General features: G+C 46.6%; 3 protein-coding genes across 3 annotated transcripts; 2 read left to right on the top strand and 1 right to left on the bottom strand.

Annotated features, from left to right (window-relative positions):
- Window positions 1-16,658: 16,658 nt before the first annotated feature.
- On the top strand, window positions 16,659-16,970 carry LOC309543706 (histone H4; the record flags this gene model as incomplete). The annotated part of the gene is made up of 1 exon (XM_082276154.1): window positions 16,659-16,970. One exon carries the CDS (start codon window positions 16,659-16,661, stop codon window positions 16,968-16,970), a length of 312 nt encoding a protein of 103 aa, XP_082132280.1.
- Window positions 16,971-21,264: 4,294 nt separating this feature from the next.
- LOC309543704 (histone H3.2) lies at window positions 21,265-21,675 on the top strand (the record flags this gene model as incomplete). Its single annotated transcript, XM_082276152.1, has 1 exon — window positions 21,265-21,675. One exon carries the CDS (start codon window positions 21,265-21,267, stop codon window positions 21,673-21,675), a length of 411 nt encoding a protein of 136 aa, XP_082132278.1.
- A 1,956-nt stretch (window positions 21,676-23,631) lies between these two features.
- Window positions 23,632-24,288, bottom strand: LOC309543701 (histone H1-like; the record flags this gene model as incomplete). The annotated part of the gene is made up of 1 exon (XM_082276149.1): window positions 23,632-24,288. The coding sequence occupies one exon, from the start codon at window positions 24,286-24,288 to the stop codon at window positions 23,632-23,634; it is 657 nt and encodes a 218-aa protein (XP_082132275.1).
- Window positions 24,289-72,089: the final 47,801 nt, after the last annotated feature.

The following is a 72,089-nucleotide window of genomic DNA, read 5'->3' as shown; positions in this document are numbered from 1 at the left end:
TCGCAGACGATGTCATTCTTATGATATCGAACCCAACCACCTCCTTACCGCGCATAAAGCAAATCCTCACGGACTTTGGGGACATATCCCTGTACAAAGTCAATGAGAACAAATCTAACATCCTAGACCTGGGTGTAGATGGCATTACTAGAAACCTTATAACCCGATCCTTCCCGTACAAATGGTCTGATCAGGGCATTACCTACCTGGGAATCACACTCACTAGGACCACAGACAGCTTATTTAGAGCCAACTATGTCCCTTTTAAATCGCAACTCTCCACTGAACTCCAATCTCTCTCCAAGTTTGAACTTACTTGGTCCGGGAGACTGGCAGCCTTCAAAATGTGCACATTGCCTAAGCTGCTGTACTTATACAGGTCCTTACCGATACCTGTACCCAAAACATACATTAGTTCCCTCCAGGTTATGCTGTCCAGATACCTCTGGCAAGGCAAACGCGCTAGATGCGCTAGATTCATACTGATGAAATCCAGGAGTGTGGGAGGTGCATCTGTGCCAAATCTGTTGGATTACTATTGGGCTACCATACTGTCACAAATGCGAACTTGGTTCCTACCGACTCCAGATACTACCTGGGGCCTGATGGAACGGGCAACGACCCCTGAAGCCAATTTACGCACCTGGCTCTGCAGCAGGAAGCAAGGCGATCGCCTTCCCAAATATGTATCGCCAACTATTAGAGCAACAGTAGTGGCGTGGCTGCACCTCACACACACTAAATGGAAGAACACCCCACTTATCGAAATCCCCTTTCCGGTAATGGGATTATCTCAACTAATACCTAACTTAGACCTCCATGCTTGGCGGGAATACCCCCCTATATACCTGAGTGACTTACACCACAATAGCAAGGAAAAATCATTTGAAACACTGACAGCTGAATTGCACCTAGGTAAAGGAGAATGGCTCTGTTATAACCAAATACTCTCTTGCATTCGCAAAAACCCGCAGCTCCGAGCCAGAGTCCCTGTTAATGTCTGGCACTTCCTAACCACACCCCTAAGGTCCGCTAAGGGCATCTCGCTTTTTTACTCCACCTTGAGTGAAAAGGAGGTATTCACCAAAACTAACCCCCTTATAAAATGGGAACAAGATCTGGAGTGCACCTTCTCTTCATCACAGTGGAAAAAAGCCATAGTGTCGAGTCAAAAAGCCACGTTAAGCGCCTCCCTGAGAGAACTCTACCTAAAAGTGTCCCTGAGATGGTACATCACGCCGAACGTGATAGCAAAATTTGCTCCGTCAGCCCAACCCACCTGCTGGCGGGGTTGCGGCTCTCAGGGCAATCTGTTACATATACTGTGGACATGCCCCCCCATACTGGCACTTTGGAGGGAAGTGTTCGCCCTGATATCACGACTACTGGAGCTCCAAGTGCAGCCCTCCCCTAGTCTGGCTCTGCTCCATATCCCGATAGATAACATCCCGCTGAGGTCCCGCAAAATGGTGATTAATATACTGCTGGCAACTAAACTAAATATTACAAGGAGGTGGAAAGATCCCCAACCACCGTCTATCTCAGAGGTAATAGCCACAACCCAAACTCATAAAATGTTTGAGCTACTCATGGCACCTACTCACGATGCATATACAAGAGAAATGTCATGGTGGCAGACATGGACAGATTGGTATTCCTCCCATCTTACCTTATGATCACAGGAATGTTAGGAAATATTGTATTGTGCCACTAGATGGCACCCTAGGCCATACTAGGTAGTATGAGAATGCAAAATAGTTTATACTGTGGTTGCTGGTTATAATGGATATTCTTATCTTATCTTCTTTTGAGTACGCTAATTTGTGTTAAGCCTGCTCCCCCTTTGTTCCCCAAATTTTTGTTCACATGTTTCTTACTCTGTATGTTTGAAAAATCAATAAAAACTATTTGAAAGGATTAGGCAGTGGCTGAGTGACAGACAACCGAGGGTTGTAATCAATGGAGAACATTCAGAACAAGGTTATGTTACCAGTGGGATACCTCAGGGATCTGTACTGGGACAAATTTTGTTTAATATCTTCATAAGTGATATTGCAAAAGGCCTCGATGGTAAGGTTTGTCTTTTTGCTGATGACACAAAGATATGTAACAGGGTTGATGTTCCTGGAGGGAGACGCCAAATGGAAAAAAGATTTAGGAAAACTAGAAGAATGGTCAGAACTCTGGCAACTGAAATTTAATGTGGATAAGTGCAGAATATAGAATATTTGACACAGTCCTGACCTCAGTATCTGAGGAAAGGGATTTAGGAGTAATTATTTCAGAAGACTTAAAGGTGGGAAGACAATGTAATAGAGCAGCACGAAATGCCAGCAGAATGCTTGGATGTATAGGGAGAGGTATAAGCAGTAGAAAGAGAGAAGTGCTTATGCCGCTGTACAGAACACTGGTGAGACCTCACTTGGAGTATTGTGCGCAGTACTGGAGGCCATATCTCCAGAAGGATATAGATACTCTAGAGAGAGTTCAGAGAAGAGCTACTAAACTAGTACATGGATTGCAGGAAAAAAAACTTACCAGGAAAGGTTAAAGGACCTTAACATGTATAGCTTGGAAGAAAGAAGAGACAAAGGGGATATGATAGAAACTTTTAAATACATAAAGGGAATCAACTCGGTAAAGGAGGAGAGCATATTTAAAAGAAGAAAAACTACCACAAGAGGACACCGTTTTAAATTAGAGGGGCAAAGGTTTAAAAGTAATATGAGGAAGTATTACTTTACTGAGAGAGTAGTGGATGCATGGGATAGCCTTCCTGCAGAAGTGGTAGCTGCAAATACAGTGAAGGAGTTTAAGCATGCATGGAATAAGCATAAGGCTATCCTTCATGTAAGATAGGGCCAGGGACTATTCATAGGATTCAGATATATTGGGCAGACTAGATGGGCCAAATGGTTCTTATCTGCCGACACATTCTATGTTTCTATGTTTCTATGACACTTCTGTATCCTGTGAATGCCTACTGTACCTCTAGCCATGAAATACTACGTTCTTTGCTGTCAGTTCAACCCATGTGAGCTTATTTTTGGAGCCTTCTCCCTGCCGCGGAAGTGGTGAGATGCCAAGCCAACTTTCCTTTCCTTTGGGCGTCCTCCTCTATCCCCTATCTGGGCATCCACATACCACGCACCCTCTCTTCCCTCTTTGATGCCAACTACAAAACCCTCCTGTCATCTATTTGCTCGGATCTTCGCTCCTGGAGGAACCTCCGAATCTCATGGTTTGGAAGAGCAACCTTGCTCAAGATGTCCATCCTTCCGAGGCTTTTGTATCTCTTCCAAGTGGTGCCGATCCACCTTCCTCAGTCGTTTTTCTCGACTCTTCGGTCCAGCAGCTCACAATTTATTTGGAATAGTAAACCCCCCAGAATCATATTCTCTCGCCTAATGGCACCTAAACACAGAGGAGGCCTGGGAATCCCCGACATTTCGAGTTACTATAAAGCCTGTCTCCTTACTCGGCTTCTGGACTGGAGCCTCCATTCCTCTTGTAAAGCGGTCGTGGAACTTGAAAATGCTTTCTCGCTGACCCCATTACACCTGCTTGCCTGGATGCCCCTATCAGCCGTACCCCAGGCCCTCAAGCGCCACCCGCTGATTGGCCCCCCTCTTATGGTGCATGACAAGTGGCATAAAAAACTACAGATAGACCCGCGTGCGGGTCCCCTGACCTCCCTCAGAAGGAACCCTGCCTTAACACCCGGCATGTCGGCCAACTTTCTTAGACATTGTTGGCCTCACCGCGATGTGTTTGCCATGCACTTTTTCAGCGATGGCACTCTCATGTCCTGGGAGACGATTAACCGCTCCCTGAATTCTAACACTCTTCCTCTATGGTCGTACTTTCAGATACGCCACTTTCTTTCGACCACGTCTTCCTCCAGGGACTGGGCGAGACCCCTGATGCCCCCTGAGGCCCTTTGCACCCGAGCCAGACCACAACGGCACCTGATCTCTGAACTCTATGGCCACCTGCTTGACGCGCCCCTGGCATCCTCAGCCTCATTTGCCCAGGCCTGGTCTCCGGATCTACAACTCTCTCTCCCTGAGAGGGATTTGGAGTCCATATGCCGCTCCGTCCACCAGACTTCTATCAATGTAACTACGCAAGAAAATGGATACAAGATTCTGGGGGGCGTGGTGACCGCCGAGCAAGATGGCCGCTTGACCGAGGAGCTCCAGCCAGTGCTCAGCCTTAATCATATCTACGGCCCGACATAGCCACTCCACGACCTCGGAAGCAGCCAATCCTTGTGGGGGAACAGCCAGTGCGCACCACCGAGATGACCCGAAGGAACAAGGGAGTCCTGCCGGTCCGCAAACTGTCCGAATTCTTCGGACCGCTGCCGCCTGGTCTCCGCCAACATGGCGGCGGAGACATCCCATAATCCGGCCAGCCACGTCCTCTACCGCCCGAGTCGCGAGCGGGTGACGTCACAACTGCGCCAATTGCGGCGCGGACACAGGACACACTCCCGATGCGGCTGGCGCGGTCAGCGGACTCTTCTCCCTCCACCCCGTCGGCCCAGAGCCCGGCGAAATCTCGTCCACGGAGAGACTCCTTGACGATGCAGGCGACCACATCATCCATGGAGGTGAGCAACACGTCTAACGCCCCATGCACACCTTGGGCCTACTCTCCACCACCAGAACCGTTTGCAAACATAGCAACCACGGGACAACCAGTATCAGACACTACCCTTAAGGACATGCTGTCAATGCTACACTCGTCCATGCAGGCTAATATCCAAGCCTCCATCTCCTATTGCCAGAGGGAACTGCATGGCCTAGGAGACAGGGTGCAGAATGTAGAGGAAAGGATGGAGGAATTCACTGTATCCTACAATACCCTAGTAGACACTCACACATCCCACCAGGAAGACATACACCGCATGCAGGCAAAGATTGCAGACCTTGAGGACAGATTGAGGCGTAACAACCTCAAAATAAGAGGGATCCCTGAAACGGTCCAACCCAACCAATTGCCCTCCTTTGTTCGTGATCTGTTTCATAAAGTGGTGCCTGAACTTTCTAATGAGGACCTCACTATAGACCGCATTCACCGAATCCCCAAGCCATCCTTCCTGCCGCAAGACATACCTAGAGATGTCCTCCTGAGGATACACTTCTTTCAAGCTAAGGAGAAGATATTGGACTCATTCAGGAGGAAAGATCGCCTCCCGGATATTGCATCGACCCTTCAGGTCCTACCTGATTACTCTCAATATACACTCCAATTGAGAAGGAATCCGAATTCCATAACTATGGCCCTGAGGAACAATAAAATCATATATAAGTGGAAATATCCCGCCAAGTTGTGCGTGACCCACATGGGGTCCACCTCCCAAATCACTTCTATGGAGCAAGGCCTCCGTCTCCTCAAGCAGTGGCACATCCTCCCAGACGCCACCGACCAACGACCTAGACCTTCAGACCCTCCACTACCACGATTGCAACCTGAATGGCACACAGTGTCTAGGCCTTCCAGATCCAGGTCCTCTCATCGCTCAAAGTGATGGTGACATTTACACTTGAGGCTGGGCACACTGGCCCTCCCGCTCTTTGAAGCACCTGCTAACGTGCTAGCAACCCCACCGACCGTGCAGCAACAGCTGCTCTTATGGTCCATCAGGACCGTGTTCTTTTTACCTTTCTTGTTTTGTCTTGTTTTACACAATTTTTTTCAGAACAGGACTCCGCTACGAATGTAGCAACACCCATGAAAAGTTGTTCCAGTTCTCCACAATGTGTTCCGGACTTCCATCTCATCTTCATCTACACATACCGCCAACCTTCATGCGACCGATCCCTGGATGGTCTCCACTCTTCATCTCACAGCTGCTTCTGTGACCTCCTACCAGGTACCTCTAAGTCTTCTCCCACACCATGTTCTTATGGTTTACTCACGCCCTTACACCAAGGTCCCACTACGGACTTTCTGAACTTCCACAAACCCAGCCATGTCCTTGCAACTTTTGTCGTTGAATGTTAAGGGGCTAAACTACCCCGTGAAACGTTTCTCAATGTGGAAGGAGGCAAAGTCACACAAGGCGGATGTCCTAGCCATTCAGGAAACCCATTTTAAGCAAGGCTCCGCACCTCGCTGCTCACACCCGGACTACCCCCGTGTCTTTATGGCAAACTCCCCTGAAAAGAAACGAGGAACCCTGCTGGCTATTAGCAACTCTGTGACCTTCACCTATTCTAGGGTGGTGGAGGACACAGACGGGAGATTCATTATTTTGAACTGTAATATTGATGAATGTGATTATACTATTGTAAATGTGTATGCCCCCAACCGACACCAGATCAAATTCCTGAGAAAACTATTTGCAAAAATTTGTAAACTCACAGTAGGCAAACTGATCATATGTGGAGATTTTAACACTGTAGCAGACCCTGCCATGGACTCGACCTCCGGAGGTAAAACCTTGTCCTCATCCATGGCAGCTCTCCTACACGCGGAAAATCTACATGACATTTGGAGATACCAACATGCAGAGGAGAGGGACTATACCTTCTTCTCGGCTAGCCACTTAACCTACTCCAGGAATGACATGTTTCTGACAGATTCGACGACCCTGCCCTTGGTGCTACACACGTCCATCTCCCCCATCACGTGGTCAGACCATGCAGCCATACATATGTCCATTTCTACCTCGGCTTCCCAGCCGTCGTCCTACATATGGAGATGTAACAACTCAATCCTGTCAGACCCCGACTCCCTCAAACATCTCCAAACCCAACTCAGGGACTTCTTCACACACAACGCCATCCCAGACACAGATCCATTCACGCTTTGGAATGCCCATAAGGACTATGTAAGAGGAATCCTCATACAATTAGCGTCCAGGTTAAAAAATAAGTATCAGAAATCGCTTAGAGACACCCTCGAGGACATCAAATCCCTGGAAGAGGCCAGCAAACAACACCCCTCCCAAACACTAGCCTCCAAATTGTCTACCCTTAGGACAGAACTTCGCAGGCTCCTGCTTGTCAACCATGACAAAATGCTGGCGAAGCTCCGTCTCCAATATTATTCGGCACACAACAAGGCTGGCAAGTTTCTAGCCTCCAGGCTTAAAGCCAGGAGGGTCAAATCTAAGATAGCGTTCGTCACCCACCCCCCACACGGGTAAAAAACACACTCACCCCCAACAAATTGCGGACGCTTTCGTCGACTACTACGGATCCCTATATAACCTTCGCGATGACACGGCCACACACAACCCGTCGACGTCTGAAATCCACACCTTCCTAAATCGCATGAACTTGCCCACCCTTACGCCTGAAGACCTAGCATCCCTCAATGCCCCCTTCACGTCTAAGGAACTTTCTCAGACTATTAAGTGTACACCTTTAAATAAATCTCCAGGCCCAGACGGATTGACAAATGAGTACTACAGGTCACTCTAGGACATTCTCTCACCCCACATGCTGTCAGCTTTCTCCTCAGCTGCTGCCTCGGGCATCTTCCCTGCGGAGATGCTCCAGGCAAACATTATAACCCTCCCCAAACTAGGTAAACCCCCTACTACCCCGGCAAACTTAGACCCATATCCCTGCTAAATAACCAAGTCAAACTATATGCTAAACTCCTCGCTAACCGCCTCGCACGGTTTTTGCCGACATTACTTGGGGGAGACCAAATGGGCTTTGTCCGGGGAAGGCAAGCCCCTGACGCGACCAGAAGGGTGATCAACCTAATGCACCATGCCGAGAGTTCCAAAACGCCTTCTCTGCTTCTTTCCATAGACGCAGAGAAGGCGTTCGACCGGATCCACTGGGGCTACATGGACTTGGTTCTACGTAAGTTTGGGTTCTCAGGTCAGATCCTGTCTGCCATTGTGGCTTTATATTCCTCCCCATCCGCCAAGGTGCTCTCCGCTGGCATGCTCTCTAAATCCTTTAATATCACCAATGGTACGCGGCAGGGGTGCCCCTTGTCGCCCCTCATCTTCAACTTGCTAATAGAACCACTGGCGGAACTGCTCCGCACCTCCTCCATGGTATCAGGCTTCAAATTTGGCTCCTCCAGGCATGTCATCACCCTATTTGCGGACGACGTTATCTTGAGCCTAACAAACCCTATAGTGTCCCTCCCAGCGGCTCATAAAATTCTTCAGGACTTTAGCAATGTGTCCTTCTATAAAGTAAATTTTGGAAAATCCGAAATCTTAGGCATGAATATACTTGAAAATACCCGCAAACACCTCCAAACACAACTATCATACACATGGACATCTGGAACGCTAAAATATCTAGGGATCCAGCTAGCATTCCCTACATCCAATTTGTTACATTCCAACATGAAATCCCTACTCTCCACTCTAACAGCAGATACTAACGGTATCAAGTCATCCGAATTCTCCTGGACGGGACGAATAGCGGCATTCAAAATGCTTTGCCTACCAAAAATTTTATATATATTTCGCACCCTCCCGGTACAAATTACTGGTACATACTTCACTTCCATATCCAAAATCCTTTGCACATTCATATGGCAAAGGAAAAGGGCCAGGTGTTCTTACTCACATATGATACGTCACAAAAAGGCAGGAGGGCTAGGGCTACCGGATATAACGGACTACTACCACGCGACGAGACTAACCCCCCTCCAATACTGGTTCTCCTCCACAGACCGCCTCCCCTGGTTACCAATAGAAGCGGCGCTAACGCGATCGCCGGATCTTAGTTTATTGCTTCTTGCAGATGCATGGAAACCTCTAGATCTGAGGACATTGCCAATTACATCTCAAGCGTCACTGCGCTCCTGGCGGGTCCTTATCGCACGGAAGCCCACACATCCGACAGACTTGTTGATCCCTGTACCTTTAAAAGTGTTTAATGTTCTTCTTCCGTATACGACGACCAACGTGTTCACGGCCGCGGGCGTACAGACAGTATCCCAACTGTATCAGCAAGACTCACTCAAATCCTTCCATGACCTCCAAATTGAATTTAATCTCCCCCACAAAGCTATGTTCTCATATAACGCCATAGTCAGTTTCTTACGCAAGAATCCCCTGCCCCAACTACGGATAACTTCCCCCTTGTGGCGATTCCTTACTAATACAGAGACCCCTGTAAAAGGCATCTCCCTCTTTTACAACTTTATGGGCTGCAAGAACACTTTCCACAAAACGTCACACATGGTCAAGTGGGAGGGAGAACTTCAGACACCCTATTCCGATTCCCAGTGGAAAACGGTGATTCAAACGTCCTACGCTGCCTCCCGATGCATAAACCACTGGGAACAAATGCAAAAACCTCTGACCAGGTGGTACCTTACACCGTACCGCCTGTCTAACTTCTTTAATTCCCAGAGCCCGCTTTGCTGGCGCAACTGTGATCAAGTTGGCACTATTTCCCATATCTTCTGGCATTGTAAAAGTTTAACCAGCTTTTGGAGGAGGGTGTTTGAGGTTCTTTCGGTCACCACGGGTATACTCACTAAACTTTCTTGATGACTGAGTTCTGAAAATGTACCTCTTTATGTTTTGTTCGGAAACGTTATATATATGAATCTGATTACCTTCATAATTTGTTGTACTGTTTTATAAAATTAATAAAAATCTATTGAAAGTAAAAAGTAACTAATTACCAGGGAAAGTAACTATTGCGTTACTTTAAAAAAAATATTTAAATATGTCAAATAATTTATATGCCCCTTGTATGCGTGGTATTTGGTTAGTGGTACCTGCGTGGTATTTGCTGAGAGTGGCATTGTGCTACCTGCGTGGTAAACTGCTGGTGTATAGGGTGGGTGGGTAGGTGTATTTGGGGGTCAGTGGGTGTATAGAGTGGGTAGATAGGTGTATATAGGGGTCAGTGGGTGTATAGAGGGGTCAGTGGGTGTATAGGGAGGGTGGGTAGGTGTATATAGGGGTCAGTGGGTGTATAGAGTGGGTGGGTAGGTGTATATAGGGGTCAGTGGGTGTATAGGGTGGGTGGGTAGGTGTATATAGGGGTCAGTGGGTGTATAGGGAGGGTGGGTAGGTGTATATAGGGGTCAGTGGGTGTATAGGGTGGGTGGGTAGGTGTATATAGGCGTCAATGGGTGTATAGGGTGGGTAGGTGGTAGTGGTGGTGGCTGATGGTGGTGTGGTGCACTGTGGGGGTCCTCCTGTCTTGACTGTCTGTTACTGAGTTTTTTTTTTGTTTTGGTACCTGTTGTGCTGCTGGTGGAGATGCTGGCTGCCTGGCTGCTGGTGGAGATGCTGGCTGCCTGGCTGCTGGTGGAGATGCGGGCTGCCTGGCTGCTGGTGGAGATGCTGGCTGCTGGTGGAGATGCAGGCTGCCTGGCTGCTGGTGGAGGTGCTGCCTGGCTGCTGGTGGCCAGCCAAGCACACTGGGCTGGCTGCATCCTCCTCCTCCAGGCCTGTGCTGTTGCTTCTCTCTCTCTCATTGACTGAGGCCAGTGCTGCGGACAGCGCTGGCCTCGGTCATAGAGGAGAGGAGGAATTACACTACTGCCATCTAGTGGCGGTAGATGTAATTGCGGTAAGGAAGCCAAAGTAATTTCAACTGCATTACCTTGACGGGACGAGTAGTCAGTTAGATTACTCGTTACCCTCTAAAGTAACTGCGTTAAGTAACGCCGTTTACTTTAATGCAGTTACTTCCATCACTGGTGGAGACACACAGTTTTAAAAGCCTTATGTCGGTGGCTGTCCCACAGTATGTCGTGCCCAGCCGCCACTACTTTTCCAGGCAAGCCATCCCTTCCCTGCACAACCAAGTGGGGGAAAAAAATCAGGTGTGCACTGCGCAACGCCATCTGTGGCAAGGTCCACCTAACTACCGATATGTGGACCAGTAAGCACGGTCAGGGGCGTTATATCTCCCTAACAGCACACTAGGTAAATGCAGTGGCGGCTGGGCCTGAGACGGATAGCAGTTTGGTGCATGTCCTTCCACCACCAAGGATTGCAGGGTGCTTCAGTTTGCCTCCTGTTCCTAACTCCTCCTACTCCGCTTCCTCATCCTCTACCGCCTCCTCATCCGGTCAGCGTAACACCTTCACAACCAACTTCAGCACAGCCAGGGGTAAACAACAGCAGGCAGTTTTAAAACTTGCCTTTTTGGGGGAAAAACCCACCCACACCGCACAGGAGTTGTGGAGGGGCATTCAACAGCAGACCGATGAGTGGTTGTTGCCAGTGAGCCTCAAGCCCGGCCTGGTGGTGTGCGATAACGGGCGAAATCTCGCAGCAGCTCTGGGCCTAGCCGGTTTGACACACATCCCTTGCCTGGCGCATGTGCTGAATTTGGTGGTGCAGAGGTTCCTTAGAAATTACCCCGATATGTCAGAGCTGCTGCAGAAAGTGTGGGCCGTATGTGCGCACTTTTGGCGTTCTCACCCTGCTGCTGCTCGCCTGTCAGCACTGCAGCGTAACTTCGGCCTTCCCGCTCACCGCCTCATATGTGACATGCCCACAAGGTGGAACACCACCTTGCACATGCTGGCCAGACTGTGTGAGCAGCAGCAGGCCATAGTGGAGTTTCAGCTGCAGCACGCACGCGTGAGTCGCTCTGCGGAACAGCACCACTTCACCACCAATAACGAGACCTGTGTGTCTTGTTGCACTGTTTCGAGTACTCCACCAACATGGCCAGTGCCGATGACGCCGTTCTCAGCTTAACTATCCCACTTCTATGCCTTCTTGAAAAAACGCTTCGGGCGATGATGGAAGAGGATGTGGCACAGGATGAGTAGGAGGAGGAGGAGGATGAAGAGGTAACATTTCCAAGGCTTTCAGGGCAGTCATTCACAACTGGCACCGAGGGTGGGTTCCTACACCCACAAACACCAGGTACACAATTGTCCAGCAGGGGCACAGTTATGGAGAATGACGAGGATGAGGAGGAGGAGATGGAGGAGGAGATGGAACCATGTTCACAGCAGGGTGGCACCCAGGCCAGCTCATTGCCATCACTGGCTGGGGGGATAAAGAAGACAAAGACAATACACCTCCCACAGAGGACAGCTTTTTGTTGCCTCTGGGCAGCCTGGCACACATGAGCGATTACATGCTGCAGTGTCTCCGCAATGATCCTCGAGTTTCCCACATTGTAACTTGTGCCGATTACTGGGTGGCCATGCTGCTGGATCCCCGTTACAAGGACAATGCACCGTCCTTAATTCCCTCACTGGAGCGTGATTGGAAGCTGCACGAGTACAAGCGCACGCTGGTAAACACACTGCTGGTGGCATTTCCACCTGACAGCGGGGGCAGAGTGGAAGCACAAGGCCAAGGCAGAGAACAAGGAAGAGGTCGCCAACGCAGCCAAGGTACCGCCAGCACCTCAGAAGTAAGGGTTAGCATTGCCGGAATGTGGAAAAGCTTTGTCAGCACGCCACAACAAGCAGCAGCACCACCAGCTGATATGGAACGTCTTAGCAGGAGGCAGAATTTCACTAACATGGTGGAGCAGTATGTGTGCACACGCCTAGACGTACTAAATGTGGGGTCTGCCCCCTTCAACTTCTGGGTCTCCAAGTTGGGCACATGGCCTGAGCTTGCCCTTTATGCCTTGGAAGTGCTGGCCTGCCCTGCAGCCAGTGTATTATCTGAATGTGTATTTAGCACGTCTGGGGGCGTTATCACAGACAAGCGCAGCCGCCTGTCCAGAGCCAATGTGGACAAGCTCACGTTCATTAAAATGAACCAGGCATGGATCCCACAGGATTTGTCTGTACCTTGAGCAGAATAGACATGTCTAACAGCCTTACCCAGCCATTGTTGTATTTGATCTTTCTTACTCTTTTGGGGTGTACCCTAATTTAAAAAAAAAAATAATAATTAAAAACCAAAACCAGTGTTGGCTACCTTGTCCTCCTCCACCGCTGCCGCTGCTTCCACCTACACTGCCATATCCACCGTCACCTCAACCTCCTACTCCATATGGGCCTCGTCCTCCTCCTACATCATTCAAGATTATTATTTTTTATTTGTATGTATTTTATGTTATTTTAAGTTATTTCCCTATCCACATTTTTTTGCAGAGCACTTGCCATGCTCTTAAGAAGATGTTGCTGCCATTTGCAGCCCTCTAGCCCTTTCCATGTGTTCTTCAGGGCCATGTATTTACCGGCTGCTGTCAGTTCTGGTGCTGTAAAAAAAAAAAAATTAGGACAACTTTTCCAATTGCAATACTTCTGTTACTTCTGTTATGACATTGTCCATGTGGTGGGACTATTTGTACACAGCTAATAAGTCTTTTTGTGGCTGCAAATATGTCCTAAAGCTTTTTTGAAGTTTGCCCCCCATTTAAATCAATGGGGCCCGCCGCAAACTTGCGGTTCGGGACATTTGAGAAGGTTTGCCGCTAACGTTCGCGAACCGCCCCTGCTAATGTTCGTCCATCACTACAGGAGGATGACAGCAAAATGAGGAGTGTTTAATACAGTAGACCCGGCAGGGGTGTCAAACTGGTGGCCCTGCAGCTGTTGCGGAAACTACAAGTCCTATCATGCCTCTGCCTGTGGGAGTCATGCTTGTAACTGTCAGCCTCACAATGCATCATGGGACTTGTAGTTCCTTAACAGCTGGAGGGCCACCTGTTTGAAACCTGTGCAAGGAACCACAGAACCCAGCACTGCCCTGCTTCCCTATACTGTATGCTGTAACTAGGATAGATTTACAAATCTTACACAGCAGAAGATATGTATGTCTGCAGAAAGATGGTCTGTGGGTGTTACTACTTTGTTCCTCATTGGTTCTAAAATCATCCTAATAGAGACTATTGCATTAATAAACTCAGGATTCTGACTTTCAAACTCAGAATTATGTAAAACAAAAACAAAAAAAATCAAGTTCAGATTTTTTTTTTTTTTTTTTTAATGATGGCCCCAGGGCTCTTCCATAGTCTCCACTAATCTTCCAAATAAACAGATATTAAAAAAAGAAAAAAAGAAAAAAAGTGTAGATATTGGTAAAGATGCTAAACATGTACAATGACAAAGGAAAAATCTTCTAGTTTTTACTTCTATAAAGGACTGTGTGCTTTCCGAGGTGATATTGCGATCAGATTTGTATGTAGCTGATACTTTGTACATATTTTGTGTCATTTAGCTATCAGGCAGCTATGGCTTTATTTATTGACATCGATCTGCTGTTGATGATGGAAATAGATACAAATAGACAAAGATTTGGCTGGGCTGATTGAATAGATACAATGTTTCGTTTTTCTTGCTTCTCTCCCCCATTGTGTTGTGGGATAAAAGCTCCGCGATCTTCCCAACGTGTGATTTGAGATAAAGTAACAATGTAAGGCGGGAGATTGTGGAGGATGTTTTATTGTAAGAATGTGTGAGTATTTTTTATTCAGCTCTGCCACCTTGTGGTGATTCATGGTAGAACAGTTGGGTGTGTGTGCAGTACAAGGCGATGAATAGGGAATGTATAGAGGCAGAAAGTGGAGATGATCTCCGCAATAAATCTAGAATCAGGATGGGAATAGGAGGAAAGTTCGATCCATTCTCCTCCCAGTCTGATCGATTTACAGTACTTCTCTACTAAATATCATTGTTATTGCCCCCCCCCAAAAGCCGGACATACCTGGCTTTAATTATTTATTTTCTTTATTAAGTAATATATTTTTATTGTGATAAAATGTATTAATAAAGTGCACTCTACAGGCAAACACTTTGTCTCCTTATCACACTCAGACTTGTTATACAGGTGAGCAGTAATGAGAGGAAATGTGATCATAGAACGTCATTCTCTCATCTCTTTTCATTCCAATCTTTCTATGCTGATCGTCTACTCACCGCTAAACTCCTCCAACCAAAACCATACCCTCCTTCATAGACCCGCAATGTCACATCACATTATAATTCATTGTTCAGGAAATTATTTCTTCTCTTGGCTATTAAAAGACTACGCCTATGATGGATCAGAGTTTCTACTTTTAAATCTCCCGCCATAATTCTACTGGCCAATAGGAAGATCTAGCCGCAACCCGACATTGTAGAAGTTCTATTCATAGATCTGCTCATCTTCCTCCAAATCACATCAACACCAAATCCTCGACGATTACTGCCACAAATCCGCAAATTAATCCGAATCAATTATTTTATATTCTCAAACCCAACGGATCTTCTCAGAGCCACCCACTTCTATCTTAGGATCCGGACATACATGTTTAGGAGATTTGATTTTATATTTACACACCGAAGATTGTGATCCGGGTGGGGGGACAATGTGCTACAATGACACCTGTCCGTCCTAACAGCGAATTCGAGTTTATATATATATATATATATATATATATATATATATATATATATATATATATATATATATATATATATATATATATATATATATATATATTTTTTTTTTTTTTTAGGTTATAAATAATTGTTTATTTCGTATTTAATGTGCAGGAACGATGTGATCTACTTGCAGGGATTGGATTTTATTTTCCTCCATCCTTTCATTCTGCTGAATATCTTCTGGAGATCAGAGATCATTCAATATTAAATACCGAACAAACATCCCCCATCTGAAAAGGAACACAGATCTCACACCCTGCTTCACACTCCTTGGAAGAAAAATACATTGTATTATTGGAAGAAAACGCCCAGAACTGTGATTGGTGCAATTTTCACATTCTATAATTCAAATTTCCCGCCATTCTATGGAACGTTCCAATTATCTCAGATAGAATAATCCGACACTAAAATCTGATATCTTTTCCTCCGGGAACATCGATCATCCGTCCTCTGAATTGTCGGGCAGTTTATCTAACCATGAATAATAAATACGTTAGAAATATAAATGTCACATTTCTTCCAGTCTTTTCTTTTACTTCACTATACAGAATCCGCCCTGCTAGAGAATGTTTCCTATAGAGATCAATGAAAAGTCTACTGAACAAGTATTGTACAATATTGTTTCATGTCTGATCGGCCCCCTCATTAGAAATAACACTGTTTCTTAGTAAATTAAGAATATATATATATATATATATATATATATATATATATATATATATATATATATATATATATATATATATATATATATATATATATATATAAAATCATGGCATGTCAGAAAAAATGTGCAATGAATCAATAAATAAACTATTGCGCTTCTAATGAATTACATCAGTTTCAATTCAGAAAAAAAAAAATATGTAAAAGCTTCTAAATAAATGAACTTCTCTGCAGTGTAATAAATGACTGAACCCCGCCCCCTTCTCAGCATGTCTCCCATCAGGTCCGCTCAGCCTGTGAACTGTCTGAAGATGTGTGTATTTGTTCTCTTTTCACAATAATGCTTTATAAATATGAAATTACTATGAACAATGGAAACTGGTTACTTTGTTTCTGGTATAATGTGATAAGTTTCCTGTTCTCCATGTAATCTCCAGGAATAAATCGAAAATACATGAGAAGAAGGAATAAAATAATCTTCTTGGAAATGTATTGCTGTTGCATTAATGTGTCTGAATATAACAGAATATTTAGGAGCCTTATAAATTAATGAAATGATCTTTATTTTGCAATGAATGTTGTGACCCCGCCTCTTTCCCAGGAAGGTTTCCATCTGGTCCGCTCAGGTTGTATATAATGAGGGCGGGCAGACAGCTGAGCTCAGTCTGTCTTTGTAGCAGAGAATCATCATGTCTGGTCGCGGTAAAGGAGGGAAGGGTCTGGGGAAAGGAGGCGCCAAGCGGCACAGGAAGGTGCTCCGGGACAACATCCAGGGCATCACCAAACCCGCCATCCGACGTTTGGCCCGCAGAGGGGGTGTCAAGCGCATCTCCGGTCTCATCTATGAGGAGACCCGCGGAGTGCTCAAGGTTTTCCTGGAGAATGTCATTCGCGATGCCGTCACCTACACCGAGCACGCCAAGAGGAAGACCGTCACCGCCATGGATGTCGTCTATGCTCTCAAACGCCAGGGGCGCACTCTCTACGGATTCGGAGGATAATCCCACCGCTTACCCGCTTCATCACAACAAATGCCCTTCTCAGGGCCACCCACCTTCTCACACAAAAGGGCTGATCATTCACAACTCCCAACACTCATTTCTACACATTTATTGTGTAACAATAGGAACTTCCGCTCTTTGTTTCACTAAGCAATGGAGTGCTGCGATGTCTAGCTGCCCATACACTCTGCGATCTGATTGTTCGATCTGCTTTACATTTACCAAAGATAAGGAACAGAAAAATATTAAATTTATTTGGTTGGGCAGTTAATGTATAGGAGATTGTAGAGTCAGCACTCAGTGATGGAGCCGATTTTCCGAGGTGGCTGCTGAGTGAGAATATATCGTTTATGTTGGAACTGAACCGAAGTCATTATTTCATGATTAAAATAATGGAGATCACTAATACTGAGATGATTATATAACAGATATAATATCTGTGAACATTCCGATTTTGATACAGGAAGAACAAATCTGTGCATCTGCTATATGTACAAATTCTAGATCCGAAAGAGGGGAGAGAAATTTGATCTTTAGTTGCATATTTCTATACAGATGTGATTATGAAACGTGTTATACTTCCTATCCCATCCTATAGAAAGGTAGAGATCTATGAGAGAAGTCATCTCACTATCATGTTCTGTATGTAGCAGTGGGGGAGGGGGATTCTACACTCTGAGGACTTGGAATAAAAGAGAACATATGGAAATGTTTTACATTATTCAATCATCTTCACATTCCATTTTCTATTCATCTTCTTAATAAAGCATTGATATTTCCCGGATAAATGTCTCATCTGATGATCTCCGTGTCGGATTTGGCGGTATAATAGGGATGATTATTTGTAACGTTCTCAACATTTCAGGCGGCCAAATTTGAAATCTGAGCCAATCAGAGCTGTGGGCGTTTCCTTAATCAGCCAGTAATGTCTGCTGAGGCGTCCCAAAGGAAATGTGTTCTGAGATAATTCTCCGTTTCCCCCCCAGAAAATACTTCTACTTTCCATTGATCTCTATAGGAAACGTTCCCTAGCAGGGCGGATTCTGTAGTCTGATGTATAAAATCAAACACTAAAACAATAATATTTTAACAAATGTATTCCTAAACTACCGCTAAAGGGACCGGTGATTGTTTCCTGGAAGAACATTCTATCTGAAAAATTTGAATGTTTAGTCCATCACATTTGATATTTTTCTTTTTTAATAAAAATTCTGATGGATGTTTTTACTAATATGTGTTCCTTTTTCAGGTGTGGATGTTTGGTATATAATGAATAATTTCTGATCTGTAGAAGAAATGTAGTAAAAGTAAAGTATGGAGGACAAGGAGGAGGAGTCTCTGTAAGAAGACATTGTTATATAAATCTTTATAATAGGATAGAACTGGCAATGGCTGGAAGCACTGACATGTCTCATGATTGCCCACCCACATATATAGTTTCACATATTTTTACTTAGGAAATAAAGATAGTTATACTGAGTAGAGCTCTGCTGTGATGTCTGTGGGTGGCTCTTAGAAGAGCCTTTGTGTGTTGTTGGGGTGATGGGTGGGGGAGGGGTATTACTTGGCGCTGGTGTACTTGGTGACGGCCTTGGTGCCCTCGGAGACGGCGTGCTTGGCCAGCTCTCCGGGCAGGAGGAGGCGGACAGCCGTCTGTATCTCCCGGGAGGTGATGGTGGAGCGCTTGTTGTAATGAGCCAGGCGGGAAGCTTCGCCGGCGATGCGCTCGAAGATGTCATTGACGAAGGAGTTCATGATGCTCATGGCCTTGGAGGAGATGCCGGTGTCGGGGTGGACCTGCTTGAGCACCTTGTAGACGTAGATGGCATAACTCTCCTTCCGGCTCTTCCTCCGCTTCTTGCCGTCCTTCTTCTGACTCTTGGTCACGGCTTTCTTGGAGCCCTTCTTGGGCGCCGGGGCGGACTTGGCTGGTTCAGGCATGATAAGGGTTAATGTGTTCTCTCCGCTGTGTGCAGGGAATGAGTGCTGGATCCGCCCTCATGTGCTGCTTTTATAGGCGTCCTATGCAAATCACTGCTCCTCCTCCTCACTCTTCTATTGGAGGATTAAGTCATGTGATGGGGAGGGGGTGGAATGATTACCTTCCTCGTTTACCGATTGGTCTAGAAACAATTCAGATAACTATTGGGTGGCTTCAAATGTAACCAATCACAGAATGTGACGTCAGAGCAGTGACTGTATAAATAGAAGGAAGGGGCAGGAATTTGGTATCTTCGTCTGACGACTCTCATCTCACAATGTCTGGCCGCGGTAAACAAGGAGGAAAGGTTCGGGCAAAGGCTAAGACCCGATCATCCCGGGCTGGGCTGCAGTTCCCAGTCGGTCGTGTTCACCGTCTGCTCAGGAAGGGCAACTATGCCGAGCGGGTTGGGGCCGGAGCTCCCGTCTATCTGGCCGCAGTCCTCGAGTATCTCACCGCTGAAATTCTCGAGCTGGCCGGTAACGCCGCCCGCGACAACAAGAAGACCCGCATCATCCCCCGACACCTCCAGCTGGCTGTCCGCAACGACGAGGAGCTCAACAAGCTGCTCGGGGGCGTCACCATCGCCCAGGGAGGAGTCCTGCCCAACATCCAGGCCGTGCTGCTGCCCAAGAAGACCGAGAGCCACAAGGCTGCCAAAGCCAAGTAATCGCCAACAACTCCCCCTATCACCCCCTCACCAAACAAAGGCTCTTCTAAGAGCCACCCACATACATCACAGCAGAGCTCTACTCTCATTTTAATAGTGTGCTAAATTGTTATTTTTTTTTAGCTAGGTGAAGTTGTTTTAAATACTATAAACTCATAAGTTTTGGTGCGATTTTCTGGTCTAAATAAATTCTTATGTATTCGGAGTAGCACAGATCATATATCTAGATGTCCGCCTTTACCTTCTCTCTCATCCTTATACTGCAGCACAATGGGCGATCATGAGACGTGTCAGTGCTTCCAGCCATTGCCAGTTCTATCCTATTATAAAGATTTGTAGAACAATGTCTTCTTACAGACTCCTCCTCATTGTCCTCCATACTTTACTTTTACTACATTTCTTTTACAGATCAGAAATTATTCGTTATATACCAAACATCCCCACCTGAAACATCAACACAGATCAGTCAGAGCCTCCATCAGATTTTTTTTTTGTTTAAAAAAAAAACAATATATATATATATCTATATCAGATGTGATTGGTTAATCTTTCAAATTCCTCCCATAGAATCCTCTTCTTCCGGGAAACAATCACCGATCCTTTTAGCGGTAGTTTAGGAATAAAAAAAAAATCCTTCAATTTTATTGTTGTTTTAGGATTTCATTTTATACATCACAATACAGAATCCGCCCTGCTAGATAATGTTTCCTATAGAGATCAATGGAAAGTCTGCTGAACAAGTATTTTCTGGGGGGGAAACGGAGAATTATCTCAGAACACTTTTCCTTTTGGACGCCTCAGCAGACATTTCTGGCTGATTAAGGAAACGCCCACAGCTCTGATTGGCTCAGATTTCAAATTACTACTTTTAAATTTTCCCGCCTGAAATGTTGAGAACGTTACAAATAATCAGCCCTATTATACTGCCAAATCCGACGAGACATTTATCTGGGAAATATCATCAATGCTTTATTAAGAAGATGAATAGAAATGGAATGTGAAGATGATTGAATAATGTAAAACATTTCCATATCTTCTCTTTTATTCCAAGTCCTCGGAATGCAGAATCCCCTCCCCCATTGCTACATACAGAACATAATAGTGAGATGACTTTTCTCATAGATCTCTACCTTTCTATATGATGGGATAGGAAGTATTACACGTTTCATAGAAACCTTCATTAGAGATTGTTCCTGAAAATCAAATCTAAACTCTGACACCTTACTGATCACTAAGAAAAAACGTATTTATAAAGCCAGAAATTATTTCCGATTCAATAAAACATTTCCCGATGATCCTTCTTGGGCAGTTTATAGTAAAATTGTCCTTTAGTGGATCTCACAAAGCATTTCATCTTCACAATATTTCTAATGTCTCCTATTTCAACAATGGCGCGCACAGCTTTCCGGGCAGGTTCGGGTTAATCTGTCCCATGTGACCTCTGGCTGGGAAAGCCCCGCCCTACTGAATCTCACAACTCAGTCATTGGCTGATTAGAGCTCTAAGAAATGGTCCTATTAAACCTAAGAAGGCGTGGTCAGCACTAACCAATAAACGCGGAGCGTGGTCTGTATAAATAGACGCCGCACAGCCCGTGTTCTCACACTTCTGTTCCGTCTGGAGATTAGAAGCTTTTCGCCGCCATGGCAAGAACCAAGCAGACCGCTCGTAAGTCCACCGGAGGGAAAGCTCCCCGCAAGCAGCTGGCCACCAAAGCCGCCCGCAAGAGCGCCCCGGCCACCGGCGGAGTTAAGAAGCCTCACCGCTACAGGCCCGGCACCGTGGCTCTCCGGGAGATCCGCCGCTACCAGAAATCCACCGAGCTGCTCATCCGCAAGCTGCCCTTCCAGCGCCTCGTCCGAGAGATCGCCCAGGACTTCAAGACCGACCTGCGCTTCCAGAGCTCCGCCGTCATGGCTCTGCAGGAAGCCTCCGAGGCTTATCTCGTAGGACTCTTCGAGGACACCAATCTCTGCGCCATCCACGCCAAGAGGGTCACCATCATGCCCAAAGACATACAGCTGGCACGCCGCATCCGCGGAGAGAGGGCCTAAATACGTTCTTATCTCCCTCCATACTATCTCTACACAGCACAAAGGCTCTTTTCAGAGCCACCACATCCGCCTCACAAAGAGCTCCATACTACCTCATCACTCCTACTACATGCTGCCAATCCCCGCTACTACATTTCTACACCCCCCCCCCTCATCACCCCCACTACATGCTGCCAATCCCCGCTACTACATCTCTACACTTTCCCTGCCATCAGATTCACCGCATTTCTCTTTTCTCTCCCTTCTCTGCGCTCCGATCCTCAGTGTGGAAGGAAATCTCATCGGTAACATTTCTAACCATTCACACTTCTCTATATCTTCCCTAATAGATACAATGGAGGAATATTTCATGGTGAGCGAAGCTCCTCTGTAACATTTCTAAACCGATCCCAGAGAAATCATTCACATTTCTCATTTATAAAGAAGATCCTTTCTTTTACCGATTTATTGTCCCCTAAATACAATGGAACTGATCTGTAACATTACTAACAATTACAGAGTAACAATTCACACTTCTATATAGATACAATGGAGCAATATTTGGCAGTAAAACAAACGTTCCTATAAACAGGATCTTTACTTCTTCTCTCATCACTACCAGGAGATCAGAGAGAGGAAATCTGTTCTCCCCTCCCCCTCCTGAACACTCCCCGGGATCACCGATTTCTCAGCTCGGGTGTATAAATCCTACAACTCACTGCTAATAAATCTCACACTCACTCCTCATTCTTCTGCTTCCTCTCCCCGATCTATCACAGGAATCTCTCCTCTGATGTTCTCCAACTTTCTACAATCTTCCCTTTCACACACAGGGGGAGGGGACACAGCTGCACATTCCTAAACTTCTCACCAGCAGAGCTTACACTCTTTATTATGCTCTTCTCATTCATTATCTACACAACACAATTATTGGCACCCTGGAGAGAATTGGACATTTCTCATTCCAATCGATCGTTCTCAGCCGATCAGCACACAGCGATATGTACAGTGAGTGTGCACAGCACCATTCCCTATCTGTCTTTGCAAACTTCGCGGCGATGAGATTTCGGCGGGCAAATTCAAATTTCCCCGATCGGCCTGTGTCAGCCAATAAGAACGTTTATAGCATCACACGGTGAACTTTGTAAAAGTGGAGCCGAGAGATGGAATTTCTATCCGAACGGAACATCGGCGCTGCTAAACCGATTTCTATTTTTTAGGGGAAATGTATCCCCTCCCCCTCTCGGAGATCTCACACATAGTGTGCGGGAATTGTCGCCGATCCGCACAACAGATGTGTCTGGTGGGGTTCCTAAAGATCCTTTATATCAGGAGGGATCTCCGATCTCTTCCAGTGATTTCTCCTATAAAATGTAGATTATGAGATGATCTGCAAGGGATAAATGTACAATGTGTGATGGGGAACATCTGAGCTCCTCTATACTATGCAAAGTCTATCCTGCCCCTGTTAGGAGGAGATGGAGGTAGGTAGGTGTGGCTCTGATAGGAGATGGGTGTAGGTGGGTAGGTGTGTGTAGCTCTGTCAGGATTAGATGGGTGTAGGTAGGTGTGGCTCTGATAGGATGAGATGGGTGTGTGTAGGTAGGTGTAGCTCTGTTGGGAGGAGGAGGTGGGTGTAGGTAGGTAGGTGTGGCTATTTTAGGAGGAGGTGTGTGTAGCTCTGTCAGGATTAGATGGGTGTAGGTAGGTGTAGCTCTGTTAGGATGAGATGCGTGTAGGTAGATAGGTGTACTTCTGTTAGGAGGGGGTGGGTGTAGGTAGGTGTAGCTGTTAGGAGGAGGTGGGTGTAGGTAGGTATGTGTGGCTCAGTTAGGAGGAGGTGGGTGTAGGTATGTGTAGCTCTGTTAGGAGGAGGTGGGTGTAGGTAGGTATGTGTAGCTCTGTTAGGAGGAGGTGGGTGGCTCTGAGAAGAGCCTTTGGGGGGTGTAGATGAAGGAGGCCTCCGGCTGCTGGGATTTATTTCTTCTTCGGAGCGGCCTTCTTGGGCTTGGCTGCTGCCTTGGGTTTGGCCGCCTTCTTAGCCGGACTCTTGGCGGCTTTTTTCGGTTTGGCTGCAGCTTTGGGCTTCTTGGGGCTCTTTGTCACCTTCTTGGCAGCTGCGGCCTTTGCCGGTTTCTTGGGGCTCTTGGTCGCTTTGCTGGCCGCCTTCTTCTTAGGGGACTTAGCCGGCTTCTTGGGTGATTTGGCCGCCGTTTTCTTGGGGGACTTGGCCGGCTTCTTAGCAGCAGCCAATGGCTTCTTGGCGGTTTTCTTGGCTTTGTCGCCCTCTTGCTGCTTCTTGTTGATCTTGAAGGATCCGGAGGCTCCATGTCCTTTCACCTGGACGAGGTTCCCCTTGGTCACCAGCGCCCTGACGGCGCTCTTCAGACGGCTGTTGTTCTTCTCCACATCGTATCCTGAGGCGGCCAGGAGCTTCTTGAGGGCGGCCAGGGAGACCCCGCTGCGCTCCTTGGAAGCGGCCACGGCTGTGACGATGAGATCGGACACGCTGGGACCGGACGGCTTCTTGCTGCCTTTCTTGGCTCCTCCGGCTGCCGCCTTCTTAGCCGGCTTCTTCTTGGCGGCGGGCTCCGCTGGAAGAGCGGCGGCTGGGGCGCTCTCAGTCTCGGTCATTATTCTCAGCGAGTTTCTAAATTAGATAATAGAAATATAATGCTCGAATGGCGCTCTGTCTTATATACAGACGTTCTGCGCCGCTATTGGCTGATATAGAACTTGCCTTCTGCACTGCTATTGGTTACACTTTAGACACGCCCACTGACTGTCATTCCACTGTTGGAGAATCTTCTCTCTCTTCTTGTGTTTCCCTGCAGAGAGAAAAACGATTTTAATATGAAATGGAAGGATGGCCGATCTTTATCGGGGACCCGATCTGCTCACTGGACTGTCACTTATCGATCTCTCACTTACCGCTCTCATCATCTGCTCAGGAGGCTTAACACAGAGGCTGCAAACACCTCCAACCTCCTGAGTGTGTGTCCCATTCCTCCTCCTACCTGCTTTTCTACACACATTCCCATCAGAAAACAATCTTCTCACATCTCCAACTACAATCATCTTCACATAACATGAGTGAAGAGTGAAGATCAGGAAACATTTCCCTCCAATACACAAATCTGCTCGTCTATAGCTGAGTAGAAGGAGCCTGGAACAAAAACATCAGCCGGGGACATCAGATCCTTGTGTGATGTGATGGGAGAGATTGTTAGAGATACAAAGGTGTCAGATGATGGGAACATGTCATATTTAATATACTTTGTATCACATTCTGCTCATCATCACACATATATTGTCATCTGAATATTCTGAGTAATTTTATTGCCACATATTACTACACAGCTATATAGACTACTCAGGTAGAATGTTTCCTTGTATCTAGAATCAGAGGTAAAATCTACACATTCCTTCACACGGGGCAAAAAGAGGATGTCAGTAAGGCAGAGGTTGGTGTCAATCATCTTTTTATTATTATTATATTTTTTCCATTTTTTTTTTTTAAATATATAAGATAAGGGAGGGTTATAATAAACCCCATGTAAAATGTATTTTTACCATCTTTGGTCCGATAACCAATCAGAGAGTGAGAAGAAATCCCTCCAAAGTGAGGGGATCCCTGATTCACACCAGAACTAGTGTCCACAGTGAAAGAATTCCACTCTACTGGGTGGGGACTACATTTGGTATTTTCTTTTACTTTCAAAGCTCAATGAAAATTGTAACAGGACAGATAGAGAATCTCCCCAATGGGGACACAAACAGCAATAAAAACCTGTCAGGAGGTTCTATCCCTCTCCACTATGTGTCTTTATCTTTAGTGATCTATTTTTTTTTTTTTTTTATATTATTATTATTTCTTGAATTCTGTATTTGATTTTCTTAAAGATCTAAAGAAAACAACAAAGGAAATGAGAAGATGCATTCTCAAAGTATTGCATGTATACAAAGTGGATTGCTCAGATAGCAAACACATATACAATACAAAAAGTAGAGGTATGTAAGCCACTGGTCTGTATATATGATGGCTATTAGGCAAAACAAATTGAAGGGTAACAATGCAGAACCTATATTAATTTTTATTTTGAGTTCAAATAATAATTGGAACCCGCAGGCAATCACACATGTAGATCTATTATGCAGTATTGGTAGGTGCATAGTGCTGATTTCTCAACCTTTTCAACACAGAGGAACCATTGAAATAAATTTCTGGTGTCGGGGAACCCCTGCTAAAAATTAAAAATCTACAACTTATGTGACACATTAGTGTGACAGTCAGTGGGAAGAATTCTCCTTATTCTTGTCATCGTTGGGAAGAATTACCCCCTTACAGATAGCTAAAAGGAATAATGGTGTCATTGGGAACATATCGGAGAGGCAGAAATTGCCCATTGCTTAAGGAACCCCTAGAAACCTCAGAAGGAACCCTAATTGGTCAGTCTAGATTTGTATTTCTGGGGTCTTTGAGACACAGATCCCAGTCTTTGTCGAATTTTTCTGTGGTAAGTTTGGCTTTGGAGAAAAAAATATTACATTTTAAGATGGTTGATTATTATTATGGTCACGTCTTGGAGGGACGGAGGCTGCAGACATTTTCATTATCTAGCTATTGCCATTTGTGCATCAATGAGAATGACTGGGCATTCCCCCCATATGTGGAAACGAGTTCCTGGGAGATCACACTTTCTCTAGCACAAATTAAAGGTGTTGGGCTAATTATAACAAGTCTGGTAGGGGTATAGTACCACTGCTGAAAGAGTGTTTGTAGGGGTTCCCAATGTGTGGTACAATGGGAGAGCAGTTCAGGTAACAATAATGCCTTGTACCATTGGCACGGTGGTGGGGCAGAGGGTACATGCGTAGACCGTTACAATTTTCGGTTCTGGATAGATTCCCCTAATGGTTGTGAGAAGAGATCATAGATGTATGAGATGCCTTAGAGTAGTTTATCGTCCAATTTATAGGAAATTTAACAGAAGGTAAAGGATCTTTTCCTGTGTAACCCAATGTGTTTTAGTAAGCAACGATCTGATCCTGAATTAAACATTGAATGTTCTGGAAGAAAGGCCGTATTTGGCTTGGAAGTTTGCAAAAGTCATTACGTTTGATGAAGGTAAGAGATTTCATATAGTGTGGATACCGGCTTCTATCGTGAGCTGTAGCTGTAGATCTGGAAGTATAAGTGCATTGATTTTGATTGGCAAGTAGGGCAGGATAGTATGAGGTAATCCCTTCAACATCTGAGGGATCGCTGTCCAAACTCTCTGGGAGGCTGTTATTGTATCTAACGGGAAATGTTTAGGTGTTGGGGCTACAAGTAAAGCATCAAGGTATGATTTTAGATATTTGTTCAGTTTAGATTTTAGATATTTGGTCAGTCATAACATCTTTCACGTTTTACAAAAGAAATGATCTAACTTTACTGTTTTCTTATTTTTGAAAACAAATGTATTAAAAAAAAAAAAAAAAAAAAAAAAAACACATGTTTGTAAGATTTTTGCGCTAATACGGTGTGCCATAAAGTTTTGCAACAATCTTCATTTTATATTCTAGGGTCTCTGCTTAAAAAAAAAAAAAAAAAAAAAGTTGCTTGGGGGTTCTAAGTAATTTTATAGCAAAAATACTGATTTTAACTTGTAAGCAAAAAATGTCAGAAATAGTAGTTAATACTATTTAGCTTTTTAAATCCCTAAATATTAAAATTAAATTATAAAATCTTTCAGAAACTGGGGAATAATTGGAAAACAATGGTCATGTGTAAATTCACCTATAAATGTGTAGATATTAGTAATTGTGTTAAACATGTCCAATGACGTAGGAACAATTTCCTACTTCTAACTTCTATAAAGGACTGTGTGCTGTCCGAGGTGATATTGTGATCAGATTTGTATGTAGCTGATACTTTGTACATATTTTGTGTCTTTTACCTATCAGGCAGCTTATGGCTTTATCTATGGACATCGATCTGCTGTTGATGATGGAAATAGATACAAATAGACAAAGATTTGGCTGGGCTGATTGAATACATACAATGTTTCATTTCTCTTGCTTCTCCCCCCCATTGTGTTGTGGAATAAAAGCTACTCGGTCTTCTCAACGTGTGATTTGAGATAAAGTAACAATGTAAGGCGGGAGATTGTGGAGGATGTTTTATTGTAAGAATGTGTGAGTGCGGCATATACATGTTTAGGAGATCTGATTGTAGATTTCCTTATCTAAGATTGTGATCCGGGTGAGGGGACAATGTGCTATATATTTATTTATTTTATATTTATGTATATCGTATTCAATGTGAAGGAAGGATGTGATCTCCTTACGGGGACTGGCTGTCATTTCCATCCACCCTTTCATCTCCAGAAGATATTCAGCAGAATTAGAGATCATTGAATATTAAATACCAAACAAACATCCCCCATCTAAAAAGGAACACAGATCTCAGATCCCCCTTCACACTCATTGGAAGGAAAATACATTTTATTAACGGAAGAAAACACCCAGAACTGTGATTGGTGCCATTTTCACATTCTATAATTCAAATTTCCCGCCGGAATTCTATGGAACGTTTCAATTATCTCAGATAGAATAAGCAGACACTAAAATCTGAATTATAATGCGGATCCGGATCACAATCTTAGGTGTACAGATATACAATCAGATCTCCTAAACATGTATGTCCGGCTCCTTAGATAGAAGTGGGTGGCTCTGAGAAGATCCGTTGGGTTTGGGAATAGAAAATAATTGATTTGGATTATTTGGTGTATTTGTGGCAGGAATCTTCGAGGATTTTACCGGTTTTGAGGAAATATTTGGAACCTGAAAAGCGACACAAGTGATGTGATTTGGAGGAAGATGAGCAGATCTATGAATAGAACTTCTACAATGTAGGGTTTAGCGGGATAATGCGGCTGAATCTTCCTATTGGCCAGTAGAATAACGGCGGGAGATTTAAAAGAAGCAACTCTGATCCATCATAGGCGTCCTCTATTAATAGCCAAGAGAGTAAATAATGTCCTGAACTATGAATTATAATGTGATGTGACATTGGAGGTCTATGTAGGAGGGATGGATTCAGGGGCAGACTGGCAACTTTCAGCCCAGGGGGCAGGTACAAACCAGAGGCCCATGGTGCAACGATTCTGTCCCCCTCACATTCTCCCTCTTCCCATCCTCCTCCTGACCCCCATTCCAAGCTGAAGCCCTGCTCCAGGTACTCTCTACTCAACAACCGAATCCGGGTTCCCAAAATGACCAGCAGGTGGCAGTTGAGGGGAGGTGGGACAGCTCGGTCAGGGCTGGCCAGGGGAGGAGAGGCTCCAGTGGGGCATGGAACCGGCCTCTGCTCAGACACAGTGTACACCATCCATGCTGGGGAGGGGGGGGGGGGCTGCGCTTTGTCCTTGTCTTCATCCCGCACTCAGTAGGTCAGCGGTGGGGGCTTTTTACTTCTCTGCACCAGGAATCCTTTAGGCATGTCTGTGGCAGAAGCGGTGCAGCCTTTTTACAGGACATCAGAGCGGCCCAGGGGGCAATTGCCCCCCTGCCCCCTGGCCCAGTCCTCCCCTGGATGGATTTGGTTGTAGGAGTCTAGCGGTGAGTAGACGATCAGCATAGATAGATTGGAAGTAAAAGAGATGAGAGCATGAAGTTCTGTGATCACATTTCCCCTCATTACTACTCATCTGTTTCACAAGTCTGAGTGTGATAAGAAGACAAAGTGTTTGCCTGTAAAGTGCATTTTATTAATACAATTTATCACAATAAAATATTACTTAATAAAGAAAATAAATTAAACCCAGTTATGTCCGGCTCTTGAGTGGGAAACTAATAATAATGATATTTAGTAGAGAAGTACTGTAGATCGATCAGACTGGGAGGGGAATGGATCGAACCTTCCTTTTATTCCCATCCTGATTGTAGATTTATTGCGGAGATCATCTCCACTTTCTGCCTCTATACATTCCCTATTCATCGCCTTGTACTGCACACACCTAACTGTTCTACCACGAATCACCACAAGGTGGCAGAGCTGAATAAACACTTATGCCGCACTCACACATTCTTACAATAAAACAAGCAAGAAAAACGAAACATTGTATCTATTCCATCAGCCCAGCCAAATCTTTGTCTATTTGTATCTATTTCCATCATCAACAGCAGATTGATGTCCACAGATAAAGCCATAAGCTGCCTGATAGGTAAATGACACAAAATATGTACAAAGTATCAGCTACATAAGAATCTGATCACAATATCACCTCGGACAGCACACAGTCCTTTATAGAAGTTGGAAGTAGAAAATGTTTCCTTTGTCATTGGACATGTGTAGCACCTTTACTAATATCTACACATTTTTTAACATTTTTATATCTGTTTTTTTTTTTTTTTTGGGAGATTAGTTAAAAACAATCTAAGAGCCCTGGGGCCATCATTAAAAAAAAAAATCAAATATTTCTGAGCTTGATATATATATATATATATATATATATATATATATATATATATATATATATATTATATATATATATATATATATATATATATATATAAATAATTTTTTTTTTACAGAATTCTGAGTTTGAAAGTCGGAATTCTGAGTTATTAATACAATAGTCTCTATTAGGATGATTTGAGAACCAATGAAGAACGATGTAGTACCACCCACAGACCATCTTTCTGCAGACATACATATCTTCTGCTCTGTAAGATTTGTAAATCTATCCTAGTTACAGTATAGGGAAGCAGGGCAGTGCTGGGTTCTGTAGTTCCTTGTACAGGTGTCAAACAGGCGGCCCTCCAGCTGTTACAGAACTACAAGTCCCATGATGAGGATTTGCAAGGCTGACAGTTACAAGCATGACTCCCACAGGCAGAAGCATGATAGAACTTGTAGTTCCGCAACAGCTGCAGGGCCACCAGTTTGACACCCACAGCACTGTATTAAAAACTCCTAATTTTGCTGTCATCCTCCTGCTCTGCCATCTGCTCCATCATAAAGAGCCATGCTGAAAACATGTGTGTCTATGGTCATAACAGATCAATCATAACAGTTACTTTTGTCTGGACTAATACAGCTTTGTTACAGGCACTTAGCTCCATATATGGTCTGGACACTTTTGGTGTGATTTGAGGACTGCTGGCCTGGTGTGAATATGGCACGCTGATGTGATGTGGGCACCTCCAATCAGATATGGTCACTTCTGTTGTCATACAGGTACCTCTGCTGTGACATGGCCCATGTCACAGCAGAGGTACCTGTACGACAACAGAAGTGACCATATCTGATTGGAGGTGCCCACTAGAGATGGCCTTGCGGTTCGCCCGGCGGTCGGTTTGCGGCAAATTTTGCTTGTTCGCTACCCGCCAATTTTGCGAACACATGGCGTTGGTCGTAGCGGTCATATTAGTTTACATTGGGGACAATTTTGACCCATGACACAGCCGTCAGGTTGAACGGGACAGCCAATTGAAACATTTCAGCACATGTACATGCCTCCTATCCTATAAATAGACCAGAGCAGGTGGCCATTTTACATTCTGCTTTTTGTCAGTGTAGGGAGAGGTCTGCTGTATGCATCAGGGAGAAATTGCAAGGGAAAAATAGCTCTGTTAAGATCCACAAAAGTCATTTTCAGGGCTGGTATTTTGGTATAGGTCTACTACAGTCTCTTTTGAGTTTAGTGACAGGTATCCAGTCTGTGCTTTAGGGGCAGTTAGAGATTGGCAGCAGTCACACAAATCGCTCTGTTAATGTCCACAAAAGTCATTTAAAGGGCTGCAATTTTAAGCATTTTATAGTGGATTAGTAGTATTATTGTGCACTGTGCAGCATTGTGACAGGTGTGGTGACTGAGCGTTGCTGCATCAATACTACAAACAGTGACAAAAGCACTTTTAATGTATTATAACTGGTGTGATAGACCAATCCCCCCCCCCCATACCACATATTGAAGTGGGGTGTTATCTGAGTATACTTTTACAAGTGTATTTGTGTCCTGCAACAATATTGCCTCTTTTGCTGCATTCAATCTGATATACACAGTGCCAAACTCCCTGGCCAATTTTTTGAACAACTGGTGTGATAGACCAGTGGCCCTCAATACCACATATTGAAGTGGGGTGTTATTTAACAGTATACTTTTCTAAGAGTGTATTTTAGTCCTGCAAATATTTGGCCTCTGTTGCTGTGTAAACTGTGCTACACACAGTGACAACAGTTACTGGCCAATTATTTGTAGAACTGGTGTGATAAAACTGTGGCCCCCAATACCACAGATTCAAGTGAGGTGTTATATACCTTTTTCCAGATATACTGCAATTCTCTAGAGACTTTTGTCACAGGGTAATTAAAAAACATGACAGGCAGAGAAAGAGGCAGACACTTATGCAGGGGTGGTAGGGGTAGGGCAGGAGCAGTAGGCCGGAGCCAAAGTGTGAAGTTTCAGAAGGCACATTATATTACGTCAAAGGATGCACCAGACTTGGTTGAGTGGCTCACTCAGCCTTCCTCTTCTGCACCCAACTCATCCTCTCTATCTGCACCCTCTTCACTCTCTGCTGTGTGCACCTCCAAAGACACCACCACAAACACCACCACCACCACCACATAGCCTCCGCTTGAGTCTCTGGAATTATTTTCCGATCCATCACAAGACATTTGTGATGTGCCGCCATTGTTGGCATTGGATCAGTAAGAGAAGGTAGCTACAGCCGTCACTCAGCAGTCTGACAACAGTACCCAGATCAACCCAAGGAGGTTGGTCCCCGCTGTTGCTGCCTACTCCGAGATCTTGATTGTTAGTGGTGGGGAAGGTGACGTGGATGATGATGTGTCTATGGACATCACGTTGGGTGGCCACAAGAGAGGAAGAGGCAGTGAGTTCAGAGGGAGAGACGGACCGGTATATAGGGAGGAGAGGCAGGCAGAACTTGCATTGCACAAGAGGTACAAAGCAGACTGCACATGTATCAGGAGGGAGCCATCAACCATGTACAGTCTCATCTGGCGCTCCCAGGACGCCGGCACATGGCTCCGCAGTGTGGGCTTTTTTTAATGTGTCCTTTGCTGATAACAGTGTTGCCATCTGCAGCCTTTGCAGTCAACGCATAAGTCGCGGTAAGCCCAACACTCACCTAAGGACGACCGCCTTAAGAAGGCACCTGAACTCCCATCACCGAGCCCAGTGGGAGCAATACCGTCAGAACCCACAAAGCCACACTCCAGGCTCTCACCATTCAGCCTCTTCTCCTTCGTCCTCCACTCCACCTTCCATGATGCCGTCGTCACTTTGTTCTGGAAAAAGGCAGGCTTCTGTGGCCCAAATGTTGGAGCATAAAAAAATGATGGATAATCCTCTTGCCCAACGTTTGACTGCTGGCTTGTCAGGACTGATAGCCCGCCAACTACTGCCATATCAACTGGTGGACTCTGAGACCTTTCACAAATTTGTGGCCATTGGAACACCGCAATGGAAGGTCCCAGGCAGGAAATATTTCTTGCAGAAGGGCATTCCAGAGCTGTATGGCCATGTTCAGCGGCAAGTGAATATATCTCTGGCACAAAGTGTTGGTGCCAAGATACATCTGACCACAGACACATGGTCTAGCAAACACGGGCAGGGAAGGTATGTCACTTTTACTGCCCACTGGGTGAACCTTCTGACGGCCGTCAAGCATGTAACCTGTGTAGATTTGGTTGTACAGCTACGGTTTGCATGCAGGCCTGCCTCTTCTTCTCCTCCTCCTCCATCCTCCCTCTCCTCCTTTTCCGCTGCTACCGTCTCTTCCGCTGTGCCACCCAAGATCCCCAGAACCTATTCCACATGCCAGGTGAGACGTTGCCATGCTGTGCTGCGTCTGTTGTGCCTGGAAGCCAAGAGCCACACTGGTCCTGCACTCCTTTCAGCTGTGCGTTCACAGGCAGATCAGTGGCTGACACCACCGAACTTGACAGTTGGTAAAGTTGTGTGCGACAACGGTGCCAATCTGCTGAGCGCGCCGAAACAGGGCAAAATAACACATGTGCCATGCATGGCACATGTCCTGAACTTGGTGGTGCAGCGATTTGTTGCCAAATACCCTGGGGTCCAGGACGTCTTGCAGCAGGCCAGGAAAATATAGGGCCATTTCAGAAGATCTTACACAGCCATGGCTGGCCTTGCTGACATTCAGCGGCGACACAACCTACCCCTCAGGCGTCTTATTTGTGACTGCCCGACGCGATGGAACTCAACGTTGCATATGCTTGATAGGCTGCTCCAGCAGAAACGTGCAGTTAACCACTTACCGCATACTAACATTACCCGTACGTCGGGTAACTTTGCAGGGTTGTACCGGAATGGTGCCTCTTGCTAGAGGCATCATCCTGGTACCGTGGTTTGAAGCTGAGCTGACGGTCGGCTTTCCGTCGGTAATGACCGATGCGGCTCGGGAGCCGCTCGATCGTTACCCGGGTGAGCGGGAGGGGACGCCCCCCTCCCTCCCGCCGCCTCCCGTGGCTTTGATCGGGGCTCCCGTCCCACCAGGAGCCCCGAGCACCCAGCCGGTACATCCGCAGGCTGGATGGAGTCCTGATGAATGCCGGAAACGGCATTGATCGGGTCTCCGATGACGTAACCCGGAGGCGGCGTCCGTGACGTCACTTCCGGGTTACTGTGCTGCAAAAGGCGGCAAATTTGAAAAACGGCTGTATGCAAAAACGCAGTTTTCGGCGTTTTGCATACATGGAAGTGTAGTGGAGGGGTCTAGGGTCTTTTAGACCCTTGATGCCTCCATGTAACGCTCTTGCGTTTTTTGTTAGTGAATGGATTTGCAGCTGCAGAATTATTACACTCAGTAGTCATGTAGAGATGTGTTGAACAAACATATCCAACTCTCAGTACTCATCACTGTGCACAGCCTGTTTTATGCAAATATACACACACTCAATATGATGTTCCTGGAGTGATAGGATGTATATGACAGTATAGAGGTGAGAGACAGGCGTTAGAAATGGTGAGCACTCAGTAGTAATATTCAGGAGAGTGGTAGGTGATGATAGGTAGTATGCAGATAGGTTTAGCAATCATGTATAGTAACAGGTGGTAGGGGACAGCAGATGAAGTATACAAGAGAGAGTAACCTAGTGCAATGATGTAGATGATGGTAGGCTCAAGAGCTAGCAATCTATGAAGTTATGCAGATGATAGGAATAGTGCTTTCATAGTAACAGTCCTTAGTATGCAGAGGTAGATAGTGTAAGTTAGTTAGGAAGAAATCCCCTGTGGGGTACTTATCACAAGTTGGGTTAGTAGTAGCAAGGTCCAGTAACAAGAGAGTGATACGGTAGCGAGATACGGGATCGGTAGCGAGGTTCCGGTTTTGTTCAGGCAAAGGAATAGCTAGAAGATCCGGCAGCATAGGACAAGACTGGTCAAGCATGCGGTTTGAACGAGCAATGAGTGAGAGAAGACCGGCGATTGAAATAGCCGCTCACTTCCGGTTCCGGCGCCGCATGGAGTAGGTGAGCGCTCTCCAGCTCCCGCGGCGTGCCCTCCAAAAACCGGCCTAAAAAACCTGCCCACAGCCCAGGATCAGCCTCGAATCCCCCTCCGGAGGTCCATCGACACCCAGGGACCCGGCGGTGCTGTTCAAAGTCCGGCCGAATGGAGCGGTTCCTCGAGAAGGCCGCGTCCCGACCTCCGCCGGCCCCTCCGCAAATTGAGGCCCCGGTCTCGGCCTGCTCCGGCGCGGCCGCGGAGCTCCCAGCCATGGACATCACTCCGCCACAGCCGGGCACGACACAGCAGCCCCCTACGCTGGCTCTCTCCTCTGCAGGGCTAGGCACCTCCACGGAGCAAATAGCTCAGGCTGTAGCAGCTCTGCTAAACCCCACCATTGCGGCCTCTGTGGAGAAAGCGGTGGCTGCTGGCATGGCCAGCATAAAGAAGGAGCTGGAGGCACATTATAAGAGGCTTAATGAGGCTGAATCCCGCTTATCTAATATCGAGGATGAGGTGTACCAAATGCAGGGAACTGAACAGGCTCAGGATAAGCTTAATCGCATCATCATGGATAAGTTGGAGGATCTGGAAAACCGATCGCGTCGGAGCGATCTGCGATTTATTGGGATTCCAGAGAACATTGCCCCCTCTGCCATTCCTGAACTTTGCGCAAAAAAAATCCCTGCTGCCTTGGGGCTGCATGGTACGTGTGTGGTCGAACGGGCCCACAGGATGGGGCTTTACTCCGAAGACCGTAAAACCCCGCGCCCGATCATTGCAAAATACCTGAATTATGCGGACAAGTCTGCTATCCTACAAAAATTCCGGCAGACTTCCAATTTCCAAATTGAGGGCATGAAAATTCTAATATTTGCGGACTATTCTGTGGCTGTCGCAAAAAGACGCAAAGCCTTTCAGACCGTATGCTCAAAACTGCACCAGGAACACTTGAAGTTCACCTTGGCCTATCCGGCGACGTTGCGCCTTCGTGCACCTAACGGCGACCAAATGGCGTTTCAGGACCCAGAGGAAGCGGAAGCTTTTGTTCGCTCACTTCGCCTGGGGGATCAGGGCCCCTCTTTTTCTTCATCTGCTAAAGCCCTTCCTTTCTCCAGACCGCTAGATCAAAGGAGCCCCAGTAAGGAACCTGCCAAACGGCAAAGATATGCCGATGTGGTCAGCTCTGGTCGCCCGAATGTTCACCGTTGATCTGATCCTCCCGACTGTCTCTGATTTGCACTACTGGGCCCATGTATGGGCCTGTTCCCACTAGGACGTGGGCTTAGAGGACTCGGGGTACTCCCGCCTTTCCCTCAGGTTTGATATCTATTTTGCTCTGTTTTATTGGCATGTCTCTTTTGTTTGTTCCGATGCCTAGGTATATCGTTTACTGTTTCATGTATTTTTACACTGTGTGCTCCTGCTCTTCTTCCGCTTTGTACACCCCGGCTGCCCAGAATGCCAGAAGAGCTGGGTACCTGAGCCATACTGACCACTCGGACCATTAAGTGGGTTTACTACCATGGTTGGACTCGGGGGCACGCTTGGTGGGCTGGGCTCCGTGTTGTACACATGCGGAAAAAAGAGAAGTTCTTAATGCTTACATTGTTATTCTGCCGTATTGCATTGTATGTTTATGCTCGGTTTCTCCCTGTTTTCCTACATTCCCTACCTTCTCCCCTCCCCCCAACGAAGGTGAGCTTCTATCCTCAGTATGCGAGCTCTTGGTTCCGAGAGCTGTCTAAGGTCAGACATGTAATTCCGGTGTTTTATATAACATTGCCCCAGAGTGGGGCTAGGCCGACCCTGCATGCTTCCAGTATAATTCCCCTTTTTCCTGTCCCATGCCTATAGTGACGTGGAATGTTAAGGGCCTCCGATCCCCGGCTAAGAGGATGAAAGTCTTACGACACCTCAAACGGTTAAAGGCGGACATTGCTCTTATCCAGGAATCGCATCTGCCTGCGGAGGATATGAGGCGCATGGAGAAACTCTGGGTAGGCAAAATAGTAGGGTCACCTTCCTCCGGCCGCAAAGCCGGGGTGATGATACTGTTCCATAAGCGCCTCCCGGTGGAAATTCTTTCCACAGACACAGATAGTGAGGGGCGATATGCATCCGCACACATACGGCTTCATGACACTGAGTTAGTTATATCCAACATATATGCCCCGAATGTCCTGGACCACTCCTTCCACGCCACGATTGCAGCCCGGCTCCTCTCCCTCCCTGATGTCCCCCGTATTGTGGGCGGTGACTTCAACGCGGTAATGGACCCGGTTATGGATAAATCCACGCCCCGGCAGGGACTGCGCGACACCCTGCGCGCTGACCCCACTCCGCTAGCGTCGTTAATAGAATCACTCTCCTTGTCGGATGTTTGGCGTCACTCGCACCCCGCGGATCGGGAATACTCCTTCTACTCCCACCCCCATAAACGTTTTACTAGAATCGATTACCTGTTCTGCACGGACTCCCTCCTTCCCCTCCTGCGCGACGCCACCATACATGACTTTGCGATCTCAGACCACTCCCCAGTTTCAGTATCCCTACCATTTGCGGAATCCCCCCCGGCTCCCCTAATTTGGAGGTTCCCTTCCTACCTTAAAGACAATTTGGATTTTGCCCTGTACCTTCGTCGTGAGTGGGATGATTACTATGTGACGAATAAACAACACAGCAGCTCCCCTCTCCTCTTCTGGGAGGCGGGGAAGGCCTTTTTGAGAGGTCGTATTATTTCCTATGCGGCGGCTTTCAAACGGCACACGAATAGCAGCTACAAAATGGCTAGTGAACGGTTGGCGGCGGCCCAGCGGGCACTGATACAGGCCGACACCCCCACAGTGCGCACGGCATGGCTTGAGGCTAAACGGGACTTTGACACTTGGGCTGATAGGGTTGAAATGATGCACAAAGCGCATCTTGCGGGGACATTACACCGCTTCGGTAACAAGGCCGGGAAACTGCTTGCCAGGTTATGCAGGGGCCCGATGTCCACCACGCACATAGGCTCGTTACGGAACAAATCGGGAGCAGTGGACTCCACTCCGCAAGGGGTGCAGGGGATCATGCGCGACTTTTACGCCTCGCTATACGCCTCCGAGGCCATGGACAGCTCAGTAGCTGATTTTTTCCTATCGGGGACTGAAATCCCCAAAATATCCGAAGAGCATTTAAATACACTTAACGCCCCGATCACGGCGGACGAGATTGCGTCGACTATAAAACATCTTGCAGCCAATAAGTCTCCAGGCCCCGATGGTCTTTCCGGGGAATTTTACAAATTAGTCTCCCCTGGTGTGATCCCGACTCTAGTGGACGTGTACTCTTCAATTTGGCACGGCGGACCCTATCTCCAGACGGGTAACCAAGCCATTATCAAGCTTCTCTCGAAAAAAGGGAAAGATCCGCTGGAGCCGGGCTCATACCGGCCCATATCCCTATTAAATCTTGATGTCAAGATCCTATCTAAAATTGTGGCCACGCGTCTGGCCAATATCATGCCGCATCTGATCCACCCCGCGCAGTCTGGGTTCACCAAGGGTCGTTCAGCCACTGTTAACATAAGGAAGGTCCTGGTTGCTCTGGACCAGGCTCGCATACACCCTGGCCGAGACATGGCTATTGTGACTCTCGACGCCGAAAAGGCATTTGACAATGTCAACTTCCAATGGCTGAGTCGGGTATTGCACGGCATGGGCTTTAGTGGACCCTTTGTGAATCTCATCACTTCTATGTATCTTACACCATCAGCCAGATTGTGTGTAGGGGGGGCGCTTACGGACGAGTTTAGATTACACAAAGGCACTAGACAAGGCTGCCCCCTATCGCCGCTGTTGTTTAACCTCGCTCTAGAACCCCTCTCCCGGTATCTACTGACCAGAGCCCCTCTCCATGGTATTCGCATAGGCTCTCAGGAGCTGCGCATATCCCTTTTTGCAGATGATGTTCTACTGTTTACTTCAAACCCCACAGCAGACATCCCCGTAATAGTTTCCGCGTTCAACAGATTCAGACTGTGCTCGGGTCTCAAGATAAACTATTCTAAAAGCGAGATCCTCCCTTTGGGAACTGGCCCCCCTCGTCCATGGGAAAGGGAATCCCCATTCATGATTGCATCTAATCACATTACCTATCTGGGTATCAAGATAGGACGCACTCCGGCATCAATTTACACTCTGAACTACCCCCCCCTGTTGTCCAAAATAACGAAGGAACTGGAAAACTGGAAGGAACTGCCGTTGTCGCTTTTGGGGAGATGCCACCTTATTAAGATGGTTAGCTTTGCCCGCCTTCTCTATCTCCTGCAAACTCTTCCCCTATTAATCAGACATAAAGATGCGCAAACCCTGCAGAAAACTTTCTCCCGATTTCTATGGCGGGGAAGGAGACCGAGAATCTCGTATAACAAATTGCAACTCTCCAGAAGCGACGCGGGTATTAACTTGCCTAATCTGAGAATGTATAATCTGTCTTGTTTGCTCAGGGCTGCTCTGGACTGGGTATCACAGACCTCACATTACTCTAATTATGAACTTGAGTCTCAGATGGCCAGTCCATTCTCCCTAACTGCTCTTTTGCATGCCAAATGGGTGACGCTGTGCCCTGATCTACGTCAAAATATACTTTTGAGGGACACTGCCATAGCGTGGAGGGAGGTACGAAAACTACTGAAACTGCCAATACACTTTTCCAAATTCCTTCCAATACGGGGTAACCCGACTTTCACTCCAGGATTGACCCATTCCGTGTTCCACCAATGGGAGGAGAAGGGTTTGATTACCTTCGGACAACTGTGCGACACCAGCTCGGGTACTCCCCTTCCCTTCCGGGTCGTTAAAGATAAATTCGGTGTCCAGGACAAGGACCTTTTCTATTGGACACAATGCATTCACTATCTCTCCTCAACCACTGGGAAACCGGGGACCCGCTTTCATCTGTCTTTAATTGACTCCCTGCTGGATGCTGACACCTATACTATTTCCACGATCTACAAGCCCCTCTTGCGGCAATGCCCGCCGGCCTTGTCCACCTCTACTGCCTCCAATTGGCTCAAGGACTTTCCAGGCAATGACACGTTACCCAATATGGTCAAGGGTCTCCAAACCACCCTTGCTCTAACTCCTAACTCAATTTGGAAAGAGACCCAACTAAAAATCTTCCATCGGGCGCATATTCCTTTTCTATCGGACAAAACCATGCCGGACGCCCACAAATGCCCTTTGTGTCTGGTGGTAAGACCTTCACTCCACCACAAATTTTGGTCCTGCCCCGGTATAAGTCACTTTTGGGACCAAGTCCTTTTGTACATTACGGACGTCACCAAGTTCAGCCTACCCAAGGACCCTATGATACTCCTGTTCGGCTACTGGGACAAGAGACTCCAAAAATGGTCTAGCCCCCCCTCTGGGACACCCCGTGTGTGGATCCTGACTTGTCTACTAATCGCCAGGAGGACTATCCTAAGCAACTGGATCTCCACATCTCCTCCATCTCTCTCTCGGGTCAGATCAGAGCTCTCCACACTTCTCACAATAGATATCGCCAATACGGACTTCTCAGCTTTATCTTCAAGGGAACTCTTCCACCTGAAATGGGACAGATATATAACTTACACCTTTCCCCAGACTGATCCCACTATGGCTCAATACAGGTTTAACTTCAGAGACTCGCCCAGGACCTTACCCCCACAATCAGATTCACCTTCCAACCTCAAGGACCATTGAGGCCCCCCCCCCCCCTTTCCCTCTCCACCCACCTCCCCCCTACTTTGCCAGCAGACGTTCTCTGCTCGGACTTCCTTTATGCTTAAAGTATGAAAATGTTTTTGTTACAGCTGTTGTTGTGTTCTGTGTAATGTCTGAAAAATTTTCAATAAAAAAAAAAAAAAAAAAAAATTGTTAGGTCCATTAGTCCAATAATACAATCCCTTACCTAGGTATTCAACTCTCAAACAAATATAACCTGCTTTTTCAATATAGTTACCCTTCTTTAATTACTAAAATTCGCCAAACTCTCAATACTTGGTCTTCATATCATCTATCATTCTTAGGTAAGATCGCTGCAATCAAAATTAATATACTCCCTAAACTTTTATATCTTTTAGATCACTTTCAAAACGTATATAGCAAAAATACAATCCGTAGTTATTAAATTTATATGGAATAATAAAACCCTTAAATATTCCAAAAATATCCTTTATCAGTCACACAGGTCAGGAGGTCTAGGTTTACCTCAATTTTGGTTGTATATATCACCAGTAGAATTACTCAAACAGCACAATGGAACATCCCTAACTCTATAATTCCATGGTTAGTATTTGAAAGAAATTCCATTCAAGCTCACTTCCTTCCAGGTATGTTATGGTCCAGTGATGTATCTCTTTGCTTTATTTCCTCACGCAACTCTATTGTCTCTCGCTCCATTAAACTCTGGAATAAATGCAAGAGGGACTGGCCACTGGTCTCGAGTCCCCCCCCCCCCCCCCAGGTTCTTCCTTTTTTTAGGGGATCCGAGATTCAGATTGGCCTATCTTTCTCCAAGTTGTTTTCAGTGGTGGATTGACAATGGCATCGTAAAACTGTCAGACTTTTAAAATGGTGGAAAATGTACCTCTTTTTATTCTTTACAAAACCCCAAACATATCCCTACCACGGAAAAACAAAAATATGACCATATAAAATCATTTTTTTAAACACATTATCTTATACCCTCTGGATCCCCCCCCCCCCCCGACTATATTTGAACATATTTGTATCACAAGCCCTAGAGCAGGGGATCCTCGGACTGCGGCCCCCCGGCTGTTGCGGAGCTACACATCCCATGAGGCATTGTAAAACTCTGAGATTCACAGAAATGACTAGGCATGATGGGAGTTGTGGTTCCTGGACGGCTGGAGGGCCGTGGTTTGAGGACCCCTGCCCTAGAGGCAAGGGTCTTATCTCAATAATATATAATGATCTAAATAATGTGACAGATAAACTTTCATATATGCATAAATGGGAAGCAGAACTTAATATCCAACCGTCAACTTCTAATTGGTCCTCCATGTGGACAAATCAAAGAAGAAGCACCAAATCTCTAACAAAAAGGGAGACAGCTGTAAAACTCTTTACTAGGTGGTACTACACACCAGCTTATTTAAATATAATCCTTAGTAATGTTTATCCATATGGTTTTAGAGGATGCGCTCTCACAGGTACCTTCTTACACACCTTCTTGTATTGTGACAAGCTATCTCCTATATGGAAGGAAGTCTTTGACCTTGTCAATAAATTGGTGGGTAAAGATATTACACTTTCTGACTTTAATTGTCTACTTTTCCAAAATGTTCCAGATATAAATCCAATTCTCACACAACTGGTTCACACGCTATATGTGTTGCCACACACTGGACGATAGCGCTCCACTCTAAGGAAACATATGTACTTTTTCCACAGATTCTAGCAAGAATCAAAAGTATTAAAATAATAGAATATATTCATCATTCAAAAAATAACATTTTTGAACTTAAATGGGAACCATGGTTTAGTTATAAAAATACACCAATTGCATAGAGTGCTTATTTAAGTCTAATACTGAAGTACCCCACTTTTGTTTTTCTCTATAGTTTTATTTTACATTTAAGTTTCTTTTTTTGTTTTCTTCTTTTATATACAGTAGAATTAAAAATAATACGTAGCATACATTATCATGCAATTAAAGTATTTAATAAATGACAACAATATATTGTATTTAAAAAGTCACTTATTTTAATTTATTTATATTTTTCAAAGTCATGTAGATCTATATTCGTTACAAATGTTACATCATATGTTTAATGTAAAACAGTAAAAAATGTTTTCAATAAAAGTTTGTAAACAAAAAAAACAAAAAAAAACAAAAAAAAAAACAAAAAAAAAAAAAAAAAAGAAATAGCCGCTCATAGCGGCGCTCGGCGATGATGTCATCGTTCTTAAAGGTGTATGCGTTCCACCTAGTTAGCAAGGTGGGACGCAATATTAAGGTAGAAATGGGAAATAAGGGTACCAAAGGTACCAGAATCTTACAGTACCCCCCCCCCCCCTTAAGGCCGGCTCCGGAAGGCCTATAGCACTGTTTTTTCCGGGTATTTCGAGTGAAATGTTCGTATAAGCCTAGGTGCATGAACATCAGCAGTATCCAACCAGGTGTCGTCTTGGGGTCCATAGTTCTTCCATCTTATGAGATATTGGAGTCTTCCTCTGTGGATACGAGAATCCAGAATCTCCTTGATCTCATATTCTTCTCCGCCTTCAACTTGTACTGGAGGTGGAGGCAAGATGGTAGGCCTTATTCCTTGGTTAGGAACATGTGGTTTTAGTAGCGACACATGAAAGATGGGATGTATTTTGAGATCTGCCGGTAAGGTGAGTTGCACTGCAGCTTTTCCAATGAGTTTCTTAATTGGGAAGGGTCCCAGAAATAAAGGTCCAAGTTTTTTACTAGGGATCTTTAATCTCAAATTTTTTGTAGATAGCCAAACAAGATCCCCAATAGCATATTGAGGAGAGGGTTTTCTACGTAGGTCGTAGTACCTTTTTTGTTGACTATGGGCATGTGATATGGTGGTGTTGAGTAAACCCAGAGAGTCCTTTATTTGGGTGAGATAATCAGAGGCCACTGGGTTACTTGATGGAAGGATGCATGGTGGAAGAAGAGTGGGATGAAACCCATAGTTCAAGTAGAATGGACTTTGCTTAGTAGTACTGTGGGTTGCGTTGTTATAAGCGAATTCCGCCAGCGGGAGGAGGTCCACCCAATCGTCCTGTAGGTATGAGGTGTAGCAACGTAGATATTGCTCAATGCACTGGTTGACTCTTTCTGTTTGTCCGTTGGTCTGAGGGTGGTAAGGAGAAGTAAGTTTTCGCTCTATTCGTAGTATCTGACATAGAGCTTGCCAAAACTTGGAGATGAACTGTGAACCACGGTCAGACAGAAGGGTCTTTGGAATACCATGTAACTTAAAGACATGTTTCACTAGCAATTCCGCTGTTTGCTTGGATGAGGGTAATCTTCGAATAGAAATAAAATGTGCCATCTTGGTCAGATGGTCCACTGACACTAGGATGGTGTTAAATCCTTTGGAAGGTGGTAGTTCTACTATGAAGTCTAAGGACACAACTTCCCATGGAACCTGGGGTATTGGTAGACTACAAAGTAGACCAGATGGTTTTGTAGTGTCAATTTTGGACCTTGCACAGATGTCACAAGAAGAAACAAATTTTTGTACGGTCGTCTTTATGTCAGGCCACCAAAACTGCCTAGTAAGTAAATTAAATGTTTTAGTCATACCCATATGTCCTGCCATAGGCACATCATGCAACAATTCCAAAATCTTGGTACGCATAGTAGGGGGTATGTAAAGTTTGTCGTTGTAATAGAGGAAGCCTTCTGCATCAGCACTTAGTTGTGGTGGAGGTGAATCCAATCCTATGCTGTGCAAAATCTCTTCCTTCAGGGAACGAACAACACCGACAATACGTTCATAGGGTATTATAGGAATTGAAGGTATTTCGGCGTAGTTATCCTCTGTTAATCGTGACAGCGCATCCGCCTTTTTATTTTTGTCTGCAGGAGTGTAGGTCACCAAAAAGTTGAATCTTAAAAAGAATAAGGACCATCGTACCTGCCGGTGGGAAAGAGTCTTGTTAGTCTGAAGGTATTGAAGATTTTTATGATCTGTGTATATGAGAACTGGTAATCGAGTACCCTCAAGTAGGTGTCGCCAATTCTCCAATGCCAATTTTATTGCAAGCAACTCTTTTTCACCCACTGGGTAATTCACCTCGGGGCTGCTTAGTGATTTTGAGAAAAAAGCAACTGGGTGAAGTGGTGAAGTATTTGTTGGTCGTTGGGAGAGAACTGCTCCTACTGCCATATTTGACGCATCTACCTCCAGGATGTATTGAAGGGATGGGTCTGGATGGCGTAGTATGGGAGCAGAAGTAAAGCTTGATTTTAACTATCGGAAAGCTCCATTTGCTTCTTCTGACCATTTGAATGTTTTTTTTAATACTTGTGAGTTGTGTGAGAGGTCTCACAATAGCAGAGAAGTTCTTGATGAACTTCCTATAGAAGTTAGAAAATCCGAGGAATCTTTGTAATGCTTTACGAGTTGTTGGCACAGGCCAATCTAGAATACAGGATATCTTGCTCATATCCATTTTGATTCCATTTTTAGATATGATGTATCCTAGGAATAGTACTTCTTCTTTATGGAATAAACATTTTTTTAATTTTACGTATAAGTTGTGTGCAAGTAGTCTGGACAACACGAGTCTTACATGTTTTTTTTTTTTTAAACAGTAATTTTTATTGATTTTTCATAGGAAAAAAAGGTAATACAAACATTCAAAGAGCATAAGCATAGTTAACAGGACATGTAGAGCATAACTCTATAAGGCAACGATGTGGGGGGGGGGGGAGGGGAGGGAAGAAGGAGGGAAGGGAGGAGAGAGGGGAAAGGGGGGGGGGAGGGGGGGTAGCATTACTCCAGACTGGACCTAACAAAATATCAATAAAGTCCAATAACAGTCATGAAACAAATAGGCAAAGAAGAAGGTCAGATGCCACAACCAGTTAATGGCCAACAGGTGAACAGCGGAAATTCAAACAGATATGGACACTGTCTTGTATGACCCAAAAAAGAGAAAAGAACAAGCCATAAAAATAATGCTCGTCATTCAGCCCTAGATCATATCCCAAAACAAACCAGAATGTACTCCAAGACCCAACTGACTTGTGAAGGGCCTAAAACAGAGATAAAAGGAAGAGGGACCATGAGGCCGGGGGCCGGCCCGGAGGGATTTGACCGCCCTTCCCCCGACATCCCAATGAGAACATACTTGCCAGGGAAGAGGCTGAACCCCACCACGCCACCAAGCATCAAGGTCATTATTGGTGATATTTCCAATAACGCCAGGATTCGGCAAATTTATGCAAAGAGACATCATTGGTTGCCAGGGCTTTTTCCAAGCGATAATTATCGTTCACTAGTGAGACCAGGTCAGAGAAACCTGGAATCTCCAGCGATTTCCACCTACGTAGAATGAGCGTTCTTGCCGCTAACAGGATATGCACCACCATTTGTCGGAAAAGCAGTGGGTAGCCGTCGATGCCCAGATTCAACAGCGCAAGCTCCTTTCTAGGGGGACTAAGGATTCCCGTGCAATCCGCTATACAACAAAATATTTTCTTCCAATAACTCGTGAGTGAAAGACACTCCCAGAGGATATGTACCAGTGTACCCGTTCCCCCACACTCACGCCAACAGTGAGCTGAAGTGGAGGGGAACAGCTTCGAGAGCCGAAATGGGGTATAATACCACCGGTTCGTGATCTTGAGCATTAATTCCCAGTGGGAAGTACAATGCGAGTACCGATATGTGGACAACAAAGCTCTGGACCATTGAGTTGTAGTAAAAGTGGTCGCTAAATCTTTCTCCCACCTTAGCATTGACATAGACTTAGGGTTATCTGCAGATTGGAGTAGGTTCTCATAAAAAAGGGAGATACCTTTGGGCGGACTAGGTTCCACTTGGTAGTACTCCCAGGATTTGGCGGGGACATGGGCCGTCGTTGGAGGGTGTTTGACTAGGAAGCTGTGTATACGATGAATCGTGAAGATTAGCGTGGGAGGGATACTGAAATCCCTTACCAAGGAGGCCAGAGAGCGTAGTGTACCGTGTAAATAAAAGTGAGAGAGAGAGGTCATTCCTAGATTAATTAGTTGGGTCAACTGCAGGGAGGGAAGGTGGGCAGCCAGGATGGAAACAGGGAGCGACAAGGAAGCATGAGAATGTCTATCCGCCTGCCTCTCGCCGGAGAGAGCAAGTTTACGCCACGCCATAAGCGAAGACTGCGTCGTGGGTGACAACTGAGCTAAGGACCAGGGGATCCATAAGTCGCCGAGGAGAAACAGGCGGAGATCCCTAGTGGGAGTGAGATGGCGTTCAAGGTGAACCCATGGAAGGGCGTGGGAGGTAGAGAACCAAGTTTGGATCTGAACCAATCTAGTGGACCATAGATAAAGGGCTAAGTCAGGGAGTTTAGCACCGCCCAAGGTTTTGGAAGGGCTAAGGTAGAGGTAGCCACACGGGCTCTCTTACCACCCCATATGAAGTCACGCATATTCCTAGAGAGAGCATCCAGATGTTTTTTGGGAAAGGTGAGGGGGAGCGCTCTAAAGAGATATAATATTTGAGGCAATATTGACATTTTGTAGGCGGCCATCCGGCCACCCCAGGAGAGTTCTGTTTTGGACATTACCGACATTTCTTTAGAAGTTTTTTTCAATAAGGCGTCAATATTAGCAGGGAGTAGGCGTTTGGTGGAGGGGGTGATATGTATACCTAAATAGGGGATGGAGACCTCGGTCCAGGGGTAGGGAAAGTCCCTCTGAAGGCGGTCAGCATCTCGCTTGCTAACACCCATGTTCAGTACTAAAGACTTGGACGTGTTCACCTTATGGTAGGATATTGAGCTAAAGTCTGAAAGAATTCTATGGACGGCCGGGAGGGACTGGCTCGGATTGGTGAGGGCGAGCACAACGTCGTCCGCGAACAAATTAACCGTATGGGAGACGGAACCCAGCTGAAATCCCATCACATCATTATCCGATCTAATGGCCTCCGCCAGGGGTTCGATCATCAAATTGAAGATCGTAGGTGAGAGGGGACAGCCCTGGCGGGTGCCATTAGTTATTTTAAACGGAATCGAGGTTGTGCCAGCAGTGAGGACCTGAGCTGAGGGACATGAGTAAAGGGCAAGAATCGCAGAGAGTATACTACCCGAGAAACCAAACTTTTCCAGCGTGAGTCGCATGAACAACCAGTTCACCCTATCAAACGCCTTCTCTGCGTCCAAGGTGAGGAGCAGAGTAGGCGTTTTAGACATCTCCGCAAGGTGGACTAAATTTATGATTCGCCCGGTGGCATCAGACGTTTGCCTGCCCGGCATAAAGCCCATCTGGTCGTTCCTCACAAGCTGGGGGAGGAGGGGCTGAAGTCTGGACGCCAAGATTTTGGCATAAATCTTGAGGTCGCTGTTCAATAAAGAAATGGGATGATAGTTTGCTGGGAGACTGGCATGCTTGCCGGGTTTGGGGATAGTGGTAATGTCAACATCTCTCTAGGGAATTCAGCCCTGCGGATCGCCAGGTTGAATACCTCAACTAGATGGGGGCCCAAGGTGTCGACGTGAATTTTGTAATATTCATTACAAAGACCATCTGGACCCGGTGATTTCCCAGTGGGGAGCAGTCTTATGGCTTTAGATACTTCAGTCAGGGTGAATGGGGATGATAAGGATTGCAGCTGATCCCCAGTCAGGGACGGCAATTGTAGTTTGTCTAGGAACTGACGAATGAGAGCTGTTGTCGGTTGGGTAGTGTTTGGGTCTAGGGCCAGATTGTATAGGGACCCGTAGAAGTCCGCAAATTCATTCGCTATATCCCGGGGATGGGTTAGTCTGGAGCCAGTAGAGCGCTGGGAAAGGTGGGAGATACGTGTGGAGACCCTGCGTTGCTTGATCCTTGCCCGCCCTATTCGCCTGCGCGTAATATTTGAGCTTAAGCACCCTCAATTGGCGGTCGTAGCGTTCCATGAGGTGGGACTTCAGAGAGTCCCTCACTCTGGAAAGCTGCGAGGCTATGGCTTGTGTGGGAGTGGATTTGTGTGTAGTCTCAAGATCGCGTATCTCGGTTAGGAGAGCCGTGAGTTTGCGGCTGTAAGCCCTACGCATCCTAGCAGACTGTTGAATGCACACACCGCGAATGACCGCCTTGTGCGCTCCCCAGAGCACCCAGGGGTCCGACACGGAGGGAGCATTGAGATTAAAATATTCAGAAAGCTGCTCTCTAATTACCTTACCAGCAGCTGGATCCTGGAGTACCTTGACATCACAACGCCATACCGACGTCCGTTCCCTGGGTCCAGACTCCTCCAGGACCATCTCAACAGCCGCGTGGTCGGACCACGTGATGTTTTTGATAGCCGAGGAGGAGACTTTACCCAGTAAAGGGAGGTCAGCCCAGAACATATCAATACGTGAGTACGAATTATGTCTTGAGGAATAAAACGAATAGTCCCTTTCTGAACCATGTTGGCAGCGCCATACATCAAATAGTTGTTCCGAGGCTAAAAGAGAGCCCAAGGAGAGTTGTCGGCCCCGGGCGGGCACCGAGGTGTCAAGCCCTGGGTCGACCACCGAGTTCATATCGCCACAGATCACCAGATTACCGTAGATGTCACCGGAAACTTTTTTCATCAACCTAGAAAGGAAGCGTTTTTGATGAGTATTGGGAGCATAGACAGCCACCAGGGTTAATGGCATTGCGTTGAAGTCACCCTGCAGGATGAGGTATCTGCCGTCAGGATCTTGAGTCAGCTTGCGCATCGAGAAGGCAATCGAGTCTCTCAGAGCTATCAGTACTCCACGTTTCTTCTCCGAGGCGTTGGCGAAAAACAAAGTAGGAAAGTTCCTGTGTGAGAACTTGGGCTGGTGGTGAAGCTTAAAGTGGGTCTCTTGGATGCATACCACATCGGCACTACTGTTGCATAACTCGGTCCACAGGGAGAACCGCTTAACTGGATGGTTCAAACCGTTCACATTTAACGACAAGAATTTGATGGTCATGGAATCATCGGAGAGACGGAGCGGATGGTCTGGACGGGGGCCAAGGGTAGTGCAGTGCGTTCAGTAACAATAAGTCCAATAGTCCGACTGGAGCAAAACGAGGAGAAGGGGAGGAAAGGCAGGGAGGCTGGGAAAGTCTGACAAACAATAAAAAAGTGTCTGGGGGCAGGTAAAACCTGCAACAAAAAGAGAAGGGCCAGTAGGTCAACATTACCTAGGCCAGGGACTAGCGTTGAACAGGCGTTGTGATGCGTTCACCTCCGGGTGAGAAGTGTTTGGAACTGGACCGTTTGCGGGATACCACTTGCCAATCATCTGGGAGGGTCCGCGGCGAGGGAGATCTGGAAGACCGCGACTGAGCGGCTGGCAGATCCGGAATGATGCCCCAGCGATGCAAAAGGGCCATACCTTCTTCTAGAGAAGCGATCGTCACAGTATTGCCTTGATGGGTAATAGACAATTGAGCCGGGTGCTTCCATTTATGCACGATTTGGTGGTTCCTCAGGGCTTTTGTTATGGTGGCGAGATTCCTACGCTTCTGGAGCATGTGCCTGGATAAGTCTGGCAGTATCTTGGCCTGCGGAAAGTCCCCAGGGAGAGCCTGAAGTTGTCTAGAGGCCAGAAGGATTCTGTCCTTTGTCTGGAAAAAATGCACACGGAGGAGCACATCCCGAGGCAGGTCTTGTGCAATGAAGTGAGGCTTAGGAATCCTGTGGATTCTGTCTATCTCCAATTCTGCTGCAGTTAGAGTAGGAACCAGTGCAGAGAAGAGATCAGTAGCCATTTTACGCAGATGTTGGGGCTGCACAGATTCGGGGATTCCCCTTAACTTTAAATTGTTCCTCCGAGACCTGTCCTCCAGGTCTGCAAGCTTGTCCTTTATCCAATCTATGTCATCCGTGTGATCATTATGAGCTGAGATGAGGGTATTGAGAGACAAAGAGCATTTAGACATGGAGGCCTTAGCAGCATCCATTCTCACCTCCAGCTGCTGCACATCATGTCTTGTCCGGGTAAGGCCCTGCATCAAATCCGTATGCAGTGATGACCAGAGGGAATGGAGCATTCCTTTAAGTAGAGTGCCAGAAATCGGATGATCACCCACTGGGAAAGCGGCAAAAGGATCCGCAGGCATTGTGCTCAATCCCCCGGGCTCCCCAGAGGAGGGTGCAGATTGATCCATCCCGCATGGCTGAGCGGGATCGGGGGGGGGAGAGCCCCAGAGGGGACGCTGCTTGGCCGGGCTCCTTGAGGAGGGAGAAGGGGGAGTGGAGGCACCGGAGGAGTTGCCACTATCCGGGTTGGCTACTTGCCTGTATGGCTTTACTCCGCCGCCCTGACTCCCTCCTCGGCTGGGTGCGTGCTGCGGGGGCCGGCCGGCGCCATCTTGCCGGAGTCCAGCCGAGCTGGAGATAAGAAATCTGTCCAGCTTGCGAGACTGGGATGGTCCCTTCTCGTTCCTCATCGTTCCCGGAGTCGATAGGGAGAGCTTGCGGCATTTAGCGCCCGCTGTGGAGGCTGTAGTCGGAAGATGTCCCGGGTGGCCGAGCGGAGCTGAAGGACTAAGCGGCCATCTTCAGTGCTGGAAGCCACGCCCTGAGTCTTACATGTTTTATGTGTTCAGATAAAGATTGAGAATAAATAAGTATATCGTCCAGATATACTACAACACAAACATCAAGTAAGTCTCTGAAGATGTCATTTATGAATCGTTGAAAGGCTGCGGGAGCATTACACAACCCGAATGGCATCACAAGGTACTCGAACAATCCGTATCTGGTTCTGAATGCTGTCTTCCATTCATCCCCATCACGGATTCGGATTAGGTTGTATGCCCCTTTCAGGTCCAATTTCGAAAATTCATGCTATTCATGCTCACACTTACTTCTGTATACTATGAAAGCCTACTGTACCTACAGCCAGCAAATACTACGTTATTTGCTGTCAGTTCAACCCATGTGAGCTATTTTTTTGGGGCCTATAAAGGCCGACACAGGGTCCTGATGAGATACACTCAAAATTATTAAAAGAGCTTAGTGGTGAGCTGGCAAAACCATTAACAGATTTATTTAACCAATCATTAGTAACAGGAGTCGTCCCGGAAGATTGGAAATTGGCAAATGTCGTGCCCATTCACAAGAAGGGTAGTAGGGAGGAATCGAGCAACTATAGACCAGTGAGTCTGACATCAATAGTAGGCAAATTAATGGAAACCCTATTAAAGGATAGGATTGTGGAACATCTTCAATCCCATGGATTGCAAGATGAAAAACAACATGGGTTTACTTCAGGGAGATCATGTCAAACAAATCTTATAGATTTTTTTGACTGGGTGACTAAAATAATAGACGGTGGAGGTGCAGTAGACATTGCATATCTAGATTTTAGTAAGGCTTTTGACACTGTCCCACATAGAAGTTTTATCAATAAACTGCAGTCATTGAGCATGGACTCCCATATTGTTGAGTGGATTAGGCAGTGGCTGGGGGGGCGTGGCCGGCGCGGGACCTTGATGGCAGCTTGATCCCTCGCTCCGGCTCCAGGGCTCCGCATCCAGCGACATCCGCACACCTACAAGCGGCATCCAGCCTTCTTTTTTACCGGGCAGCATCGCCCTATCACTCCTGCACCTGCAGCCATGACCGGGAGCGCAAAAACGAGAAGGGACCGAAGAAACTGACGGCCTTCTTCCCGCCGCCATCCCGGAGCGGCCGACAAGATGGCGCCGGCGGCTCGGGCCTTGCCGTTCCGGAGAGACAGCGGGAGCACTATTCGGATCTGCCGGACGATCGACCTCCCTGCGATCCTCCGCAGACAGGTACTGTGTCCCCCTGCACCCCTGAGCCTTCCAGCCCTACGTGCAGCAGTCCAGCCAAATCCAAGCTCCGGCTGGATGCACAGGCACAGGCCTCATACTCAGGCCGCACCACCTCCTCTCTGCTACCAGTATCCCTGGGGGTATCTCCTATTGCCGCTTTCCCTACTGTGGGACAACCCATACTGGACACTGCCCTAAAAGATATGATGTTTGCACTCCATACCTCCTTGCAATCTGACATAGTGGCCCTGGCTAATAGATTCACTACTGAGGTCCACTCCCTTGGGGATAGAGTCCATAATGTGGAGTCCTCCATGTCTGACATGGTATCTACTGTAAATGATCTAGTTGAAGCACATGACGAACACGTATCGGAACACCTGTGACTTAAAGCGAAAATAGCAGACCTAGAGGATCGCTCTAGGCGAAACAATTTAAAGATCCGGGGCATACCTGAATCGGTCCCGCCCGCAGAGCTACACAAATTTGCCCTGGAAGTTTTCTCCACGATTCTTCCTGGAGCTACTCCTCTGGACTTAACCATTGACCGCATACACCGGGTTCCTAAACCTCTATTTCTGCCTCAGCACACTCCCAGAGACATCCTGTTACGGGTGCACTTTTACCACATCAAGGAATCCATACTGCAAAAATCTAGATCACTGGGCCAATTTCCCGACCCATACGCCACTATACAAATATTTGCCGACCTCTCCAAGCACACTCTGGACATGAGGCGGCAGTTGTCCACTATAACGAAAGCACTCAGAAACCACAACCTTCCCTATAAATGGAAGCATCCTTCCAAAATAGTGGTAGAGAGGAACGGATCATCCCATTCCATTACCAACCTTGAGAGAGGTCTGTCACTGCTACAAACATGGGGTATCATCCCCGAAGCTGCACCCCCGGCTGGGGCCAAGAAACCCCCAAGCAAGATCCCTCAGCAATGGCACACTGTGCCCCACCAAAACCTGAGAGACACTTGATTATACACACCGGCTTCCGAGTCTGGTTCTTTCTGGTTACGTTTACCTTTCTTCCGCATTATTCTGGATGTCTACCAAGCAAAATGGATATACCTGGACCACCTAGCCTGCTTGGCTGATTAACTGTTTTACCCCCACCAGGAGACGGTCATATACCAATGATCTCCTTATTGTTCTTCATGCTGTTTTGTTCTACCTTTTGTCTTTTGTTTTCCCCCTTCCCATCCAGCAGGCACCCTTTTATCCATGACGATGTGACTACTGCGAAAGTCCACCTCTCCAGCTGGCACTCCAACAGGAGACCACAAACTCTTCTGCATCATCTGCAAGCTTCTGAAAACCCTATGCTCCACTTTCCACCAGTCCTTCATCTCTGCCTCCAGCCACCATCTGGTATCATCGGATCTGTGAGTAACCACACCGCACACACTCCCTTAGACCTCAATGACGGTTAAAATACTGTCACTGAATGCTAACGGCTTGAACCATCCAGCCAAGAGAGCCTCTCTGTGGCGTACAGCGTTGAGTCACAAAGCACAGATAGTCTGCGTTCAAGAGACTCACTTCCTAGACTCACATACCCCCTCCTGTGCACATAGAGATTTTCCCACCGTCTACACTGCATCTTGCCCGAAAAAGAGGAAAGGGGTATTAATAGCCGTACACAAGTCTGTGGACTTCTCCCTCCTATCCTCCATCGCTGATCCCAACGGTCGATTCCTTATATTGACGTGCCTTATAGATGGACTGCCGCTCACCATTGCTTCCGTTTATGCCCCCAATGTGCACCAGTTGCGGTTCCTCAATCGCACACTCAAAACTGTTAGACGGGCTCAAAAAGGATCTCTGATACTGTGCGGAGACTTTAACTTGCCACCGGACAGGACCCTCGACTCTACCGCCAGCTCCTCTAGGCTCCAGCCCTCACTGCAAGGATTTATCCACAAGCACGACTTGTTCGACGTGTGGAGGTGTCACCACCCCTCCGACAGGATGTTCTCTCACCATTCTGCTGTGCATAACTCGTATGCTCGTATTGACGTGATTTTGACTGACAAGGCAATCCTACGGAGGGCAGTGGACTCCGAGATAGCTCCTATAACCTGGTCCGACCATGCCCCGATCAGTATTACCCTAACAATCTCACCTAAGACCTCCACATCTAAGCCGTGGAGGGCGAGAGCAGAAGTTCTCAAAAACCCAGATACTGCTGATAGCCTCAAACATTCAGTGCTAGAATTCTTCCAGACCAATACGGGGTCGGTATCGGAGTCCGCTGTCCTCTGGAATGCCCATAAAGCATTTAGTAGAGGTGTGTTAATACAACTGCAACATAGACTGAACAAAAAAAGGACCCAAGCAATTGATAGACTTACAAGGGAGATAGCTACGGTAGAGACTCAAAATCAATCTGCCCCCTCAATGGCCCTTAAACACCAACTTATGGCTCTTAGACAGGAACTCAGGTCCTACCTGCTAGATTCCTATGAACGTGACCTCCGTAGATCCAGGGCGAGATACTACGCCACCAGCAACAAGGCGGGCAAACTGCTTGCAGCCAAACTGAAAGGCCAGCGTACTAAAAATAGGATTAATTCCATTAAACACCCATTTACCGGAGCCAAGCTGCATGACCCCAAGGACATAGCTAACGCGTTCAGCAGCTACTACGACTCCTTGTATAACCTCCAAGCGTCCCAACCATCTTCACCCACACCGGAACTCATCAACGCATTCTTAGATTCCATAGAGCTTCCTAAATTACTTCCCGCACAACTCGCACAGCTCAATCGGCCCTTTACAGTAGATGAAGTAAAAACAGCCATTGCATCACTGCCGTCCGGGAAATCTCCTGGCCCGGACGGGGTGATCAATGAGTACTACCATCTTCTCAGTGATATTCTAGCCCCGCACCTGTGCGCGGTCTTCAATGAGGCAGCACTATCGTCCTCCTTCCCCTCAGAGATGCTTACTGCCACAATTGTCACCCTTCCTAAACCCGGCAAGAATCCCGATACCCCACAAAATTTCCGCCCAATATCCTTATTAAATACGGACGTGAAAATCTATGCCAAGACGGTTGCCACTAGATTAATGACTTACATGCCACAACTTATCCACAAGGATCAGGCAGGATTCACTAAAGGCAGGCAATCTGCAGACGCCACAAGGCGACTCATTAACATCATACACGCCGCTCATGCCTCCAGAACGCCTTCTCTGCTCCTATCTTTGGATGCAGAGAAGGCGTTTGACCGAGTACACTGGGGCTACCTGAGGGAAGTTCTCCAACGTTTTGGTATAAGAGGAACCATGTTCTCCACGATCATGGCCTTGTATGCTAATCCCTCAGCCCAGGTCCTGGTGGATAACACACTATCGGCACCATTCGCAATCACGAATGGGACGAGGCAGGGATGCCCCCTGTCTCCTCTCATTTTCAACCTGGCGATAGAACCCCTTGCCCAAAAGATCAGGTCGGACCCGCAAATTTCGGGCATCACAGCAGACTCTTTAGAACATCGCATCAGTCTCTTCGCAGACGATGTCATTCTTATGATATCGAACCCAAACACCTCCTTACCGCGCATAAAGCAAATCCTCACGGACTTTGGGGACATATCCCTGTACAAAGTCAATGAGAACAAATCTAACATCCTAGACCTGGGTGTAGATGGCATTACTAGAAACCTTATAACCCGATCCTTCCCGTACAAATGGTCTGATCAGGGCATTACCTACCTGGGAATCACACTCACTAGGACCGCAGACAGCTTATTTAGAGCCAACTATGTCCCTTTTAAATCGCAACTCTCCACTGAACTCCAATCTCTCTCCAAGTTTGAACTTACTTGGTCCGGGAGACTGGCAGCCTTCAAAATGTGCACATTGCCTAAGCTGCTGTACTTATACAGGTCCTTACCGATACCTGTACCCAAAACATACATTAGTTCCCTCCAGGTTATGCTGTCCAGATACCTCTGGCAAGGCAAACGCGCTAGATGCGCTAGATTCATACTGATGAAATCCAGGAGTGTGGGAGGTGCATCTGTGCCAAATCTGTTGGATTACTATTGGGCTACCATACTGTCACAAATGCGAACTTGGTTCCTACCGACTCCAGATACTACCTGGGGCCTGATGGAACGGGCAACGACCCCTGAAGCCAATTTACGCACCTGGCTCTGCAGCAGGAAGCAAGGCGATCGCCTTCCCAAATATGTATCGCCAACTATTAGAGCAACAGTAGTGGCGTGGCTGCACCTCACACACACTAAATGGAAGAACACCCCACTTATCGAAATCCCCTTTCCGGTAATGGGATTATCTCAACTAATACCTAACTTAGACCTCCATGCTTGGCGGGAATACCCCCCTATATACCTGAGTGACTTACACCACAATAGCAAGGAAAAATCATTTGAAACACTGACAGCTGAATTGCACCTAGGTAAAGGAGAATGGCTCTGTTATAACCAAATACTCTCTTGCATTCGCAAAAACCCGCAGCTCCGAGCCAGAGTCCCTGTTAATGTCTGGCACTTCCTAACCACACCCCTAAGGTCCGCTAAGGGCATCTCGCTTTTTTACTCCACCTTGAGTGAAAAGGAGGTATTCACCAAAACTAACCCCCTTATAAAATGGGAACAAGATCTGGAGTGCACCTTCTCTTCATCACAGTGGAAAAAAGCCATAGTGTCGAGTCAAAAAGCCACGTTAAGCGCCTCCCTGAGAGAACTCTACCTAAAAGTGTCCCTGAGATGGTACATCACGCCGAACGTGATAGCAAAATTTGCTCCGTCAGCCCAACCCACCTGCTGGCGGGGTTGCGGCTCTCAGGGCAATCTGTTACATATACTGTGGACATGCCCCCCCATACTGGCACTTTGGAGGGAAGTGTTCGCCCTGATATCACGACTACTGGAGCTCCAAGTGCAGCCCTCCCCTAGTCTGGCTCTGCTCCATATCCCGATAGATAACATCCCGCTGAGGTCCCGCAAAATGGTGATTAATATACTGCTGGCAACTAAACTAAATATTACAAGGAGGTGGAAAGATCCCCAACCACCGTCTATCTCAGAGGTAATAGCCACAACCCAAACTCATAAAATGTTTGAGCTACTCATGGCACCTACTCACGATGCATATACAAGAGAAATGTCATGGTGGCAGACATGGACAGATTGGTATTCCTCCCATCTTACCTTATGATCACAGGAATGTTAGGAAATATTGTATTGTGCCACTAGATGGCACCCTAGGCCATACTAGGTAGTATGAGAATGCAAAATAGTTTATACTGTGGTTGCTGGTTATAATGGATATTCTTATCTTATCTTCTTTTGAGTACGCTAATTTGTGTTAAGCCTGCTCCCCCTTTGTTCCCCAAATTTTTGTTCACATGTTTCTTACTCTGTATGTTTGAAAAATCAATAAAAACTATTTGAAAGGATTAGGCAGTGGCTGAGTGACAGACAACCGAGGGTTGTAATCAATGGAGAACATTCAGAACAAGGTTATGTTACCAGTGGGATACCTCAGGGATCTGTACTGGGACAAATTTTGTTTAATATCTTCATAAGTGATATTGCAAAAGGCCTCGATGGTAAGGTTTGTCTTTTTGCTGATGACACAAAGATATGTAACAGGGTTGATGTTCCTGGAGGGAGACGCCAAATGGAAAAAAGATTTAGGAAAACTAGAAGAATGGTCAGAACTCTGGCAACTGAAATTTAATGTGGATAAGTGCAGAATATAGAATATTTGACACAGTCCTGACCTCAGTATCTGAGGAAAGGGATTTAGGAGTAATTATTTCAGAAGACTTAAAGGTGGGAAGACAATGTAATAGAGCAGCACGAAATGCCAGCAGAATGCTTGGATGTATAGGGAGAGGTATAAGCAGTAGAAAGAGAGAAGTGCTTATGCCGCTGTACAGAACACTGGTGAGACCTCACTTGGAGTATTGTGCGCAGTACTGGAGGCCATATCTCCAGAAGGATATAGATACTCTAGAGAGAGTTCAGAGAAGAGCTACTAAACTAGTACATGGATTGCAGGAAAAAAAAACTTACCAGGAAAGGTTAAAGGACCTTAACATGTATAGCTTGGAAGAAAGAAGAGACAAAGGGGATATGATAGAAACTTTTAAATACATAAAGGGAATCAACTCGGTAAAGGAGGAGAGCATATTTAAAAGAAGAAAAACTACCACAAGAGGACACCGTTTTAAATTAGAGGGGCAAAGGTTTAAAAGTAATATGAGGAAGTATTACTTTACTGAGAGAGTAGTGGATGCATGGGATAGCCTTCCTGCAGAAGTGGTAGCTGCAAATACAGTGACGGAGTTTAAGCATGCATGGAATAAGCATAAGGCTATCCTTCATGTAAGATAGGGCCAGGGACTATTCATAGGATTCAGATATATTGGGCAGACTAGATGGGCCAAATGGTTCTTATCTGCCGACACATTCTATGTTTCTATGTTTCTATGACACTTCTGTATCCTGTGAATGCCTACTGTACCTCTAGCCATGAAATACTACGTTCTTTGCTGTCAGTTCAACCCATGTGAGCTTATTTTTGGAGCCTTCTCCCTGCCGCGGAAGTGGTGAGATGCCAAGCCAACTTTCCTTTCCTTTGGGCGTCCTCCTCTATCCCCTATCTGGGCATCCACATACCACGCACCCTCTCTTCCCTCTTTGATGCCAACTACAAAACCCTCCTGTCATCTATTTGCTCGGATCTTCGCTCCTGGAGGAACCTCCGAATCTCATGGTTTGGAAGAGCAACCTTGCTCAAGATGTCCATCCTTCCGAGGCTTTTGTATCTCTTCCAAGTGGTGCCGATCCACCTTCCTCAGTCGTTTTTCTCGACTCTTCGGTCCAGCAGCTCACAATTTATTTGGAATAGTAAACCCCCCAGAATCATATTCTCTCGCCTAATGGCACCTAAACACAGAGGAGGCCTGGGAATCCCCGACATTTCGAGTTACTATAAAGCCTGTCTCCTTACTCGGCTTCTGGACTGGAGCCTCCATTCCTCTTGTAAAGCGGTCGTGGAACTTGAAAATGCTTTCTCGCTGACCCCATTACACCTGCTTGCCTGGATGCCCCTATCAGCCGTACCCCAGGCCCTCAAGCGCCACCCGCTGATTGGCCCCCCTCTTATGGTGCATGACAAGTGGCATAAAAAACTACAGATAGACCCGCGTGCGGGTCCCCTGACCTCCCTCAGAAGGAACCCTGCCTTAACACCCGGCATGTCGGCCAACTTTCTTAGACATTGTTGGCCTCACCGCGATGTGTTTGCCATGCACTTTTTCAGCGATGGCACTCTCATGTCCTGGGAGACGATTAACCGCTCCCTGAATTCTAACACTCTTCCTCTATGGTCGTACTTTCAGATACGCCACTTTCTTTCGACCACGTCTTCCTCCAGGGACTGGGCGAGACCCCTGATGCCCCCTGAGGCCCTTTGCACCCGAGCCAGACCACAACGGCACCTGATCTCTGAACTCTATGGCCACCTGCTTGACGCGCCCCTGGCATCCTCAGCCTCATTTGCCCAGGCCTGGTCTCGGGATCTACAACTCTCTCTCCCTGAGAGGGATTTGGAGTCCATATGCCGCTCCGTCCACCAGACTTCTATCAATGTAACTACGCAAGAAAATGGATACAAGATTCTGGGGGGCGTGGTGACCGCCGAGCAAGATGGCCGCTTGACCGAGGAGCTCCAGCCAGTGCTCAGCCTTAATCATATCTACGGCCCGACATAGCCACTCCACGACCTCGGAAGCAGCCAATCCTTGTGGGGGAACAGCCAGTGCGCACCACCGAGATGACCCGAAGGAACAAGGGAGTCCTGCCGGTCCGCAAACTGTCCGAATTCTTCGGACCGCTGCCGCCTGGTCTCCGCCAACATGGCGGCGGAGACATCCCATAATCCGGCCAGCCACGTCCTCTACCGCCCGAGTCGCGAGCGGGTGACGTCACAACGGCGCCAATTGCGGCGCGGACACAGGACACACTCCCGATGCGGCTGGCGCGGTCAGCGGACTCTTCTCCCTCCACCCCGTCGGCCCAGAGCCCGGCGAAATCTCGTCCACGGAGAGACTCCTTGACGATGCAGGCGACCACATCATCCATGGAGGTGAGCAACACGTCTAACGCCCCATGCACACCTTGGGCCTACTCTCCACCACCAGAACCGTTTGCAAACATAGCAACCACGGGACAACCAGTATCAGACACTACCCTTAAGGACATGCTGTCAATGCTACACTCGTCCATGCAGGCTAATATCCAAGCCTCCATCTCCTATTGCCAGAGGGAACTGCATGGCCTAGGAGACAGGGTGCAGAATGTAGAGGAAAGGATGGAGGAATTCACTGTATCCTACAATACCCTAGTAGACGCTCACACATCCCACCAGGAAGACATACACCGCATGCAGGCAAAGATTGCAGACCTTGAGGACAGATTGAGGCGTAACAACCTCAAAATAAGAGGGATCCCTGAAACGGTCCAACCCAACCAATTGCCCTCCTTTGTTCGTGATCTGTTTCATAAAGTGGTGCCTGAACTTTCTAATGAGGACCTCACTATAGACCGCATTCACCGAATCCCCAAGCCATCCTTCCTGCCGCAAGACATACCTAGAGATGTCCTCCTGAGGATACACTTCTTTCAAGCTAAGGAGAAGATATTGGACTCATTCAGGAGGAAAGATCGCCTCCCGGATATTGCATCGACCCTTCAGGTCCTACCTGATTACTCTCAATATACACTCCAATTGAGAAGGAATCCGAATTCCATAACTATGGCCCTGAGGAACAATAAAATCATATATAAGTGGAAATATCCCGCCAAGTTGTACGTGACCCACATGGGGTCCACCTCCCAAATCACTTCTATGGAGCAAGGCCTCCGTCTCCTCAAGCAGTGGCACATCCTCCCAGACGCCACCGACCAACGACCTAGACCTTCAGACCCTCCACTACCACGATTGCAACCTGAATGGCACACAGTGTCTAGGCCTTCCAGATCCAGGTCCTCTCATCGCTCAAAGTGATGGTGACATTTACACTTGAGGCTGGGCACACTGGCCCTCCCGCTCTTTGAAGCACCTGCTAACGTGCTAGCAACCCCACCGACCGTGCAGCAACAGCTGCTCTTATGGTCCATCAGGACCGTGTTCTTTTTACCTTTCTTGTTTTGTCTTGTTTTACACAATTTTTTTCAGAACAGGACTCCGCTACGAATGTAGCAACACCTATGAAAAGTTGTTCCAGTTCTCCACAATGTGTTCCGGACTTCCATCTCATCTTCATCTACACATACCGCCAACCTTCATGCGACCGATCCCTGGATGGTCTCCACTCTTCATCTCACAGCTGCTTCTGTGACCTCCTACCAGGTACCTCTAAGTCTTCTCCCACACCATGTTCTTATGGTTTACTCACGCCCTTACACCAAGGTCCCACTACGGACTTTCTGAACTTCCACAAACCCAGCCATGTCCTTGCAACTTTTGTCGTTGAATGTTAAGGGGCTAAACTACCCCGTGAAACGTTTCTCAATGTGGAAGGAGGCAAAGTCACACAAGGCGGATGTCCTAGCCATTCAGGAAACCCATTTTAAGCAAGGCTCCGCACCTCGCTGCTCACACCCGGACTACCCCCGTGTCTTTATGGCAAACTCCCCTGAAAAGAAACGAGGAACCCTGCTGGCTATTAGCAACTCTGTGACCTTCACCTATTCTAGGGTGGTGGAGGACACAGACGGGAGATTCATTATTTTGAACTGTAATATTGATGAATGTGATTATACTATTGTAAATGTGTATGCCCCCAACCGACACCAGATCAAATTCCTGAGAAAACTATTTGCAAAAATTTGTAAACTCACAGTAGGCAAACTGATCATATGTGGAGATTTTAACACTGTAGCAGACCCTGCCATGGACTCGACCTCCGGAGGTAAAACCTTGTCCTCATCCATGGCAGCTCTCCTACACGCGGAAAATCTACATGACATTTGGAGATACCAACATGCAGAGGAGAGGGACTATACCTTCTTCTCGGCTAGCCACTTAACCTACTCCAGGATTGACATGTTTCTGACAGATTCGACGACCCTGCCCTTGGTGCTACACACGTCCATCTCCCCCATCACGTGGTCAGACCATGCAGCCATACATATGTCCATTTCTACCTCGGCTTCCCAGCCGTCGTCCTACATATGGAGATGTAACAACTCAATCCTGTCAGACCCCGACTCCCTCAAACATCTCCAAACCCAACTCAGGGACTTCTTCACACACAACGCCATCCCAGACACAGACCCATTCACGCTTTGGAATGCCCATAAGGACTATGTAAGAGGAATCCTCATACAATTAGCGTCCAGGTTAAAAAATAAGTATCAGAAATCGCTTAGAGACACCCTCGAGGACATCAAATCCCTGGAAGAGGCCAGCAAACAACACCCCTCCCAAACACTAGCCTCCAAATTGTCTACCCTTAGGACAGAACTTGGCAGGCTCCTGCTTGTCAACCATGACAAAATGCTGGCGAAGCTCCGTCTCCAATATTATTCGGCACACAACAAGGCTGGCAAGTTTCTAGCCTCCAGGCTTAAAGCCAGGAGGGTCAAATCTAAGATAGCGTTCGTCACCCACCCCCCACACGGGTAAAAAAACACACTCACCCCCAACAAATTGCGGACGCTTTCGTCGACTACTACGGATCCCTATATAACCTTCGCGATGACACGGCCACACACAACCCGTCGACGTCTGAAATCCACACCTTCCTAAATCGCATGAACTTGCCCACCCTTACGCCTGAAGACCTAGCATCCCTCAATGCCCCCTTCACGTCTAAGGAACTTTCTCAGACTATTAAGTGTACACCTTTAAATAAATCTCCGGGCCCAGACGGATTGACAAATGAGTACTACAGGTCACTCTAGGACATTCTCTCACCCCACATGCTGTCAGCTTTCTCCTCAGCTGCTGCCTCGGGCATCTTCCCTGCGGAGATGCTCCAGGCAAACATTATAACCCTCCCCAAACTGGGTAAACCCCCTACTACCCCGGCAAACTTTAGACCCATATCCCTGCTAAATAACCAAGTCAAACTATATGCTAAACTCCTCGCTAACCGCCTCGCACGGTTTTTGCCGACATTGCTTGCGGGAGACCAAATGGGCTTTGTCCGGGGAAGGCAAGCCCCTGACGCGACCAGAAGGGTGATCAACCTAATGCACCATGCCGAGAGTTCCAAAACGCCTTCTCTGCTTCTTTCCATAGACGCAGAGAAGGCGTTCGACCGGATCCACTGGGGCTACATGGACTTGGTTCTACGTAAGTTTGGGTTCTCAGGTCAGATCCTGTCTGCCATTGTGGCTTTATATTCCTCCCCATCCGCCAAGGTGCTCTCCGCTGGCATGCTCTCTAAATCCTTTAATATCACCAATGGTACGCGGCAGGGGTGCCCCTTGTCGCCCCTCATCTTCAACTTGCTAATAGAACCACTGGCGGAACTGCTCCGCACCTCCTCCATGGTATCAGGCTTCAAATTTGGCTCCTCCAGGCATGTCATCACCCTATTTGCGGACGACGTTATCTTGAGCCTAACAAACCCTATAGTGTCCCTCCCAGCGGCTCATAAAATTCTTCAGGACTTTAGCAATGTGTCCTTCTATAAAGTAAATTTTGGAAAATCCGAAATCTTAGGCATGAATATACTTGAAAATACCCGCAAACACCTCCAAACACAACTATCATACACATGGACATCTGGAACGCTAAAATATCTAGGGATCCAGCTAGCATTCCCTACATCCAATTTGTTACATTCCAACATGAAATCCCTACTCTCCACTCTAACAGCAGATACTAACGGTATCAAGTCATCCGAATTCTCCTGGACGGGACGAATAGCGGCATTCAAAATGCTTTGCCTACCAAAAATTTTATATATATTTCGCACCCTCCCGGTACAAATTACTGGTACATACTTCACTTCCATATCCAAAATCCTTTGCACATTCATATGGCAAAGGAAAAGGGCCAGGTGTTCTTACTCACATATGATACGTCACAAAAAGGCAGGAGGGCTAGGGCTACCGGATATAACGGACTACTACCACGCGACGAGACTAACCCCCCTCCAATACTGGTTCTCCTCCACAGACCGCCTCCCCTGGTTACCAATAGAAGCGGCGCTAACGCGATCGCCGGATCTTAGTTTATTGCTTCTTGCAGATGCATGGAAACCTCTAGATCTGAGGACATTGCCAATTACATCTCAAGCGTCACTGCGCTCCTGGCGGGTCCTTATCGCACGGAAGCCCACACATCCGACAGACTTGTTGATCCCTGTACCTTTAAAAGTGTTTAATGTTCTTCTTCCGTATACGACGACCAACGTGTTCACGGCCGCGGGCGTACAGACAGTATCCCAACTGTATCAGCAAGACTCACTCAAATCCTTCCATGACCTCCAAATTGAATTTAATCTCCCCCACAAAGCTATGTTCTCATATAACGCCATAGTCAGTTTCTTACGCAAGAATCCCCTGCCCCAACTACGGATAACTTCCCCCTTGTGGCGATTCCTTACTAATACAGAGACCCCTGTAAAAAGGCATCTCCCTCTTTTACAACTTTATGGGCTGCAAGAACACTTTCCACAAAACGTCACACATGGTCAAGTGGGAGGGAGAACTTCAGACACCCTATTCCGATTCCCAGTGGAAAACGGCGATTCAAACGTCCTACGCTGCCTCCCGATGCATAAACCACTGGGAACAAATGCAAAAACCTCTGACCAGGTGGTACCTTACACCGTACCGCCTGTCTAACTTCTTTAATTCCCAGAGCCCGCTTTGCTGGCGCAACTGTGATCAAGTTGGCACTATTTCCCATATCTTCTGGCATTGTAAAAGTTTAACCAGCTTTTGGAGGAGGGTGTTTGAGGTTCTTTCGGTCACCACGGGTATACTCACTAAACTTTCTTGATGACTGAGTTCTGAAAATGTACCTCTTTATGTTTTGTTCGGAAACGTTATATATATGAATCTGATTACCTTCATAATTTGTTGTACTGTTTTATAAAATTAATAAAAATCTATTGAAAGTAAAAAGTAACTAATTACCAGGGAAAGTAACTATTGCGTTACTTTAAAAAAAATATTTAAATATGTCAAATAATTTATATGCCCCTTGTATGCGTGGTATTTGGTTAGTGGTACCTGCGTGGTATTTGCTGAGAGTGGCATTGTGCTACCTGCGTGGTAAACTGCTGGTGTATAGGGTGGGTGGGTAGGTGTATTTGGGGGTCAGTGGGTGTATAGAGTGGGTAGATAGGTGTATATAGGGGTCAGTGGGTGTATAGAGGGGTCAGTGGGTGTATAGGGAGGGTGGGTAGGTGTATATAGGGGTCAGTGGGTGTATAGAGTGGGTGGGTAGGTGTATATAGGGGTAAGTGGGTGTATAGGGTGGGTGGGTAGGTGTATATAGGGGTCAGTGGGTGTATAGGGAGGGTGGGTAGGTGTATATAGGGGTCAGTGGGTGTATAGGGTGGGTGGGTAGGTGTATATAGGCGTCAATGGGTGTATAGGGTGGGTAGGTGGTAGTGGTGGTGGCTGATGGTGGTGTGGTGCACTGTGGGGGTCCTCCTGTCTTGACTGTCTGTTACTGAGTTTTTTTTTTGTTTTGGTACCTGTTGTGCTGCTGGTGGAGATGCTGGCTGCCTGGCTGCTGGTGGAGATGCTGGCTGCCTGGCTGCTGGTGGAGATGCGGGCTGCCTGGCTGCTGGTGGAGATGCTGGCTGCTGGTGGAGATGCAGGCTGCCTGGCTGCTGGTGGAGGTGCTGCCTGGCTGCTGGTGGCCAGCCAAGCACACTGGGCTGGCTGCGTCCTCCTCCTCCAGGCCTGTGCTGTTGCTTCTCTCTCTCTCATTGACTGAGGCCAGTGCTGCGGACAGCGCTGGCCTCGGTCATAGAGGAGAGGAGGAATTACACTACTGCCATCTAGTGGCGGTAGATGTAATTGCGGTAAGGAAGCCAAAGTAATTTCAACTGCATTACCTTGACGGGACGAGTAGTCAGTTAGATTACTCGTTACCCTCTAAAGTAACTGCGTTAATTAACGCCGTTTACTTTAATGCAGTTACTTCCATCACTGGTGGAGACACACAGTTTTAAAAGCCTTATGTCGGTGGCTGTCCCACAGTATGTCGTGCCCAGCCGCCACTACTTTTCCAGGCAAGCCATCCCTTCCCTGCACGCACAACCAAGTGGGGGAAAAAAATCAGGTGTGCACTGCGCAACGCCATCTGTGGCAAGGTCCACCTAACTACCGATATGTGGACCAGTAAGCACGGTCAGGGGCGTTATATCTCCCTAACAGCACACTAGGTAAATGCAGTGGCGGCTGGGCCTGAGACGGATAGCAGTTTGGTGCATGTCCTTCCACCACCAAGGATTGCAGGGTGCTTCAGTTTGCCTCCTGTTCCTAACTCCTCCTACTCCGCTTCCTCATCCTCTACCGCCTCCTCATCCGGTCAGCGTAACACCTTCACAACCAACTTCAGCACAGCCAGGGGTAAACAACAGCAGGCAGTTTTAAAACTTGCCTTTTTGGGGGAAAAACCCACCCACACCGCACAGGAGTTGTGGAGGGGCATTCAACAGCAGACCGATGAGTGGTTGTTGCCAGTGAGCCTCAAGCCCGGCCTGGTGGTGTGCGATAACGGGCGAAATCTCGCAGCAGCTCTGGGCCTAGCCGGTTTGACACACATCCCTTGCCTGGCGCATGTGCTGAATTTGGTGGTGCAGAGGTTCCTTAGAAATTACCCCGATATGTCAGAGCTGCTGCAGAAAGTGTGGGCCGTATGTGCGCACTTTTGGCGTTCTCACCCTGCTGCTGCTCGCCTGTCAGCACTGCAGCGTAACTTCGGCCTTCCCGCTCACCGCCTCATATGTGACATGCCCACAAGGTGGAACACCACCTTGCACATGCTGGCCAGACTGTGTGAGCAGCAGCAGGCCATAGTGGAGTTTCAGCTGCAGCACGCACGCGTGAGTCGCTCTGCGGAACAGCACCACTTCACCACCAATAACGAGACCTGTGTGTCTTGTTGCACTGTTTCGAGTACTCCACCAACATGGCCAGTGCCGATGACGCCGTTCTCAGCTTAACTATCCCACTTCTATGCCTTCTTGAAAAAACGCTTCGGGCGATGATGGAAGAGGATGTGGCACAGGATGAGTAGGAGGAGGAGGAGGATGAAGAGGTAACATTTCCAAGGCTTTCAGGGCAGTCATTCACAACTGGCACCGAGGGTGGGTTCCTACACCCACAAACACCAGGTACACAATTGTCCAGCAGGGGCACAGTTATGGAGAATGACGAGGATGAGGAGGAGGAGATGGAGGAGGAGATGGAACCATGTTCACAGCAGGGTGGCACCCAGGCCAGCTCATTGCCATCACTGGCTGGGGGGATAAAGAAGACAAAGACAATACACCTCCCACAGAGGACAGCTTTTTGTTGCCTCTGGGCAGCCTGGCACACATGAGCGATTACATGCTGCAGTGTCTCCGCAATGATCCTCGAGTTTCCCACATTGTAACTTGTGCCGATTACTGGGTGGCCATGCTGCTGGATCCCCGTTACAAGGACAATGCACCGTCCTTAATTCCCTCACTGGAGCGTGATTGGAAGCTGCACGAGTACAAGCGCACGCTGGTAAACACACTGCTGGTGGCATTTCCACCTGACAGCGGGGGCAGAGTGGAAGCACAAGGCCAAGGCAGAGAACAAGGAAGAGGTCGCCAACGCAGCCAAGGTACCGCCAGCACCTCAGAAGTAAGGGTTAGCATTGCCGGAATGTGGAAAAGCTTTGTCAGCACGCCACAACAAGCAGCAGCACCACCAGCTGATATGGAACGTCTTAGCAGGAGGCAGAATTTCACTAACATGGTGGAGCAGTATGTGTGCACACGCCTAGACGTACTAAATGTGGGGTCTGCCCCCTTCAACTTCTGGGTCTCCAAGTTGGGCACATGGCCTGAGCTTGCCCTTTATGCCTTGGAAGTGCTGGCCTGCCCTGCAGCCAGTGTATTATCTGAATGTGTATTTAGCACGTCTGGGGGCGTTATCACAGACAAGCGCAGCCGCCTGTCCAGAGCCAATGTGGACAAGCTCACGTTCATTAAAATGAACCAGGCATGGATCCCACAGGATTTGTCTGTACCTTGAGCAGAATAGACATGTCTAACAGCCTTACCCAGCCATTGTTGTATTTGATCTTTCTTACTCTTTTGGGGTGTACCCTAATTTAAAAAAAAAAAATAATAATTAAAAACCAAAACCAGTGTTGGCTACCTTGTCCTCCTCCACCGCTGCCGCTGCTTCCACCTACACTGCCATATCCACCGTCACCTCAACCTCCTACTCCATATGGGCCTCGTCCTCCTCCTACATCATTCAAGATTATTATTTTTTATTTGTATGTATTTTATGTTATTTTAAGTTATTTCCCTATCCACATTTTTTTGCAGAGCACTTGCCATGCTCTTAAGAAGATGTTGCTGCCATTTGCAGCCCTCTAGCCCTTTCCATGTGTTCTTCAGGGCCATGTATTTACCGGCTGCTGTCAGTTCTGGTGCTGTAAAAAAAAAAAAAATTAGGACAACTTTTCCAATTGCAATACTTCTGTTACTTCTGTTATGACATTGTCCATGTGGTGGGACTATTTGTACACAGCTAATAAGTCTTTTTGTGGCTGCAAATATGTCCTAAAGCTTTTTTGAAGTTTGCCCCCCATTTAAATCAATGGGGCCCGCCGCAAACTTGCGGTTCGGGACATTTGAGAAGGTTTGCCGCTAACGTTCGCGAACCGCCCCTGCTAATGTTCGTCCATCACTACAGGAGGATGACAGCAAAATGAGGAGTGTTTAATACAGTAGACCCGGCAGGGGTGTCAAACTGGTGGCCCTGCAGCTGTTGCGGAAACTACAAGTCCTATCATGCCTCTGCCTGTGGGAGTCATGCTTGTAACTGTCAGCCTCACAATGCATCATGGGACTTGTAGTTCCTTAACAGCTGGAGGGCCACCTGTTTGAAACCTGTGCAAGGAACCACAGAACCCAGCACTGCCCTGCTTCCCTATACTGTATGCTGTAACTAGGATAGATTTACAAATCTTACAGAGCAGAAGATATGTATGTCTGCAGAAAGATGGTCTGTGGGTGTTACTACTTTGTTCCTCATTGGTTCTAAAATCATCCTAATAGAGACTATTGCATTAATAAACTCAGGATTCTGACTTTCAAACTCAGAATTATGTAAAACAAAAACAAAAAAAATCAAGTTCAGAATTTTTTTTTTTTTTTTTTTTTTTTTTTTTTTAATGATGGCCCCAGGGCTCTTCCATAGTCTCCACTAATCTTCCAAATAAACAGATATTAAAAAAAGAAAAAAATAAAAAAAGTGTAGATATTGGTAAAGATGCTAAACATGTACAATGACAAAGGAAAAATCTTCTAGTTTTTACTTCTATAAAGGACTGTGTGCTGTCCGAGGTGATATTGCGATCAGATTTGTATGTAGCTGATACTTTGTACATATTTTGTGTCATTTAGCTATCAGGCAGCTATGGCTTTATTTATTGACATCGATCTGCTGTTGATGATGGAAATAGATACAAATAGACAAAGATTTGGCTGGGCTGATTGAATAGATGCAATGTTTCGTTTTTCTTGCTTCTCTCCCCCATTGTGTTGTGGGATAAAAGCTCCGCGATCTTCCCAACGTGTGATTTGAGATAAAGTAACAATGTAAGGCGGGAGATTGTGGAGGATGTTTTATTGTAAGAATGTGTGAGTATTTTTTATTCAGCTCTGCCACCTTGTGGTGATTCATGGTAGAACAGTTGGGTGTGTGTGCAGTACAAGGCGATGAATAGGGAATGTATAGAGGCAGAAAGTGGAGATGATCTCCGCAATAAATCTAGAATCAGGATGGGAATAGGAGGAAAGTTCGATCCATTCTCCTCCCAGTCTGATCGATTTACAGTACTTCTCTACTAAATATCATTGTTATTGCCCCCCCCCAAGAGCCGGACATACCTGGCTTTAATTATTTATTTTCTTTATTAAGTAATATATTTTTATTGTGATAAAATGTATTAATAAAGTGCACTCTACAGGCAAACACTTTGTCTCCTTATCACACTCAGACTTGTTATACAGGTGAGCAGTAATGAGAGGAAATGTGATCATAGAACATCATTCTCTCATCTCTTTTCATTCCAATCTTTCTATGCTGATCGTCTACTCACCGCTAAACTCCTCCAACCAAAACCATACCCTCCTTCATAGACCCGCAATGTCACATCACATTATAATTCATTGTTCAGGAAATTATTTCTTCTCTTGGCTATTAAAAGACTACGCCTATGATGGATCAGAGTTTCTACTTTTAAATCTCCCGCCATAATTCTACTGGCCAATAGGAAGATCTAGCCGCAACCCGACATTGTAGAAGTTCTATTCATAGATCTGCTCATCTTCCTCCAAATCACATCAACACCAAATCCTCGACGATTACTGCCACAAATCCGCAAATTAATCCGAATCAATTATTTTATATTCTCAAACCCAACGGATCTTCTCAGAGCCACCCACTTCTATCTTAGGATCCGGACATACATGTTTAGGAGATTTGATTTTATATTTACACACCGAAGATTGTGATCCGGGTGGGGGGACAATGTGCTACAATGACACCTGTCCGTCCTAACAGCGAATTCGAGTTTATATATATATATATATATATATATATATATATATATATATATATATATATATATATATATATATATTTTTTTTTTTTTTTTTTTTTTTTTAGGTTATAAATAATTGTTTATTTCGTATTTAATGTGCAGGAACGATGTGATCTACTTGCAGGGATTGGATTTTATCTTCCTCCATCCTTTCATTCTGCTGAATATCTTCTGGAGATCAGAGATCATTCAATATTAAATACCAAACAAACATCCCCCATCTGAAAAGGAACACAGATCTCACACCCTGCTTCACACTCCTTGGAAGAAAAATACATTGTATTATTGGAAGAAAACGCCCAGAACTGTGATTGGTGCAATTTTCACATTCTATAATTCAAATTTCCCGCCATTCTATGGAACGTTCCAATTATCTCAGATAGATTAATCCGACACTAAAATCTGATATCTTTTCCTCCGGGAACATCGATCATCCGTCCTCTGAATTGTCGGGCAGTTTATCTAACCATGAATAATAAATACGTTAGAAATATAAATGTCACATTTCTTCCAGTCTTTTCTTTTACTTCACTATACAGAATCCGCCCTGCTAGAGAATGTTTCCTATAGAGATCAATGAAAAGTCTACTGAACAAGTATTGTACAATATTGTTTCATGTCT

Source organism: Pelophylax lessonae, assembly GCF_965119305.1.
Source record: "Pelophylax lessonae genome assembly, contig: HAP1_SCAFFOLD_320, whole genome shotgun sequence".
In the NCBI taxonomy this organism is placed as follows: domain Eukaryota; kingdom Metazoa; phylum Chordata; class Amphibia; order Anura; family Ranidae; genus Pelophylax; species Pelophylax lessonae.
The sequence above is the reverse complement of the archived record's forward strand: the minus strand, read 5'-3'. Positions and strand labels throughout refer to the sequence as shown.